Source organism: Pteropus medius, unplaced genomic scaffold (assembly GCF_902729225.1).
Source record: "Pteropus medius unplaced genomic scaffold, Ma_sr-lr_union100, whole genome shotgun sequence".
In the NCBI taxonomy this organism is placed as follows: Eukaryota; Metazoa; Chordata; class Mammalia; order Chiroptera; family Pteropodidae; genus Pteropus; species Pteropus medius.
Window position 1 is genome coordinate 1841373 of NW_024352004.1, and position 71581 is coordinate 1912953.

Sequence of the window (71581 nt, forward strand, 5' to 3'; positions counted from 1 at the left end):
AGTTCTATGCAGCTAGCTCAAAACAGAGAAATAAGATCTACGTATAAAAGTTACATGGAACCCTATATTAAAAAGATCTTTTTAACGTGACAGTAAAATGGGCTAGCTTTATGGGGATGAATTCCCTTCACTAGAGTATTCAAAGAGAGATTAGATTCATTTTCAACAAAAATGTATTGAGCACTTAGGTCCCAGGCAGAGTGCAAAACACAGATAATAGTAGTGAGAAAAAACTAACACGGTCTCCGCTTTCATGGAAGATAAATTCTAATACTCGAGGCAAATAATCACACTAATAAATCAAAAATGATAAACAGATAAATCTCTAAAGAAAGGACTACAGTTTTTCAAGAGCATACAACAAAGGATCCTGACTTGTATGTAATATGGGATCAGAACAGACTTCCCTGGAGTAGTCGAGTGATTTATGAGGAGAGAAATGGTTGGGAGCAAAATATTACAAAGAAAGGAAAAAGCACTCGCAAAGACCTCGTGGTAAGAGAAGCCATTTTAAGTTCAATGAATTGAAAGGCTTCTATAACCTGAGCACAGAGAAGGAGCGGAGGGGAGAGAAGCAGGAGCAGAACCACAAAGCAGGACCTTATAGGCCGGATCACAGATCTGGTCTTCCCAAGTAATGGGATGCTATTGAGGGAGGGTTTTAATGGGTACGGCAGGAACAATCAACGTGGAGAATGACGTAAGGAGACCACTGGAGACTACTATCAGACCAGAAATGATAGCAGTTTGGGAAAAGAAGGTGAAAAAGAAGATGTTAGAGAGGTGGACAGATTGGAGAGATTTTTTTGGATAAAATGACAGAACCCATGTGACTAGTGCAGTGGGTGACTTGGTTATAGTTTAAAGCAGCAATGCCCTGATAGTTTAAAGCAGCAATGCCCTAATACCTTTTGAGGGGGAAAGGGAATAGAAATCAGTGTTTACTGGGGGATGTGGTGAGAGAGAAGCGGTATAAAGGATGACACCCTTGCCCCAGGTTTCTAGCCCATATAAGTGGATAGATGGCAGTGCCATTTGATAAAATAGAAAACACAGGAAAAGTACTAATTAGGTGAGCTCAGATCATGGGTTATGGGTTTGAACAAGTTGAATTTGAGGTGCCTTAGTTCTGAATAGTCAGTTTGACATATTGATCTGGAATTTAAAGGCTAGGTCTGGACTGGGAGTAAAATATGGAGAATCATTAATATACAGATAGTAGTTGAAGCTGTGGGCTTAGGAGAGACTGATGGAGGAGAAAATTAAGAGTGAGAAGAAAGACTTGAAGAATATCTGCATTGAATAACGGGGCAGAGGAGGGTGAGTCTGCAAAAGTGAGGTATGAGTAAAAACAGGAGCAAGGCTTCACAGCCGCCATAGGAGCAGCATTTTCCATGAAGGCAGCAATGGCCAACAATGCCACATGCTGTTGAGACCTCAAGGTAAGACATGGAATGAAAAATGTCAATTAAGTGTAGAGACACATGTTAGTGGGATGACAAGGACAGAAATCAGACTGCAGTGGATTGAGGGGTGAGTAGGTGGTAAACAAATGGGAGACAACAAATGCAAACAGTTCTACCAAGATTTCTGGCTGTAAAGTGGGAAGAGAATAAGTGACAGCTGTGGAGGTGGAGGGAGGGTTTGTTTTAAGATGGGGGAAGCCTGAGTATGTTAAAATGGAGCAGGTGAATACCCAGGAGTGGGGTTCCTGAAAAGGTGAGAAAAGACAGAATCTGAAGCATAGGTGGAGGGAGTAGCTATAGGCAAAAAGGAGAAGTTATGGGGAAAAGGAAGAGAAAGAGTACGAATTAAATGACCTTTAAGGTCTCTTCTCACTCTGGAATTTTATGACAATTTCCTTTAGATAGGACATTTGCATGTATCCATAAATCTATATAAACTTATCCAAATACTCTAGCATAATCAGTAAAGCACATCTTTATCCCCTAATGACGCAGTTAATGTCCCCAGGTTTACGACCAGTGTAATCTCTGGGCAGGATCCATCCCGAAGAGAGCTTTTAGCTCAGTGCACACTGCAATACAGCACAGAACCAGCCCTATCTCCCTTAGCCAAACCCATACCACACCGCGATCTCAGAGGCTAAAGAAGGAAGTAAAATTTAAAACCCTGAAACTACAACATATCCTGCTTCATTCGAAATGACTGTCATTCATAACAGCGAAACGCGACACCCCAAAGCTCACTGCAAGCTAAAGGCATTCCTGCCTGATCGGACAGTGACGGTCCCCCAGATGGCCAGGATTTAACACTAAGTCATTTGCACTCCCTCCTCCGTTCTCAAGACCTTTTATTGTTTAGAACCAGAAATGAGTTCCTAATGATCCTTCCCACAGCCCTCGCCCCAATGCAGCAGGCCGATCCCCCGCAATTATTCCAGAGGCTGCACCTAATAACCCTTCGCAAAGGGGTGCGGAGAAACCCCCAGAGTCCGTCAGACGGGGCCGGGACGACCACAATCCTGCGGCCGCCTTGAGGGGCGAAGGCAACAGCCCCAAGGAATGGAAGAAGGGAATTAACAGAGACAGAGGCGACCCGGGTAGCGAGGGGATCGCCTCCCCTCGAGCTTTAGGGGGATGGAGTTTTTGAGGAGGGCTATTCCCCGGCCATCACTCTCCCTTCCCACCCTCAAGCCCGTCTCTGGCCAGCCGCCCCCTCCAACGCCGCATTTGCTCAGACCTACTCCCCCTCCCCTGAGGCCTTCCAGACCTCGGGGCGCCCCCAGATCTGGCGCCCCCCGCCTCGAGCCGCGGCCCCGGGGCCGGAACTCACCCGGCCCGCCATCTTCGCGGACACGTCCGGCTCCGCGGCTGTAGCTCCGCGCTTGGTAGAGCCCGCCCCCGCCGCGCGCGCGCCCGCCGCCCGCCCTCGCGCAGGCGCGCAGCCACCGTGCGGCCGCGCGCGCTCCCGGCCGCGTCCCCGGCCTCCCCCGCCCCGCCCCCCGCCGTTCCGCCGGGCGCGCGCAGGCTCGGCGGCCGCCAGGGGCGGGCGGGGTGGCGGCGCCATTTTGAACGGGAGCTGCTGGACTGAGCGGTTGCAGTGACCTTGCATTTCTAAAGCTTGCTTATCCGCCAGCGACTTTCCCCAAGGCTCCTTTTAAGAATCTCATCACCGTGGCTGTTTGCGCTGGACTCTGTAGCAATGCCTTTGAGGCGTTAAGCAGTGAGCCCCTGCTTATCCCTTTGCCAGCTGCTCTTTGCCCTGCAATGGCCTTTAGCTTTGCGCTTCCAGATCCACTGAAATGTGAAAATGTACATAACACCCAGTGCGGGTAACGGGGCTGCCCCCAAGGAAGATCAAGTAATGAGTGGTTGGTTTTGAATTCAAGTTCTCTGTAAAGTCAGGCTTTTCTCTGTAGGCAGACTTGTTTTCCTAGCTCTTGAAAGTTACCAACGTTGGCGTTTATATTTAGCTTATGTGTATCCTGGAAAACTAGTTAATAGCTTCTTCCAATTTAAAAGTGAATTAGATTATTTTCATTTCATTTTATTAGATATTTTTATTTATAAAGTAATTTGTGTCTTTAATCTGTAGTTCTCAGTGTTGTTTCGTTTTAGACATATATGGTGGACTTTGAAGTTTGCCCCAAATTTTGCCTTTTCTTTTTTTCACCATGATGTTTCCTTTCCACAGTACTATTTCTTCACTAGAAACTCAGAATAGATAATCATCAGAATAACAACAATGGCACCCTGCAGGAAGAGAGATTCTGCGGGATGGATTCTCTGATGCTTTATTACCTCCGCTATTTTATATTTCTCCTCATATTTACAAAAGATAACAAAAAAAGGTAGAATTTGTTATCTTTCATTTCTCACAGATAATTAGAAAAAATAGTTTTACCAACATGAGGAAAGGAAAGGAAAAAAATTAGAAGAGCTGGGCATGCATAGTGATTTAAAATTAAGAACTAATAAAACTAATAAGTGACCTGAAGATGGGCCAGGAACAGAAGAAAAAATTCAGGCCAGTTTCATAAACTATTACACTGTACCTAAGAACCAGAGTGCTTTGTTGGACAGATCAGATGTTAACTAAATCACGGGTGGGTCAGAATTTATGAAGAAAGATAGGGAACTAGTTGAACTCTGATTTATTAACTCACCAGGCTGTGAAAACAATTTGAATGGATGGGGAATCAGGAAGCTTAGATTCTTGCCCTTTTCTGTGCTCTTTCTGCCACTCACTGGCCATGTCCATTCACCTCTTGGAGCCTGTTTATTTGTAAACTGAGAGGTATAGTAATTAGATGAGTTTAATGATTGTGTCTTACATTTTTTTCGATGCTTTGAATTTGAATCTATAAATCAAAGAGCTTTTATTCAAATATTTACTAAATCCAGAAGATGACATCAGCTCTTAGTTCAATGATCTGACATTATTTTCAAGGCCAGAGAATAATACAAATGTATTTATACCATTGGTTTGTTACTAGGTAAGCTAGATTACAAAGGAAAATGTCTTTAGTCTCTCTAACCAGAAGGAATGTTTATCATCTAGTAAAGGTAGGTTCCAGTGTGTCAGTTCATAAGCATATCTACCCTTAATAAGGGGCCCTTTGTGTCCTCTCACAAGTTGTATAAATGCAATAGAATGATTTGCACAGCCCTGCAAGGTCTACCAAAGAAATTGTAGGCAGGCAGGAGGTCTCATACCTAAGGTGCTTAGCATCCATCTGGAGAAGATTCTGAGACATTGCTCCAGGTTGTCACATGTCTGCCCATCCCATCTGTGCCTTGCTCTGATATTCAAGGTCATCTTGATATTCAAGAAACAGTGGAGCTGATTCAGCATCGCCTTCTGAGCAATCCTTGTAGAGATAGTTGTCTCCCCTTTTTTTACTGTGCCACTTTTTCTGGTCACAGCTCCCTCCAGTTCATACAGCCGTGGAAGCATTGTCAGACAAGGTACCCTGCCCTCCCCTGGCCCAAGAGGGATCACAGAAGTCAGGCAAGGACATGCACCGCCCCTCTTGCAGAAGATAGCTCTGTGAAACAAACAAAGGTGGTCTTCAGACCCCCTTTTAAACCTTTCTATAACCTCTCTTTCCCAAGTTCTTTCAGCATTAATAACACATAGTAATATAAGACTAATATATTACTCTTCCTAAGAATATATAGTTTAAGGAATACTACCTGGAGGAGCAATGTCTAACCTAAGGAAACAAATCTTTAATGGCAAAATATCAGAGACTGCGACTTTTCTATAGGGAACTATATGTGTTTAGCAGTCCTTATTCTTGCCCTTCCAATCATAACCCCAAGTTAGCCACCCCTGCCCTCAGGCCAGGCTTTCAGGGAGCCTTGCTGAAAACTTCATTTTACAACCCCATCATAGCCAATTTTAGGAAGATAGAATTGCCATCTGTTTTCTGTCAGAGAAACCTATTTCTCAAAATAATAAGGCTAGAGAACAGAACGAAATGGAGAAATGATAAGAAATTTTAAAAAACAGGTAGACCAGCTGGTGCAATGCAGCATTCTAGCCGCAGACAGGTGTTTTGTTGTTGGGGTTTTTTTGGATGAATGTGTCCTTTCTCTCTGGAGAATCAAGGACAAACACCTATAGTCACAGAAATCAATTTATCCTGGAAAGTCTGAGTGGGCAAGAGAGATGACAGAATCCTATCTCAGGGGAAAGGAATGAATGTTGCTATGGAAATCAGACCATCCTGTAGTGCAAGCCCCAATGCACTTGCCATGCTGCCTAACCCTGTGTATTAACATTGTAGATCCGGAGAGCCTCCTGCATCTCTTTGAAGAGAGATTATTCAGATATCGGTCTGATGAACCTTTATGCATCTTGAGAAAAGGAAATCGGAGTCTCTTGGGAGGGGCCACACTTCTGAGAACATTAAGATAGGAGAGGCCCACAAACCAAGCTGATTGGGTTGACTATACTGGCTACCTGTGACAGTTCTGAGGGCTCCTGAGAAAAAGTAAAGGTATGTCTTCGGGTTTTTCCTAAGGGAGAGTTTACTGGAGGGCTGTTTCTAGGGCAAGGAATATGTACCACAGGGCTTTCAAGAGAGGGAGAAGACATCTCTTGAGAAAAAGTGTGACCAGAATATAGGGAAAAGTTCAGTGATCTTTAGAGGAAGGTTGTCTGGGGATATTGTGTGACATTTAAACTCTCTAAAAGTAAATGTTTTCACGTGAGAATTAGATAATTATCATAGAGTACCTATGACATTCAGCACCTGACCCAGTAGTTACACAGCAGATACTAACTACCACTACCAAGAGTGCTATATCTCATACTAATAACACTACTAACCAATTTTACAGTCTAACTCAGAGATGGAAAGCTATCTCCAAATGAGATACTCCTCAGGGTGAAATGTTCTCCCTGCCTCTCCCAAGAGCACTTTGTACTTTCCATGCTGTACAAATGACATATTGACAAGAAGTATTTTCTATTAAGAAAAAAACCCCACTGAATCAATAACACCATAAACAATTTATCTTTATGGAGCTTGATAAACTTCCCCTGAACAGCTATGATGATTTCAATTAAACCTCCTTCCTAATCATCAGTTTTGTATTTTTTAAAAGTAAGTTGAATTTTGCATTATAAAATTAGTACATTTTCTCTTAGTCATTTTAAAGAAACCACAACCCAACCTCCAGTATACAATCACTAATAAATTAGGTCTATTTTCTTCTAGCTTTTCCCCCACATATTTGCCACATATTATTATTTTAAAAATATGAAACATATATGTATGTATAAAACATATATATGTGTATAAAATTTGTGTGTGTGTCTATATGGTTGTAATCCTTTAACAAATTAATTGAGTGCCATGTGGGTAGGGACTTCGTTTTATTCATAGGCACGATGCATATCTTGGGATAATAATGAATATTTTCAGGTTGTAAGGGGCAAAGGGATAAAGCCCTATTCTTTTCAGCCCAAATATTCCTTCTATAGGTACAAACAATGGTAGGTAAAAATCTTATCTTTACTATTTTGCCTTCTTTTTTTTAGATTAAAATGAATCCGGTCAAACAATCTTCATAGTTGCTAGCAAAACAACTTTATATCTTTGCCTTGGGAGTTAGCAGGACAAGAATAGATCATTTGCAGTAGATGAAGTAAGAGTACTAGTAAACATTTGAAAAAAATAACAAGTAATCAAAAAATGAAAATTAAATTAACATGAGATACTTCTTTTGGTTATCAAATTAGCAAACAAAGTGTTAATAATCCCTCTTTTTAAAAAGAGTTCACCAAATGATGAAACATGGCTTTCATTTGGTTGATGGAAAGGTAAATTTGCATAATCTACTCAGAAAACAATTTGACAATGTAACATGCAGCAAGAGCTTTAAACATCTTCATGTTTTGACCCAGTGATTCCACTTTTGGAATCCATTCCTAAAAAAATAGCAAGGAATGAAAGAAGGAAAAAATAAGATGCTCACTACAACATTATTCATAATAGAAAAATTTAAAAACAATTTAAACATGGACTATATGAAAATGATTAAATAAATCAGGGTATATCCACATGATGGAATATCACACAGCTATCAAAAGAAAGTATTTGGTTAAAAAAGATTAAGGTGTCAGGCAGACTAAGGCTTGAATCTCTGTCTAGCTACTTAAATTTCCTCTTTGTAAATACTAATGATAGTTTCTAACTCACAGGGTGTTATGGTCATGTTGGTAAAGCCTTCACATTGTTCCTGGTACATATTACGCATTCAATAGATGTTAGTTTTTCTTATTATCTCAGTTATGTATCTCGACAAAAGAACGTACAGCCTATGGAAAAGTCTTATAAGTTTATTTGAGCCCAAATTTGAGGACATTGCCTGGATGCAAAATCCCAGTGGATTGATAAAATGGTCCACAGAATGGCAGTTTTGCAGCTTATTTTGTACATTAGAATCAAAGGAGGAGATGTAAGGAGGGTTACATGAAATCCATTGGTGGTAGCGTAAGTGGGCAGGAGAAAGCAAAGCAGGGAAATTCTAGAATTGGATAAATAGTGAAAAAAGGAGACACATACTTCTTTTACATTGGTGGATACAGGATAGTTAATAACTAACATTTACAGCACATAGAAATGGTATGCAAGGAACAAGATAACAATGAGGGGTTCTGCTGGGCAGTTGTGCCCTGAGGGGTCTGGAAAAGAAAGTTACTATGACATTTCAAAGGTATGTTATCCTAGATGCACAAAGGCAATAGATAGGTTCATGTAAGGTAAAGATCGACCTTTGCCAAGGAAGCTACAGGCCTACAATGTAACTACCCGCCATGACCTGCTTTAAGTTAAAAATTTTTATGTTCACACCATCCTGTGTAGTTACTTTCAGTCTAGGAGTTTGTAAGGCCTGCCATACAGCCCTCTCCTGAGCTTGTCGGGTTTAGTATGTGGCCCCTTTTCCATTCACATGTACCATTTACGGGAGTTGGTAACCTTTTAAGCTAACCAAGTTGCCATCTAGGGGGCTGAGTTATTGAAAGCATTTTTTCATGAAGTGAGGATTGTGGTTCTGCAAGGTCTGAACAAACGTGCTGGTGGCTAGTATTTTCAATTGTTGAAAATCTGTTTAGAGGTAGGCCTGCATTCTAGCCTCGGATTGAATAGGAAACCTTCCTTATGCATAACTTCGGTGTCTGAGTGTTTCCTACACAGAATACCGTCCCAAACTAGTTTCTACTTTTAACCCCACCCTGGCAAAGTTCCTGAGCGAAGAACACTATGAACTTGGCTCTGCCCACACGCCCCCAACCAGTTGGTCAAAATACTCGCGGGGTTAGGTCAATCCTTGAGATTTTTCCAAGTTGATTGGCAGAGCAAATCGGAAATCCTTTTACTTTTCTGATTGGTCGCACGAGGCATTGGGGCGTTGCACGTGGGCGTGTCTCGCCAGGACTGGGAGAGTAAATACTAGAAGGTGAACGCGGCATTTCCAAAGCTTCCTTCTGTTGCTTAGTTTCCGAGGGGCGGGCCGCCTCTCTTCGGGCTCTTATTGTCCTTTGCATTGGTCATATTTGGCGTCACTCACAGAAACTCGCGCTCATTGGTACAAAGCTCCAAGAGGCTGTGGTTGATTGGTTGGTTGCTGTTCCCGCCCCGCTCTAATCACCAACCCTCTTGCAGAGTGGAGCGGAAATTCTCAATGTTGAGGTGAGGATGACAGTGATCCGCATGGCGACAGTTGAGTCGCGGTCTGGGAGAAGGGATGGCAGTATTCAAGGCCTCCCTGGATTTCCACACTGTCTGCGGGTGGGGAACTAGGGAGCAGCTCGCGCATGGCCTGCGGGAAGGGGTTAGGCTCCCTGTTCTTCTCCGCCCTCTGTAGGGTGGAGGCTACCGGGATCCAAGAGAGGCTTGGTGCGCCCGCCGCGGGGCCCTCCGCTTTCCCGAGGGCCGTCGGGTTGAGAGGGAGCGGCCTGGTAGCCGAGCTGAAAGGGCATTCGGAGGCCTTCTCCGGAACCAGCGCGCGCCTCGCCCACCTGCTCTTATTCGTACCCTGGAGTTTTCGCCGCTGTTTCTCCCTGTTGGACAGTTAGTACTTATGGCAGAGGGGTGTGAATGTGCCAAGAGGCGCCGGGGTCGGAGTCGTCTTCCTCCTGAGGGTCTCTTTCGGCGCGGCAGGATTTGGGCTCCTCCAGCAGTGGAGTAGAAAGAGGAGCAGGAGGGAGAACCTAGAAGGTCTACTATGTGTGGTTAGGAGGGGGAATCAAGCACGAGTATTTGCTCGATTTCAGTGGGAAGTACCTTGTTACAGCATGTTCCTTAAGGTTTTTCTTATCTGTGAGATTTGTCTTTTGTCAGAAACGAAGACAAGGAATCTCTAGTTTTGTCGCCCAACAAAATTGTGAGTGCTGCAATGCCCTGGACTTTTACACTTTTTATATGGACCTTCTATAAAGGGTTAAAGCATGCATCATTCTTTGGTTGTAGCAGTTCACCTATACCTCATTTATGTACAGGATAAGTGCTGTGCTCCTTTTGTCTGATCATAGAATGGAATACTGTGTGCTTGGACATCATCCATGATATTAAACTACTGTAGGAAACCTTTGACTCTCACAGGTGGGGACCTCTGGAATTTGGTGACCTCCCCTCTGAGGGCAGTAGCACCAGAATGAGTGGGAGATTGGCTGTCCCTGCAACATGTGCCCCCTGCTCTGCCCAAGAATAAAGCTTTCCTTTGGTTAGCAGTTTAAAAGGAAAATCGTAGTATTTGGAACAAGGATTTTTTTTTTTCTTTTTCCAGAATCCTTGTAGACTTCCAGAAACTTGATTAAGGTGTAGACACAGCACTAGTTTTAAGTCTAATTAGAATATCAAGCTCACACTGCAAATAGGCTGATCTGTTAAAAGACTAAATTTCTAAAGTCTGTCTTTACCATTGCCTTCCTTTATAGAATCTATCCTGCACAATGCTTAAAAATAAAATATTTAACATTTATGCTGTTGGAAGTCAATATAATAATTACTTTTGAAGGGTAATGATGGTGAAGATACACAAGGAAATCTGGGTCACTGGTAATCATCTTTTTGATCTGGTTCATGACATTTCATTAAACTGTATAGTTATCATGTATGCGTATATCCACATGTAAATTATATTTCAATAAAAAGTTTTAAAAATTTCTTGAGAGTAGGTGATGGTCAACACCAGATGCTAGAGTATGGCCTCTGCTCTTGCCTAGTTAATTTTTCTGGTTGCAGTATGGTTTCCCAATGCTATATTTCCTCACCTCTGCAAAATTTTAGGTTCTTTTCTGGGTACTGTTATTGCCTGTTAGCCAAAGGCAACTACTAAATTTCTAAGAGATACTAAAATTTAATCTACCTTAAAGGGCTTTGCTTCACATGGGTAAAATAAAAATGGTTCTCTGTTTCATTAGTTCTTATTTCAAGAGAGTTTACATGTATTTATGGTGGCATTGCTTCCATATTTAAGGTGACTAAAGCCTGCCACCATAGAGGTAGCGTTGAGACTGTGCTTCCACATATCCTACCTGGATACTGCAGTGGAAAAAGAGAATTTCCTGGCAAGGCATCAAAAAGCTTAGTTGAGTTTCCTTTCAAAAACAAGACACGTTTGCTCCTTGTTGGCAAGCTGTACTGAAAATTGTTTAAATTTTATTAGGAGCCACCTCTAATAGAGATTTGTATTTTATATATGTTGTTTGTATATCTCTGCAAAGGACAATTAATTGACTTGCCTTTCTTTTCATTCAAGTAACAATTCAATTACAGTGGGGAATATTTTTGAAAAACTGTTTAAAAGTCTAGGAAAAAAAGAGATGTGGATTCTTATGGTGGGTTTGGATGTAGTAGGAAAAACCACCATCTTCTATAAAATGAAGCTTTGAGAAATTGTGACTACTGTCCCTACAATAGGTACATTAACGACCTATGGCAAGACCAATTTACAGTTTAGTATGTTATACCTTTACATGCTGCTTTTATTATTGAATATTTCTTTTTGAAACTCTTATTCACCCCAAGAGCACAAAGTTTTTGAGGCCAAAAAGCAGGTAATATTTACTTTCCTAATTGCTCCCCAACACCTCTAACGCATTCCTAGGTTTACAGGGGAGTCATGTGAACATATTTAGGTTAAGCAAATGTAATCCTATCTGCCTGGCAAAAAAGAAAAGGTAAAAATGATATAAACAGTGAGGGCAGTTATGCCCTATATTCCTTTCAGCATATGTCCCAGCCTAAGCTTGGGATGGAGTCAGTCTTGGTTCCAGCTGGCCTTTCTAAGTAGAAGCATTTTTCCACAACGGATAGGCTCCTAGTGTTTACAGATACAGTGTGACTCCCCCCACTCCCCCCCTTCACTCTGGTGCAAGCCAACTACTTGAGCAGGTGTTCAATTGAAGAATCCGAATTGTTTCAATGCTGTAGAACAATCTGGCAGTGTAGGTCTTCTGGGAACCAGGACTGTATTTTGTGGGCTATTTAAGGCTTTTGCAAAGGCAGTTTTGACAGAACTTAATATTTGCTTTAAGAACCACCTCCAGGTCTAAACTCCTGAATGAGAATAGGCTCCACAGGATGACATGTGAATGTCAGAGCGTTCTGAATGTTGGATTAGGCACAAGAACCAAATGATCAACTCCAATTTGGGCAGGAGCTTCAGAGATTGCAACGTTTGAAGAAGGAGAAACCAGATGGAGAAAATGTTCATACCCACAATTTAAAACACGTTTTTAGTTCAAATGAAAATAGCATAACTGCTTGATTTTCTCCAGTTATAAAAACAATTTATGCTTCTATAATTTTTTACATACAGAAAAACAAACAAGTTTAAAAAACACTCCACTATTAAGATTTTGGCGAATATCTTGGTAAAACGATATGCATACTGTTTTCCAATTTACTTTGCATAAAACAAAATGTTTGGACCTCTGTTTATGTTAGTTCTTCTCTGGAATGCTTTCTCGCCTTCTTCCTTAACCCTGCCCCCTTTATCTTGTTAATGCCAGATCATTCTTTTGGTCTCAGTTTAAACATTATTGTTCAGGGATCTTTCTTGAACAATAATGTTTAAAAAATGTTTAAAAAAGTGTTCATTTCTTCAGGGAATTTGCCTGTGTGGTAGGTAAAAAACATTGACTTCTATTGAAATTTCTTTTATTTTAAGTGAATATATTCAAACGTACATTGGCCATTTGTATTTGTTCTTCTGTGACTTGTTTTTAATATTGTTCAACTGTTTTTCTGATGGAATGTTTATCTGTCTCTTAATGATTTAAAGAGAGACATCATGGGTCAGGAACAAGAGTTGTGGATTGATGTCAGTGAGGGGTTAGTAGAGGAACAGGCTGAAGGGATGGAGATCTTAAGTTTATTTTTCGATATCTGCCTTTTTAGAGCCTTTGAGACATCTAAGCAAAGATGTTGGATAGAAGGATGGATTATGAACCCAAAGCTCAGAAGAGAGATTTGGGTTGGGGTAATATAAATTTGAGAGTTGTTAGCACAAAGATAGTAATGAAATCCTGGTGGTGAATGAGATTACTTAAGTGGGTGTGGAAAGAAGAGAATGGATGAGGCAGGACATAATCATGGGAACTCCATCACTTAAGGACCAATTATATGTGGCTGAGCTCACTAAGGAGACTGAGAAGGTCCATAGAGAGAGAAGGAAAATGAGAAGCCAGGGAAGAGTTGCAAGATGGGAGTGAATGGTAGTATTAGATGTAAAATCAAATGACATAAGAACTGAAAAAATGTTTGTCGGATTTATTGACATGGTGATCATTGCTGACCTCTGTGAGACCAGTTATGGAACATGGTGAAGCAGAACTAAGGAGCTATTGGATGAGAGGTGACAAAGTAGGCGAGGTGAATATAGCTAGACTTATAGAAGTTTGAACTTAAAAGGGAAAATAGAGGGCGGTAGCGAAGAGGAATTTTCCACTCAAATGACTAACCTTGTAATCAGCTCTTTGTTCTGCTTCTGTAAACATGCTTGCTGCATAGGCCAAAGGGCAGAGTGGTCTCAAAATCAACTGAAGACTCACCCTCCCCTTGGATTGTTCTGTCTAGATAACAGATGTATAGCCTAAGTTACTGTTTAAACTGCCTGTAGCCCATAGCAATTCTGGTGGTCTATAACCTGCTGAGAACAAACCAACCAATCAGCTAACTGTAATGGCACGAATATAAAAGAAAAATTGTCCCTAAGCTAAGGGCCTAGATCTTCAGAGCACTAGCTCCTCTGGGACCACGTGAAATAAATCCGAATTCTCCTTCTCTCCGAGTTACTTCTTGGTTTTTCATTGGATTGGTTTTGGGAGTTTTCCACAAAGGTGAAGATATAGCGTTAATGAAATTTTTTTTTTGAAAGATGTAAAAGACTTAATTAAGCATGTCGAGAAGAACAGGTTGGAGATATTTGGAGGCAGGGGAGAGAATAACAATAGTGAAAGTTCCAGATAACGTGGGTGAGTTGGATCCAGCACATAGGTGGACGGAGTTGGCATCAGATAGTTGTCCCCTTCTGTTGTCCCAAGAGGAAGAGAGAACAGTATAGGTGAAGATGTAGGTGGGAAGTGGAAGTCAGTCCCATTAATGGCTTCTGTTTGCTCTGAAGTACACTGTAAGATCTCTTGCTGAAGAAATGAGGGATGTGCAAGGTTGGAGGTTGTAGAGAACAGAGAAGTTTGAGACGCCTGTCCTGGTGAATGAGAGAGCAAGCCAATTAACGCATTCTGTTTTGTAAGTTATAAATTTTTGACTAGCAAGCTACTTTGTAAATTTCAAGTCCAAATGTTAAATCTGTCCAAATGTTGAAATTATTTTGAATTGTCCAACCTGCAAAAGTCTTCATTAAAAATTTCCTCCATCTTTTCAATTTAGGTTTCAATGTGGAGATAGCGGAATATAAAAATATCAGCCTCACAATCTGGGATGTCAGTAGCAGTTGAAAAATCAGACCTTTGTGGAGACATTATTTCAAGGACACCCAAGGTAAAGATTATCCAGTCTGTAGCCTTGGAACCATTTATACTAAATGTGTCTAAAGGTGGATGTTTGAAGCAAAACCTTGTGGTGCTCTGCTTTATTTGGACTATCAGTCATTCCTTCCCTTCCGATGGCCCACTTACACTTCTTGGGGAGGTTTCTTTTTGAGAAATGGTCCCTGTTGTTCTTAGAAAAAGTACTCAGCTTTAATGCCCTACATAGGAAATTCCTCTTAATCCAGAGATGATTAGAAAATGGTCATCCTGATGAATTTCATTTTTTTTGGTTGAGAGTTATATGTGCCTTAGATGAAGTAACAGTCTTTGAGGAATTTGAATTCAGTAAACTCTTTTAAACCTGTTGAGAATATCTAAAAATCATGCCTCTGGAGAGAAGAAGATGAACAGAGATGGCCGAAGCCCCAACTCCCAGCCTCATGTGGTCACAGTCCCTCTCTGCTGCCCTGCTACTCTGCAAGTACGCGTATAGGCATGAGGATCCCAGGTGATTACATTCTTCTAAACAAAGAATTCCCTCACTATCATTGGTTTCTTAAACATAGACGTTTTAATGTGTCCACCCCACCTTGCTCAATCAATCAGAGTTTGTTTTTTTTTTTCATTTATTGTATTTTGGATAAATGATGCTTTATAGAATATTGCTTGTCAAGATATTCATAAACTAATAACATAGTTTCCCTGATTCTCATGGAGAATCATAACCAAATGGCATCTAGAAATTACTCTTTAGAATTTATTTGGAGTCATTTAATTCTGAAGTTTCTTCTATTGACAGTGTTTTCATTGTATGCGTTTCCTAGTAAAGACTTATTTTGTCTTTTCAGACCAAATACTCAAGTCAGCTGTCCCTTTGTATCTTGTCTTTATTTTAGCTATTACCTTTAGCTCTTAGCTCTATTTTCTCATTATAGATTATAGATTTTAGAATGTTTTCTCTCAAAATAGTGCATTTACCTTTTTTTTATTGTTACTGGAAATTTGAAAACAAATACAAAGAAAGGATACATAATAAGTCCCCATGTACCCATCATCCAACTTCAGTTATCAATTGATGTTTTGCCCAGAGTATGTTATAGTAAATCCCAGACATGAAGACTTTTACTCATACGTTCTTTGCTGTTTATTTATAACTGATAAGGCTTTTGTGCTTTTTAACATAATCTCCATGCCGTTATCATACCTCCAAAATTAATAATAATTCTGTAATATTTAGTACCCAGTCCTTGTTCAAATTTCTCCATTTATATCAAATATGTCCTTTCTACACTTGATTTGTTTGCATTAGGATCAAAGTTCACACATTACATTTTACTGTTGTCTCTTTTTAGTCTCTGATTCTACAGTCCCCCTCAATTTTTTGAAATTGGGATTTTTATTCTGGATTTGGCTGATTATTGTGGTTTCATTTAACTTGTTTGTTTCTCTGTGGATATCCTGTAAAATGGTAGTTTGTCTTATAGGCTTGATTAGATTCTGGTTCATTTTGGGGGCAAGAATACTTCATAACTGGTGCTAAGTAAACATGATTCCTATGGTGTCATGTTTTAATGCAAAAGTTTGATTGTCACACTTTTAGTGATGCTAAGTGAATCTCAACCTAATTCCCCCCAAATAAAGTTTCCCATTAACCTTTCACCTAATGGTTTTAGCATCCATTGAAGACTGCTACCTAGATCCACTATTTCATTAGGAGTTACAATATGACAGTTTTTCCAAATCTTGTCATCCTATCTGCATTTATTAGCTGAAATCCTTCTAAACAAAGAATTCCCTCATTAAATAATTTGGTTTCTCTTGAACAAGAAAGGCAATGAAACTGTTTAATTCGTTCTCTTTATTGATTTGTAGTAAAATGACTTGATACCCTAGCAATTTCCATGATGACTCTTAGATTTTTATGTCATTGTCTTTAATCCTTCCAGACTATATATATACTCAGAGTATCTATTTATTTTGGATTGGCACTTGCCATATAGGCCAACCCATTGCAGTTCCCCAGGTGTAATAAAACTAGAAAACAAGAGTTTAAACCACAGCTCCACTATGAAACCTTAGGAGAGTTAATCTTTTCTGTCTCAATTATCTATAAAATGGAGGTAATACCCATTGTGCTGGATCATTTAGTTTAAATGAGATAAATTTTGTAAAATGATTAGTACCATGGCTGGAAGGTGGCAGGCACTCAGGATAGGAGCCTGTATTTGTCTGGGTTCTCCAGAGAAATAGAACCAATAAGATGGATGGATTTAAATATATAAAGAGATTTATTATAAGAAATTGGCTCACATGGTTGTGGAGGCCGAATAGTCCCAGGATCTGCAGTTGTCAAGCTGGAGACTCAGGAGAGCCAGTGGTATAAGTTCCAGTCTGAAGGCAGGAGACCGATGTCCCAGCTTCAAGACAGTCGAGTTCTCACTTCTTCCTCCTTGTTCTATTCAAGCCTCCAATAGAGGGCAATCTGCTTTAGTCAGTCTGCTGATTCAGACGTTAACGTCATCTAGAAATACCCTCATGGACACAGCCAGGGTTAGGGTTAACCAAATATTTGGGCACCCGTGGCCCAGTCAAGTTAACACATAAAATTAACCTTCACTGGGCCCAAATTTGTTAGAAGCTTTACATCATTCTTTGGGAAGATTCCTTTTGCCTACCCTGTGCAGGTTTGGCACATTAAATCACCAAGTAGAAATGCCTTTTTGTGGTGGATCCAGATGTCCCAGCCAGGAGTAGACTTGGATGCTGTCCCTATTTTTTCTGCCACCTTCCCTAAGGCCAGTCGGTCTTTTCTGATGTAAATTTTCTTCTTTAGTATGTTGAATATGACAGACTTGATAAAAGCTTTTCAACTCTGTATTAAGACACTTAACTATGTGTAGGTTTCACTTGTATAGATTATGGAATTGGAACTGTTTATGTGACTTCTTAGATGATTATATCATATAGAATATATAAAATGGTCCATTAATTCTCATGTGGAAAGATTTTTCTCTTTTGTTGTAGGTTATTTTAATTTGTTAAATAGCAATACATTTATATGGTTCAAAATTCAAAACAAAATAAAAGTATATAGTGAAAAGTCACTGGCTTGTTCCTATTCCCTATTCTCTAACCTCCCAGGTCCCCTCCTATAGACAACTTTTATTTCTTGTGTATCTGCCCAAAGATATTTTATGCAATACAAGCAGCTCGCTTGCGCTCATTCTCTCTCTCTCTTTCTTCTCTCTCTCTCTCTCTGTGTGTGTGTGTGTGTGTGTATTCCTCTCCCATTTAAAAAACAAATTACACTATTCATGTGTAAATTTACATGTTCTAGGTTCTTTTAGTTCAAAAATATAGTGAGTCTGATGCTAGGTTTTTTGTTTCTCAGGTAAGGATGCATATAAAAACAGAGCATAAAATGGGACCTAATATGTATAAACCTTTATTTTTATTAGGAGTGGCAAAGGGATAATATGCCAGTTTCCACCTTGTCAGTTTTACATTGGAGACTAATGATCTAAGGATCTCTTCAAATTTCTGGTTTGCTTAGTGATGATCAGAGTCCATAACTGCTGGTAGCATTCAGATCTTCGGGGAGAATTTTGAAGGTTTTCCATTTTTTTTCTGTCTGACGTGCTGTAGCAGACATGACTTTGGCTCGCACGCAGGCCCCAAGCATTCAGAAGCTATGGGAGCTCCTGCCTGTGGGAGTGGGCTGCTCCAGAGCAGCTAGGCAGGCAGCTGTCCAGTGGGCCTGGGAAGCATGGAGGGAAAGGGCAGAGGGCAACACTCATTTTCCCCCCTGGACGTAGTTGTGAAAGCTCAAAGAAGAAACCTAGAGGTCATCTCATCTCACTACCCTTTCCTTACCAGCAGCGTCCCTTCTGCAGCATCTCTACAAGTTGTGGCTTAAGCTGAGTAAGAATACCTCGAGTCACAGGAGGCCCTCCCGAGGCAGCTCATTGCACCTTTATTTCTGTTGACTCGTTATCATGTTGACTTCCTGTAGCTTTTACCCACTGACCTTCAATCTACTTCTAGAGCTATATAAAACAAGTTAAACCTCTCCTTATGTTATAGCCCTCTAGATATTTGAAGACAGCTGTGAGTCCCATCAATGAGTCTTTTCTCTAGGTAAAGCATCCCCAGCAATAGCAGTTATTTTTCATATGATGTGGTATCTGATTTCTTTGCCATCCTAGTCATTTTTTGAATCCCTCCAGTTTGCCTGTGTTGTAGAGTGTGGGGTCCAGCACCAACCGCATAACATTCCTAGGATATTCTGGCCAACATACAATACAGTAGGCTTTTTAACACTCGTCCTAAAAACTAAGCTACTATCACTACTGTTGATACAGCCTAGGGATCAAATTAGTTTTTTCGGCAACCACATTTTTGTCTCACAGAGGGCTTCATGTCAGCTAAACACCAAGTTGCTCTTATATTGCTACATGGACCACTGCTGAGAGAGTCTTCCTCATCCTATATTTGAATGGTCTGTGAGGTTTCTCCTGGGCACCGCCGCTGGACATCCTTTTGCCCTACCTCTTCCTGTGGCCAATGTGGCAGTGACCAGTTTGTACAGACTTCAACCACATTTGCTCAGATACAGTGTGCTGGTACTTTTCTTCTCCCCGTCTCTTGCTTCCTGGGGTTTCTCTGCTGCTGTGATGTGGGATGCCCCAAAGACTTCTGGAGTTGGACCAAACTTCACAGGTTAAGGGCATGAGACTCCTTCACTTCTGGCACCAGCTGCAAGGTCGGAGGTCCCCAGACCACCTTCATTTCTGATCAACTGGCTACAAATTCGGTGGTTCCCACTATCCCCTCAGGTTCAATAATTCATTAGAATGACTCATAGGACTTGGGAAAGTGCTAACTTACAATTATAGTTTTATTATAAGGATACAAATGAACCTCCTATAGGGAGAGAGAGTCGCATAGGGCACAAAGCTTCCATTGACCTTTTCTGTGGAATAAGGAAGTATTACCCTTCCTGGTCATCGATGTATGACATATGCATAGTATAGCCAACCAAGGAAACTTATCTGACCTTTGATGTACAGAGTTTTTATTGGGACTTCATTATGTAGGCATGATGTAGAAACGGAGAGATCAAAAATGGAGCGTAATCTTTTGTCTATATATTTCTCTGTATATTCTGTATAATCTGTATAATTCTTTTTCAGAAGATAGGTTAGTTGAGTGTTCAGTAGGCTTCCTAACTCTAGAGATTATTTATTCTTCCACATTGATTGCTTTCAGTGAAACTACACATGTGAGCGGGAAGATGCTATAAGGACATGTAAACAGCTGCCCTTTCCAGGTTCAGCTTACTAATATTGCTTGTGATTTCTTTCCAGGTATGATTTTTGTGGTCACCAGTAATGACAGAGAGCAAGTCAGTGAGGCCTGAGAAGAACTAACCAAAATGATAATGGACTGTGGGCACAGAGATGCAGTTTTATTGGTGTTTGCAAATAAACAGGTATGTCGTTGGCTTTCTGAATACTGGGATGGTGATTTACTGCCAGATGCACACTTAAAAAATAATAGACATTTAAATTAGATGTCTGCCTCCCTCTCTCCAGTCCCTATCACAACCTCTCCCTCCGCCTTGTTTTTAACATGTCTTATATTTATTTAGTCACTCACTCAACAAATAGTCATCGAGCTTCTACTAAATTCCAGGTACTGGTTTAAGTATCAGTGATATATCAGTGAGCAGGACAGACAAAAATCCCCATGTTCATGGAGTTTACATCCTAGTGGATGGAGAGTCAGCCAAGAAATGATATGTAAGGTGCCTGGCAGAAGCGTTGTGGAAGAAGGTAAGGCAGATCGAGAGGGCAGGAGGGATATGGGGAAGGGCCAGGATGCTTCTCTGATAAAATGACATCTGAGCAAAGACCGGAAGGCCAGCAGGAAGGGACACACAGTTCTAGGAAGAGCAAGGCAATCAGGGCAGCTGGGTCAGAGTTGTGGGAGTGCCACAAGGGAGGAAATGATCGGATCATGTGGGAAGAAAAGGGGCTTCTACATAAATGTAATATAAGCAGTAAAAGAAGAGCGGGAGGAGGGCCAAGTATAGAACCATCCGGCCTCAAGACTCGAAGCTGAACTAAGTTTGGAAAAGAATGCAGACTCACATGGAGTGTACCAGCCTGAGATAAGCACCATTCCGTTTCGATGTTTTTCCTTCCACTCTCTCCTCCATGAATACATTCATTATATAATCGAGATCGTATTTTTTGACAGTATTGCATATTCTTTTTCTCACTTCAGATTTATCGAAAGCATTTTCTCTTGTTCTCCAACTCTTTGTAAATGTGATTTTAACAGTGATTGGATCATCGTTCACTCAACCATTCTCCTACTGTTACATTCGGTGTCAGTCCAGAATTTCACTAGCAAACAGAGTGAACTTTCAAGAAAGATAATAACAAATTTGTTTTTTTGGTTATAAACACAGAACATGTTCATGGTATAAATATGCCAAAAATTCAGAATCTCAAGTGAAGTGAAATATTTTAGCCCCATTACTCAGAATAAAACATTGTTAAATTTCTTACTTGTCTTTCCAGAGATATAACTTTATGCCTGCATGAGCAGTTATACGATTGTATTCATATTTAAATTCTGGAGATCATATTCTGCATTAGGTTTCTTTTTTCTTTTTTTAAATTAAGGAAATCATTTTGCTTTTGTTGCGTTCTATTTTGAAAACAACCTCTTTTTGCACTTAGCATATCTTTGACATCATTCCATATCAGTACATTAGATCTTCCTTGTTCTTTTATCTAACTTATTCAAATGTAGTTTGAGCTCACTGTGTTCCAGGCACAGTTCTAGGCACTTGGGATGTATCAGAGAACAAGTAGAAATTCCTGCCCTCGTAAAGCTTGTATTCTATTGAGAGAAAACAGATAATAAAAAATATTCTTAATAAGTAAATGCTGTAATACATAACATGTGCTGAGTGCTGTGTTTAAAAAGATTAGGCAGGACAGTTTGAAGAGGTCGTGAGGGCTCAGGTTCTGAGGCCTTTTTCAGACGGTGACAAGGGCGCTGACCCCAAGAAAGATGGAGCCGCTGCAGAATTTCGATAGAAGAAAGACTCTATCTGATTTTTACTGACTGCTAGGTTGAAAATAGACTTGAGAGGAGCTAGAGCAGAAGCAGGGGAACAATTAGGAAGTTATTTTAGCAATCCAAGTGAGAAAAGATGGTGGTGGGATCAGGGTGTAGCTGTGGAGGTGGTGAGAAGTGGTCAGAATATGTTTTGAACATAGAGCCAGTAGGATTTCGTAATGTGAGGTTGTGGGTGTTGAGAGAGTGAGGAAAAAAAATTAAGAATGATTTCAAGGTTTTGGGACTGAGCAACTGGAAGGCTAGAGCTGCCATCAGCTGAGATAAGACTATACGTTGGTGCAGGTTTGGGGGGAGGAATATATTTTATTATATGCATACATTATCAACATTATCAACTGACTTTTGAATATTCTCTTTCAAGAATCTTCCCAATGCTGTGAACACAGCAGAGGTAACAGACAAGCTTGGCTTATATTCCTTCCACCGGAGAAACTGGTACATTCACACTACTTGTGTCTCCAGTGGAGAAGGCCTGTACTGGCTCGCCAGCCAGCTCAAAAACTGAAAGCTATTAGAAGCAATTCATTCTCTGTGCCTCATGGCAAAACCAGCTGGCCTCTTCTTTGTGCATGTGTGTGTGTGAGGAGCCAAGTGTGGATTGTGGCTGCAAGTGGGGGCAGCTTTCTCACACCATACATGTATAATGCTATAGGAAAACCGATCTGACATTTTAAGAAAAGCCAGTGTTACATTTTAAACATTACCTTCCATTTCCATAGCTTTGATGATCATTTCTATAGTTGATGGAGGAATCCTGAGGGCTTGCTTACTGGTGCCTGATAGCCAGTGGTCTTCGTGGTGGAGGGGAGGGGAGGGGAGTTTATGTGAGGACAGAGTTCAGCTGTGCAGCTCTGGATCTTGTATCTCTCTCTGCATACCTACAGTCCTTTTAGACTCTGGCATCTATAAAAAGGAAGAACGTGTCATTCTTTCCATCACTACCAGAGCTAACAGCTCACTTTTCAGTGTTTTAAAGCAAACGATCCTTAAGAGAGAAAAGGCACTTGCTTACCACTGGTTTGAAATCAGATTTGAGCTTTTCCCAAAAAAGTCTAGCACAGACTTCCTGGTTTAATATGCTTTATTTCAAGGAATCGGTGATCTTTTTCATTAGAATATCCAGATTCCATTAACCCTAGAAAAGTATCCATGCCTTCCTTCATGCCGGTTCCTTTTCTCATTTGCTTCTTATTTGCTAAGTGGAGACCATTTGGGGTGGTAACCCAGCGTGAGACTAAGGCTCTATACTGGTGCCACATAGTTAAGTGAAGAGTCGTGTAAAGGAAGCAAAGTGACAGTCATGTTTGTGTTCTTGCATCAGCATCTCAGGTTTCAGACTGCTGAAACCGCTGCTCTTACTTCTCTGCTCTGTGCTGAATGTTCCACACTTAAAGCATCTCCCATGGGATGGAATCATATCTTAGTGCAACTTCCGGTTTTGGTTAGTTTCTGTTTCCAGAATACACACCTGTGAGTTCTGAGAGTCTGTGAGAGAAGCAAGAGAGTAATTTGGGGGGGACGAAATTCCCTGCAACCCCTGGTATTACCCCCGAGTTGATGCTAACTTTTGCTGTGTATAAACTGTCTAACCTAGACCGCTCTCCATGGTACTGACTCTGTCTTCTGGATGGCAGTAATGCCTTGCATGGAAACGTGCTTTATGTTGTCAAAGTATTAATGAAAATGGCTTGGAGATGAGCTAGATTCTCTCAGTCGTCTTGAGCTCTTTTGCCCAGACAGCTGTTGGCCAAATTTGTACGTAAGTGCTTCCACCACTTTACCTTTTAAAGTTCCTTAAAAAAAAATCTATTGAAATTACAAAGGAGAAGAATGTAAGGCGAATTTTAATGAAAGTAACAAGTTGATATTATTAGGAAGAAATTTCATACCACGATAAATGTGGGATGTAACTTTTTTTTTTAAATATTGACTTTAAAGAATGTTCATTGCAATAATGTTACCTAAGTCCAGATTTGCTTATTTTAACCATGGAGTAATTCCTGAGAAATATTTAGATTCCATACTTAAATTGGCTGGGTCTGTGTCTTATGCTTTTGCATTTATACTTAGTACAGTGTACCTAATACAGAGCTAGGCTTCACTCAATACTTGTTTATTGGTTGAACAATAAAGAACTTGCTTTGGAAAGAGAAGAGGACAGCCATGTGCTTCTGAATGTCTCGAATTACTTTAACATCCCTTTCCTTTTCCATCTTCGCAGGCTGTCTATTGAAACCTTACAGGGCGCTTGTACAAAAGACAAACACGGGGGCACGGTCCTGGCCCCATGCCTTTAGTAATGCTCCTCACCTGCACCTTTCATGACGCTTTCGACTAGTCTTTCTCTTTCAGTGTTTTTGGAGCCGGAGAGTTGGGGTAAGTGTGGACACTTCAGTGTAGTCGTTTGAGCGGACACTGGGGTCTCTGAAAGCCACGTTCGCATCACAGCTGTGTCCCTAACTAGCTGCTGGCCTCAGGCCAGTTACTCTTAGCCTCCTAGTCTCTGAGTTTCAGTTTTTTAACTGTTAAATGGGAGTAATACTGACTTCATAGGCTTATGAGGATTAAATGCCTCAGAGCTTTGTGTTTCCTTGGGGCTGTCTTGATGTCCAAGTGTAAACTGGCTGTGGTGGCCACAAACCGATTAGCATTATTTATATAAGAAGTGAAGTGGAATGGGGTGGGGGCTGGGTTTAATCTCTCCTACTCTATTCACTTTCTAATCCTGCTGAATACTCTCCTTTTCTAACCATGGTAAGTGCTAATAAGAACAGCTAGAATGCTTGTTTGAAAAAGCACATTGCTGCGTCTCAAACTTTTTTTGTTTCTAAAACATATTCTGTGGTGTTTAGTATGTTCACAGAGTTGCGCAACTACCACTACTAATTTTTGACTATTTTCGTCATCCCAAAAAGATACCTGGATCCATTAGCATCCATCCTCATTCCTCCCTTCCCCTAGGCCCCTGGCAACCGCTAATCCACTTTCTATTTCTAGGGACTTGCCTGTTCTGGGCAGGTGAGGGGCTTGGGGAGCCTGGTGCATGCTTTAGGAAGTGCCGAGCTACTGTTGGCCTGACTCCAGCATCAGTTCAGAGGCATCGGTCTGAGTTACAGTAAAGGCAGAGCCCCAGGGAAAAAAGACTGCCCCATAGTTAGGCTACTGTGAAATTTATTATCTTGAGAGGGAAAGGAACGCTACTAATAACACGCTAATAATTACTCAGGGATAATAGGCATAAAGTGGGATGTATGGTCACCCTATCAAAATGGCCAGAGCTCTGAATCTGGAATCAAAAGCTGAGGCTGAAATTAGAGCTCCACCCATTCACTTGCTGGATTTAGTTGGACCACTGAACCTCTGACCCTCTATTTCCTTGCCTGGAAAGGAAGTCCCTAGGCTTACCTGGGGGTACAGCTGTGCAAGAATACCAAGAATATAGGATAATAGGGGGGCTCCATGAGTCAATTCTGTATATTGTGGCTCCTTTAATTTTATCTATTTGAAATAATGCCTTAACAGGGCTGAGAATATTTGCTTGTGAATTGCTCAGAACAGGAGGGTTTATATTCTTCCTGTAGAGGCGGGTTTCAAGGGACATACGACATTTCATACTGACCTGAGTCCTTTGTCCACCGGTGTCTGCTAGAGGTTGTCAAACAGTACACAAAAAATCTGATGATATGCTGTGGGGACGCTTTCTCCTTTGAATATTTTTATTTTTCACCTTTCTTTGGTAGCAGCTATATTGAGATATAATGCACATATCCTACAGTCCACCCATTTAAAAGTGTACAATTCAGTGGCTTTTAGTATACTCATAGGTTTGTGTAACCGTCACTGCAATTTTAGAATATTTTCACCACTCCAAAAAGAAACCCCATGCCCTTTAGCAGTCACTCCCCATTTCTCTCATCCCCACCAGTCCTAGGCAACCACTAACCACCGATCGATCTCCTTTCTATTTCTCTGGATTTGGTGGGGATGCCTTTTAAACTTCGCTTTTTCTCCATTCTGCAGTCTCTGAGGAGCAGCAGGCTAAGAACTTTTCTCTTATTTTGATTTTCATTCTTCTTTTACTCTAATGCATGGCATGGGAAAGCCTCTGGAGGATGCTGTGGCACATGCGAGCATTGGATGGACCACTGGACTAGGTGACCTCCAAGATGTCAATGATTAATATGGCCAGTAAATAGCATGCTGCAGCTCAGAGCCACTAGGTGGCGCTGCTGCTCCATGCCATTGACCACGCAGCCCTGGCTGGGGTGGGCCATAGGAGTTGTCAAGGGTGAGAATCCATCATTTTGTCTGGACACCAAGAATAACCTAGAAAATAGGGACTATACCCAGGGATATGCCTGGAAGAGAGAAGAAAAATGGGTACCCAGAGCAGAGGACTTGTAAGTGCCAATAATTATAAAGGCGACAGCAGTATTAGCAGTAGCAGTCATAACCGTAAAGCAGTAATCGCTACCATTTATTGCGCATACTGGACCCCGTACTAAGCACTTTACATACATCACCTCTAATCTTCACACCCGGCAAGGCATGAATTGGGGAACCAAGGTTCAGGAAGGTAAAGTGACTTGCTGCAGGCCACGTGGCCACGAGTCAAATGCAAGTCTGGGTTACGGGGACCCAGATCCAGTACGAACTGCTGCTTCAGACTCTGTGCTGAAGGCCAGACACTGGCCTCCAGAGCCTGGCAGATGGGAAGGGAAGAAAGCAAAAGTGTCCAGCGGAAAAAGTGCCCAGAGGGCGCAGAGCCCTGGGGCACAGAGCGGCAAGTGCAGAACCATGTCAGTGGAGGCGCAAGGGCAAGGAGCGGGAGGCGGAGGAGGAGGAGGAGGCGGGGCGCAGGTGTGTTCTTAGGCCAGTGGAGACCGCAGCCAGGGGAGACCTGGACCCACCCTGCGCTGATCATGTTCTTAAGGAGCAAAAGCGATCATCGCAGTGCTCTAAAACTGGATTGTGGTGATGGTTGCACAACTGTATAAATTTACTAAGAGCCATCAAATTGTTTGCATACAGTGGGTGAATTGTATGTAAATTATACCTCAATAAAGCTGTATGAAATTTATAACCGTGAAACCAATAGTGATGAGGGTGCCAAGTCGATATGTCTCAGCAGTGCTGTGAGCACTTTGAGAAGACAGACAAATTAGTATTTTAGAGTACGAAGCTCTTCAGCCTTGGCTTGCATGCTTTCAGTGACGGGGAGCTCAGTACCTCATAAAGAAGTCTATCAAGGTAATTCTAATCTTTAGAAAGTTGGAATCTATCACTTGTCCTTGTCCTGCTGCACAGAATAAACCTCTTTGCTTAAGCATATAACATCTCTTTCAGCACTTGAGGGTGATCATCACATCCTCCCCCTGCCCCCAAGTCATTTTATCCCAGACAGAAATCCCCAGGGTTTTCATATGACAGGGTTTCCAGTGTCTCCCGTTCTCTTGGTAGCTCTCTGCCACACTTGCTTTGATCTGTCAGCATCCTTCTTAAAATGTGGAGGCCAGGGGTGGGCCTGAAGTTCTGCAGATAGCAGCCCAGTGCTATGGTTAACAGTTTGGACCTTTGAGTTAAAGATCCCTTGGTTCAAACCCTTTCTGCCCTACTGATCAGTTGTGTAATCATGGTTAAAAATACAAACCTCTCTGAGCCTGGACGTCTCCATCTGAGTTACAGACCTTCTACCTGTCCAACCCCTGTAGGTGGACTTGGCTTGGCTTGGTGATGGCTAGAGCAAGGGAGAGCAACCCAAAATAGCAAGCTGTTACAACTGCTAATAAGCCTAGCAGGTACACACAAAGCATCACGTGAAGGGGCTCTGTCATCTCTGCCGGCCAGGCTTTCCTCCCATGGAACTTTGGTCCCTGGTAGAAGGTATGAGGGAATGGGGGTGGGGGGTGGTGGCGGGGGGACACAAACATCTGGGATGTGCCTGACTCATACTCTAGAAGTTATTTGCTTACGAATAACTCTCTTCTTTGTCTTATTTGAAAAATGTCAAACATAAAGATGAAAACAGTGTTTAGAAAAATCTTCACCTGGATGCAATTGTTTATATCTGCTGTATTTCTCTATAGATTTCTATTTATATATACATCATTTGCTGATTCATTTGAAAATAACATGCAGACATCATGACCCTTCACCCCTAAGAACTTCGGCATCTCCCAAGTATAAGGACGTTCTCTGACAGAAACACAAGATTATTTTCTCACCTAAGAAAAATCTGTACTAATTTCCTAACATCATCTGAATTCCAGTCCATATTCACGTTTCCTCTGTTGCCTCTCAATTGTCTTTTATAGCAATTTTCCTCCAGACCAGGAGCCGATCAAGTTTTATCCATTAGGTTTGTTTATATTTCTTTAATCTCTTTTAATCTAGAGCAGTCTGTCCACTTGTTTTTTTGGTGGCACTTTTCTCGTGAGAGTCTCCTTTTAATCTCACCCTTTGTCCACTACACAAAACTACCTCTCCAAAACTACCTCCACGGTGGGGCTGATCCCACCCCTTATTTCTCCACCCCTTAATCACTGAAATTCTAGGCCTTTCTCATTACAGTCCTTTCTCTTGCAGAGGAGGCTTCCAGACTAGGACAACCTAGGGTGGGTCAACTCAGTTCAGCCTCAGCCAAGTCTATGGCTTCATTTATTTGAAATCTAACTTGATTCTCTGCTTACCTCCCCCTGGGCGGTCCCAGGAATGTAAACACCCTGCAGCCTCTTCACCAACAGTTCTTCAGTTCTGATGTTAGCTCCAATCCACTGACTCCACATATTATATTTCTGCTAACTAAATCTTCCCCTTCCAGTAGCATAGACATCTTTTTTGATTAAAACTACACAAGAAGTATAATGAAATCATTTGAATAAACAGCCCAGTACCAGCACTCAATAAACACGAGCTGTTGCTGCTGGGGCAGTGCACATTGGGACCCTCTCTCCGTCATTCCCTCTGTAGCCCAGGGTTGCTGCTGCGTTTTGGCAGCCACTTTGTGCTAATGAAGCATACTGAAATTCTGATTGTTTCAAAGCTGCAGATCTTTTAGGAACCTAATGAATGACATCTTATCTCTTTTCTTTTCAAAAGATAAATCAATTCCTCTGTTTCTCCCTCTTTCCTTTCCCCTTTTTAGCACAGTATTCAATCAACAAACATATAGGAAGTGCCTGTCATATGCCAGACATTGGGGAGGTGAGGGTGTTGAGGACACAGAGATGAAATATACAGTGAGCCCTACGCAGGACCCTCCAAGGCTCCACAGCTTGTCAGAGCTGTGCTCCCAGGCTCTGAAGACTGATCCAGCCCAGTCCCCACAAAAGACAGGGCTGCCATCGGCCTCAGCCTCCAGGGAGAGCTGGCGATTCTGGGGGAGGAGGATCTTCCTTCCTGAGACAGGGGCAGCAGAGGTAGGAATCGGACTGGGAATGAATGGGGCTGGTGGCTGACAGCTCAGCTGTCAAGTCCAGGAGCTCCTCATCCAGGGACAACATGCCTCTGCCCTCTTAATGACAGAGCTGTCACTCACAGGATGCCATGGAATCATGCAGGACCAGACACTGCAGTCTCTACCCAGACAGGGTGACAGATGTCATGGGGGCCTGGGGAGTTCTGCGGGGAGAGTTGAGATACCCTCCCCCCGATCATATCACATCACCCAGAGTCACACAGAAATGATCTCGCACACTTCAGTGCTTTTGCACGGGCTGTCCCCTCTGCCGAGCCTGTCCTCCCCTACCTCAGGCCTTCTCCATCTGACAGTGTCTCATGTATCTTTCAAGACTCAGGTCCCAGGTCACCTCCTCTAGGAATCTCCACCTCCTCCACGCCGCTCTTGTGCCTTGGACACGCTTTTGCTACAAGTGACCCCAGTGAAGGATAAGTACTTGTTCAGGTGTTTGTTCCCCATCACAGATAGTATGAGTTCTTGAGACTGAAGGCCAGGTCTTGGCTTTCTCTGTATCCTAGGGCTGAGTGCATAGTCAGCATCAACAAGTGTGTGCTAAGGAATGGATTGCCATTGCTGTCACCATCCACTTCTACGCAAGTTTTGACACTCAGCAGAATCTAGTGGCTGCTTGATGTCTGGCCAAGAACAACAGACCTGCTTTAGTGAGAGGTTGGGGTTTGGAAGGCCAACTGGATAGAAGGATCTAGAATGAGGAGGCCTTTTCTTATCGAGGACCAAATCTAAGTTCTTTTTTTCCCTGATGAACAAGGAGAAACCAGTTTGGATTTGATTCTAGGTGTACGTGATGAGCTTGAGCTCAAATAGTTCAGCTTCTTATTCCCATCAGAGGTGACCCACAAAATGCGAGCCGCGCCCATCGGAGGGGGAAGCGAAACGGGGTTTCACAGGTGGAAATCCAGGAAGATGCCTCACAGACCACAGAGGGGAAAAATAAAGCAGTTTAATTTCGATTTTGTAATGCACAAACATAAAGCATTTTACATGTTTGCTTTTAAAATGGAGAATACAGAACATAAAAATGACTTAACAAATGAAAAACGTAATTAAAAAAAAAATTCCTTTCGTTCTGTGTGATGGCCAGTTAAGGCAGAGAGACAACTGGAAAGAGAGGACAGGACGTGGCAAGGGAAAGGAAGGGGACAGAAGGCTGAAATAACTATGAAAGGAGAGGGAAGAGGGGAGCGGGAGCGAGTGCCTGTGCCGGACGTAGGTTTTTGAGAAATGAATGTACAGACTCACACACACACATTCACACTTTTTGATCTATCAAAGACTTGGGTTTTTTTTTTTTTAATTTGTTTTTATCTGTTTGTTGTTGTTTTTACCATTTTAAAAGGGGTAATTTTGAACTCATTTTTCAGTTTTCTGACTTCTAAAACGAGAAATTGCTACTGAGAAGTTTGATGCCATTCTTCGTATTAATCTTTTTTTTTTCCCGTAACTTTTTTTCCCCCTGTAGATCTTCTTTTATCTTCGTACACATCACCATGAAATTAGTGTGGGCCTTTATTCTTCCATTGTGTTGGGTGCTCAACAGGCTTTTAAAATCTGGAAATGCAGGCCCTTCAGCTCTGGGAGATTTTTGTCTTCCTTGACAAGAGACTCCCTTTCATTTTTTCTATTCTCAGTTTCTTTTGTTGGGTCTCCTAGGTGGATCTTCTCCTTTCTGTATTTTTTCTCGCTCATATTTTCCATACCTTTATTTTTTCCCACTTTCTGAGAGATTTCCTTGACCTTATCTTCCAAAAAGTTATTGACCATTTTATTTCTGCTCTCATATTTTCCATGTCCAAGGGCTTGCTCCTTTTTTTCCTGATTATCCCCTTTCTTAAAAACAAGATTTTTTGGGCGGGGCGGGGGACTTACATTCTGTAAAATTCATTCATTTTAAGTGTATAATTCGATGATTTTTTAAGTAAATTTGCAGAGCTGTGCAACCATCATAATGATCCAGTTTGGATTATTTCTTCTTGCATAGTCCTTTGTCCTAGTCTCATGGGTGAAATATCTTCTTTTATCTCTCTGTAGAAACTAGTGACCATTTCTTTGATGTTTTCTTTCCTTCAAGTTTCTCTATTTGGTTGCTGGTCAGCTGGTTTCAGTTTCTGTCTTTCATATTGGAGACTTTCCTCAAGTTCTTGGTTATCCTTTGCAGTCCACTAATATTTAAGAGTAAAATATTATTACAAAGCTATCTGGACACTCAGCGGGTGTCATTTGTCAATCAATAAGCTTCACCATAGAAGTTACATGAGGGCTATTTCTTTGGGGTTCCCTAAATGTCGATAGCATGGAGTCTTTCTAGGAGTAGAATCCACCAACCTCCTCTCTGGGGTCGGGTGGATGATTGTGATGGTGTAGTCCGTTGCTAAGATCCTTAGAGATACATGGCACAGGGGACTGAGGGTACAGCCATTTGTAGATAGACTTTCATTTAATCCTCCTGTTTCTCCTCTGGCACCTCTCTCCTATTGTTCCTGCTGATCTAGGCTTAGACTCGACCTTTCTCCACTGAATAAATCTGCTGGAGTGGGGAAAGGTAGGCACTGGGCTGTACTGAATGGAGGTGGGAACTGGGGCATCTTTCTGCCAACCCCCCAGTTTCCATTTGGGCTAAACCTGCCCACTTTCCAGTTCTACAAATCATCCTGTCCTTTGCAGTCACCGGTGCCTATAATTCCGGTGTCTTGCCAAGATTCCTCAGCTTGAATTGGCTCTGTCCTCATTAGCATCCCCCTGTGTAGGCACATGGTATTCAGATTTCTCAGCTCTGATCATTCCTCCACCTGCTTTCCATCTTCCAAAAATCTGTTGACGTCTTTTGTCTTCTGCTGATTTTTTCTTTTATTCTTTTTATTCTCGTAGGCTCATACCTTTTTTATTTTTGAACTCATACTTTAGTGGAGTTTCAGAAAGAAACAGTGAGAAATCCATGTGCTTCATTTGCTAGATTTAACCCGAGAGATGGGATTAAAGACTTTTCAAGCTATATTGTGTTTCTGTAACTATAGACATAAGGAGAAGCCAGAGGAGGTCTCCTGCATTCTACATTAAATATGTTATAGATTCTCTTCTTATCAGAGAGATCTTTCTAATCTGGGTCACTGGTTCTTAAAAAAGATGGGGGAAACTGAAGAGAATTTTGAGAAAGGAGCATGAGATGATCAAAGGGATGGACATTGGATCCAGGGGAAATTTGGAAAGTATTGGTGCTATTTAACTGAAAGAGGAGGGTTATGGATGGTTTAGATATTATTTATATGAATTCATTTTTCTTAAAGTGATTTATGCCCTGGTACACTCCCACAGCCCTATTTTGTGTTGATATGAACTTCTAAGTTGCCATAGAAGAGGTGTCCAAAACTTGCAAGAGATGAGAAGTAAGGGAGAGACTAAGACTGTGTTAATTGGAATGGGTTAGGCTGTTCCATAGTAACAATTAGATACTGGAATGTCAGTGTCTTACCACAGTAAGAGTTCATTCATTCCTCTCGCATTTCACCATCTGATCACTGCTTTGTAGCTCCCTCCAAGAGGTGGCCCGAGGTCCCACCCAGGCTACATCTATTTCACTGCTATACTATCTGAAACACATGGCTTTCCAAGGTTCTGCAGAAGGGGAGAGAGAACTGGAAGATCATGCAAGATGTTTTTAAGAGCCAAGACTCGAAGTAGTTTATTTCACTTCTACCCACAACCATTGGCCAGAACTCTGTCACAGGGTCCCAAATTACCTGCAAAGGAGGATGGGAAATGTGATTTTCCTGTATGCTCTGAAGGAGGATACAGTGTGGTGATGATGTTGCATTGTCTCTATCATCTGTCTATCAGGTTTTCTGAGTGAAATGCCAATATTCTTAGAGGAAGGAGAGATATGGCCTCCGCATCCACAATGCCTGGCTAAGAGAAAATAATGTTCAACTAGCGTAGGAGACGGCAGTCAGATATAAAGAGAAATTTCTTGACTTTAAGGGAGTCAAATGGGCAATTGAAAGATGACATCTACCCTTACAGATCCCTAAGAAAACAGTTCCTGGTAATTGATGGCTCTACCTGCTGGAGAGATGAACGATATTATCTTTGAGATCCCACCTAATTCTGGGATTCTACTCTCAAATACATAGGCCTCAGAGTTTGCAAAGCTGGAGGGCCTGGATCCAGGTTTTATGTCCAAATTATAGATACAAAATTAGGTCCAGGGCTTGGAAGGGGCCCTGGCAAGTGGAGGGCCTCAAATATAAACTTATTAGCTTCCCAATAAATCCTCCTCTGGCCAGGACAGACCCTCTGAGCCTTGGGAACCAGCAGATTCCAAAGTATCTTCCCCAACAGATTTGCTTTTCCAGATCCTAGATCTCCCTCATGATTTTTTCCTACTCTTCAACTCAGCAAAAAATTGTTAAATGGCCACCATGTATAAGACACTGGGCCGGGCCCTTCATCACCTGCCTCTGTCGCCTGAGCTGGGCACCAGCCCAGGGAACATAGGACCCGGCCCAAGGAGCTCCTGAGTCCATGCAGGCAGCATCAGGGCAAAGCAGGAGGAGGAGGAGAATAGGCACACACACAAAAAAGGGAGAGCAGGGCCATGTGTGGCCTGAGCACACACACAAAAAAGGGAGAGCAGGGCCATGTGTGGCCTGGTTGTCTGTGGACAACAGGCCCCTGCACTCGGAGGAGAAATCCATGCTGCTCTCTGTCTTGCTTCTGAAAGGAAACCTTCCTGCAGAAACTGCACAGAGACTGTGGAAGCCTGCTGTGGAGCAGCAGGCTCAGCTGTTTGCTATGGCCCCTCTGTCAGACACATCACTCCTCTCTGGGGGCTGAAGTCAAGTGTCACCACGCAGAGTCAGCAGTCTGCACTTGAATACTTGGTCTGGAGCTCAGCTGTCAGCCCTGTCCCCACACTTGTCCCCGGCACTGTCTGGGCCTTTCGGAGCTGATCGAACTGCAGGGTCTGGAAAAGTACAGAATAATGCTAGGTCCTGCATACCATCTCCAAGTGTTTTCTTTTCTCTTAGAATTTTTAAGCAGCAGAAAATCACAAAGCTGCAGAGCTGTCTGAGGCCCTCTCATCTAGTTGGAAAACCAGGCCATGGGTTTGCTGCGTGACCTTGCAAGACAACATCTCCCCGGACCTCTTTTTTCTCATCTGTAAAATTGGGAAAATGACCCCTGTGAAGGGTGATTTTTGTCAGTGTGGTCAAGGTCAGCATGAGTCTGGGTAGGGGGGCGGGGGGGCGGACAGTGACATCTCAGTCTATCCTTTGCTTCAGCTGTGCAGGTGCTAGCCAGGGGTCCCCACTGGTTAGGTGCAGTCGAGAGACTTAGGCAGGTCAGGGGTTTTGGGAGCCCTGAATTTGCTTTATGGCTTATGATGTTCTCACACAGTTTGCACCGACTGGGCCTGGCAAGTCTGGGCAGAAGGGACAAAAACCAACCTCCTTAAAGTGATTTGCCTGAAAATTTTTACATGGAGACACACTGTTCTGAACACAGACCTGAAAATGCATTTTAAAAGGCTTTCTAATGAAGCAAATGCAAAACAACTCACGTTAGATAAACCTCCTTGGCAGAGCTATTGTGGGGAGAAGGGCGGCTTTCTCAGCCAGAGAAGGTGGGTCGAGGAAGAGGCGGGGGAGACAGTGCGGCCAGAGAAGGTCTGGTGAGGGCTGGTCTGGGCTCCCCTCCAGGGTTCACTATGACCCAGTTTCTACCCAGAAACCCCCATGCCCTGTTCTCTGTGATTTACACTAACTGCTTCTGAAAATTCTTAGACTATCCTCTAATTTAGGGTCTAAATGCCTCTAGGGGCTTCACTGATGGACTTCGGGAGATGCCAAATCTATTGATGTATATACAAAATTTCATGTGTGAAAAAATTTCTTGTGGCTGGGCTTCAATTTTTTTCTGGGAAGGTGTCTGAGTTTTCATCTGATTCTCCTCTGCAAGCGAGTGAGCGAAGCTTCATCTGTGTTTGCAGCCGCTCCCCAGCGCTAGCATCACCGCCTCAGCTCCACCTCAGATCATCAGGCATTAGATTCTCATAGGAGCGCCGGTCCCTGGTGCCAAAAAGGTTAGGGGACCACTGTTCTAGACCATGCCGGGGGCAGGAGAAGGCGGGCAGTGCATGATTCCAGCTGGATCTCTGGGAATGTAGGCCACTCCCAGCTTTAGAGTGAGCTAGTGAGGGAGGCACCCAAAGGAAGATGGAAACTTGGACCTCAGAATGCATTTGCATCTATGAAGTCTGTTCCTCTGCTGGTCACACTCCCTGACAAGTAGCAAGAGCCCTCTGTGGATGGACCCATTCGAAGCCCCCGTTTTGCACCTGCGGTGAGTTTGGAACTGTGTTGGGTGTGAGGGACATGAGGAAAATTAGACACAGTTCTTACTTGCCTGCGTAGGCCTCCCATTTTAGGGGCTAGGTGTCCAGAGAAATTCTAATATGATAATATGTGCTATCAAGGAAGGTAAAACAAAGGCCTGGGCCACACCAAGAGAGAAAAGGTTCGCTCGGTCTGTAAGCTAGAAGGCCATTCAGAAAGGGAGTGGCATGGGCCTTCGGGTCAAACAGACTAGGGTATGAGTTCAGGCTGTGTGACCTCTGAGTATCTCAGTTTCCTCTTCAGTAAAATACAACGATAACTATTCAGAATTGTTGCAAGAGTCAGATGAAGTCATGTCCACAGAGCACATCCAGAGGTTGGACTTAAAAGTGAGATTTGGCTTTTGGGAAGATCTAGGAGCAGCAAGGGCAGCGCGAGCAGAGGCTTGGCTCGGGAGGGTACTTTGTGCCCACTCAGCAATGCTTTCGCGCTGTGACTTGGAAAGATTCGCTTTTGATGGTCCAGCAGCGTATGGATTCAATGATTCAGCAATTCTTGAATCGATGATGTAGCAATTTAAATGTTTGTGGGTACCAGTGATTAAGTAAGGGGATTGGGGTGGGTAGATGGGGGCTATCTCTTATCAAGCTCAGGTACACATATCAATTTTTACAGGAAATGTGATGCACAGGCTTCTGGGTTTACAGTGAGAGGGAGACAGGTCTCTAAATCATTTTATAGACCCTGAAACCATGACTGGAGGCTTCTCAGGCTGAAATACATTGGTTGAGGGGAGCACCACCTGTAATGCCATAAATTGTGGAACTGTGGCTACTCCAGACACTGGCAATACTCAGAGGGAGGAAGGAGGAAGAGCAGTGCAACAGGATGTGTGTGTGCGTGCAAGCATGTGTGTGCGTGTGTGTGTGTGTGTGTGTGTGTGTGTGTGTGTGTGTGTGTGTGTGTGTGTGGTAGGAGTGCCAGGCGAGGGACAAACAGGCCGCCTACAGTGCAATTCCACAGATGTCAAGGGGGCTGAGGGAAGTTGCCTGGCTGAGAGAACTGCTCACATTTTCATGCTTTTGCAGAAAGGGCTGCTGGAGGTAAAGGATGCTGGGGGCTGGAGGGCGAAGGGCCTGGAGGTTGAAGCGCATTTCTAGGTCCTGGGCCTCAGCAGGGGAGTGAGGCAATTTTACTTCAACTCAGCCTTCCATACTGTGCTTCCGGTTGCTCTGAGGTGGAGGAATGATTAGGATGGTTCTGCAGGTGCGATGTCCCAGTTAAGATTGGTCTGAGTTCATTTGTCCATCTGTCTGTCAGTCCATCCATCCACCTACCCATCCATCCAACACATACTTTGTGAGTCTTCTGTGTGTCAGACACTGTACCAGGCACTGAGGAAACAGCCATGAAAAAGACCTGGTTCTCATGGTGAGCAGATCCTGGGCCCTCTTGCTCCCTCCTATCCCTGCTGGGAAGTGAGAACTAGCATTACTGTTGCAGCTATAAAGGGCCACAGAGTAAATATTTTAGGCTCGAGGCCCTAAAGTCTCTATCGTAGCCGCTCAACTCTGCCAGTGTAGACTGAAAGCAGCCACAGACAATATGTAAATGATGTGTGGCTGTGATCTAATAAAAGTTTATTTACATAAATAGGCTGGCTGTGGGTAGACCCCTGGAGAAGCACAGAACTGGAAAGGGCCTCAGAGACCAGTGGTTTTCACCCATGGCTGTATACTAAAATCACTCAGGGAGCTTTCCAACAAAATGCCCAGGTCTGGGCCCCACCAAGACCAATTTCATCAGACTTTCTGGGGGTGGGGCCTGAGCATAGGAGTTTATTCAAGTTTCCCAGGTGGTTCTATTTCGCAATCTGGATTGAGAACCACTAGCCCAAACCAACTGTGTCATTTTATATACCAGGGAACCACACCCCAGGGAGAGTAAACAAGTTGTCCAAGTTCACACAGTCAGTCCAACTTGGGGACTCATCCAAAGTGGTGAAGTGTCATTCGGATTTGATTGTTTAACTCTAGCCCATTCTCTATCCATGACCCAAGCTGCCTCTCGGGGCTGGAAGGAAGGTGTCTGCTGTCTGTCATCTTTGTCTGTAACTTCTCTCTCCTTCAACAGGTGGATCCCTGCAGTTAAAATTTAGATGGCCTGGTCTACGAACTCAGTTGAAGATGTGCTATCGATGGCACCCTGAGGACTCTCTGGAAGAGCAGAGTTTTAAGCTTACCAATTTTGGGAGGCAGCATAGAGGGCAGTCATAATCCCAGCTTCAGAGAGAACTGGAACTCCATTTACCAGCTGAATGACTTTGGACAAGTTACTTAGCTGCTCTGAGACTCGGTTTCTCAATTTATAAGAGTAAGGGCAATAATACCTGTGCCTTGTGAGAGTGTTGTAAGGATTAGAAGAGATCATGTATATAAAGAGTTTAGCATCACTCCTGGCTAATAGAACTAGTTCTAATAAACAGAAGCTCTTACAGTATTTTTATTTCATCTTGGTATTAGATCCACTTCTGTACCTTCTGTAGAATTCTGGGTGATAGGCTTAGCAAAGTGAGAGTCAGGAACCCAATTGGAAGATAGAGGGCATTCTAGTCATGAGGAATGGTGGAGGAAAGGCCTTGAGGTGAGAATGATTGAGCTGTGCTGAAACCTGGCACTGAGATGTCACCACATCTGCCCATCTCCAGACTTGGCCTCCTAGAACCTCTCCCCCTCCTCCAGCTCCTGAGCTCAGCTCCGCTGCCGATAGAGTTCTCACTGCATCCTGTTGGTTTTGGGGGAGATAGCCTCAGTGTGAGGACAGGCATGCCATTTATGTTGGTAGCTTCCAAGGTGCCTAAGACCCTGCATGCCACATAATAGGTAGAGCTAGCCAGGCTGGAAAGAAAGTGACTTGTAATAAACATTAGAATAAGTGAGATGGGGTGGGAGCGGGGCATAGCAGGATAGCTAAGGTGCTTCCATTCGATACAGTGGGAAACAAGAAGGCATGGTTGGTCCAGCTGGGATCTGTAAACAAGAGCCATCCAGGGGTTTCTGGGGTCCCTGCACCGCTCCACCCCAAAGGCCGGCTGCTTTGGGAGGAGAGTCTCAGCCTGGCTGGGATGGAAGCACTTCCCTGTCCATCACTGTCACCCTTCCATGTGAATTGTGCATGTAGCAGCTCCTCGCTCACTGTCAAGGCTTTGCCCAAGGTATCTGAGCCCGGGGCAGCCACTCTGCCTGACAGTGCTGGGAAGCCTGCCCAGGGCCCAGGGAGGGGGCGAGGAGGAGGGGATGGGCTAGGGAGACGCAAAGCCTTCTCTGTGTCCTCACATGCTGGTCTCAGCGATGGGAGAGCCAGTGGGCCTAGAATGAGACAGGATGTAATTAAGCTGGCGTCCACCCATCTAGGCCACAGGTGATCATCACTGCATTCAGAATCCTGATGCCACCCTTTGCATCTGTGATAACATAATGGTGTCGACAAAGTGCTTTTCCCGTGATTTAGCTCAGGCTTCTCAAGCCATGCTCTCAGCCTCTCTGCTTACTTTCTCAGGGCTCAGAGATCTTATCCTAGGTGGGCCACCCTGGGGAAAAGGTGTTGGCTTTTCAGTTCATGCTGATGTGTCCTAATCTATCCAGGCTCGGCCTACCTCATCAAGATAAAGAGACCGAAGGGTCTCTGTTCCTGGGCTCTCCTGGGCTCTCCCTGGGATCGAGGTGTCGTCGGGGTGTACAGGGAGCACACTGTGATTTTCCTCCAGGGAGGCAAACCCAGCCTGGAGGCTGCACTCATTCTTCAGCTTCAAGGTTCGTCCTCCCCCAAGGACTCCCTCCCAGGCTAGTGTCTGCTCTACCCTCGGTCCCCTGTGGGGTGGAGAGGCTGCAGAATCCATCTGGATACAGAGAGCGTGGGACTGATGTGCTGTTTTTAGTACTGTGGGAGAAGTCATAACAAAGGGTTGTAATTTCTCTGCAGTTTGTGTCCTTGATGAGGCATCTGTCATATGAACAGACAGAGCCTGTACCTGGAACCAGCCTCATGGGTGTGAATGGGTCTCAGGGCCCCTTCTGCTTCCCAGAGGCAGTTGGTTTTGCTATGAATTAGGGGGGCCGTTTAGGGTCCTTCTCTCCCTCCCTCTCTGGCTGACTCAAATGCAGCCTCCAGGCCCCTCTGCCTTGAGTGACACCTGCCCAAGTCTTGGTCACCTCTTGGTTAATCCTTTGTGTGAGCCAGGTGTTTTCCTCATTGCCACCCGTGACCCTCAGCACATCTGGTCAGCTCAGTCCTGCTCTGACCCTGTGGTAGGCCCTGTACTATGTCCTGGAGATCCAGAGATGACACCTCTTGTCCTCAGGAAGCTGGCTGCTCGCGTGGGAGGGAAGGCTCAGAGACTCACGTGGGATGCTCGCGCTAATGGCAAAATGAACAGGGGGCCTCAGAGCTCACAGGAGGAAACCTTTATCTCTTGCGGTGAATGATTGGCAGAGCTGGAACTCGGACAACCATGGTGTTGCCCCAGGCCAGCCCAATATAAAGGGTGTGACATTGGGGAAAAAAATAATTTTAGATTTTGTAACAAAAACTGTTGCTACATTTACCTGATGACAGGACATGCCTCCTACCCAGTAAGATGCCTGATATGAAGAATAATTATTTAAATAGGAAGCTACTAGTGCATACTTAGTAATTTCTTGCTCCCTACCCCCTAGCCATATCAGGAACTGCCAAGCTAGTCTTTGTCTTTGCCCCAGGCATCAGGGTTGCCAGCTATGGTTCTGGTGAGTGAGGATGCTCCAGGAAGCAGATGCTGCTTGAGCTGAGTCTTGATGGGTGGGCAAGACTTTGCCAGGCAGGTGTTGGGTGAGGAGGGAGTTCCAGGTGGGGGATGGCAGCGTAAGGGTGTAAGTTGTATGTACATCCTGTCTCCCAGCCAGATTGTGTTGTTCTGTGTTGGAAGAAGATGTAAAACACAGTAGGGGCTCACACTGGGGACATAATCAAACCTCACAGCCCTCCCTGGACAGGCTCATTAGTTCTAGAATATCATGGCCCCTTGGATGGAAAGGATCAGCTGCTGCTGCTGCTATTTGGGGTCTCCCATTCTCTCCCCTCCTTCCCTTCTCTTCATGGGGCCAGACTCAGAGAAGGTTCTGAAGGCAGGGGCTCCCAACTGCCCTTTCATAGTACAACCGCTTACCCGGCCTGCTTCATTCGCTCAGCCCCTTGGACCATCCCAGCTGGCTGCTGCTCATGCAATTACAAAGGCTCCAGAGATCTTCTGATTCACTCACCCCTCCCTAACCTTCTGACTGATGGTATTCCTCACCAGGTGTGGAACACACGGGGTCTTGGATAAAATGAGAGGTTAAACATGAACATTCCTGGGCTGTCGAAGCTGGAGAATGATTAATGATGCCCCTCAAGAGGGATTGAGACATTTACATTTCTGTCCCGTGGGGGATCTGTTTGGATCAGGAAGTTACTCTTGCTGCCCAGAGAAGCAAATCAATCCCCTCCCATGCTCACCTACTGCTGAAGGGAGGACAGGCACGTGGCCTCTTGTGGGCGGTGCAATCACGGAGCCCCCAAGTTGGAGAGCTGAGCTGGTGCACAAAGAAGGGAACCACTGGCCCACATCCATCAGGAGCTGGTGTTCTGCAGACTATATGTCAGAGGGCACCAACCTGTCAGGAACATTGTTGCTAAAGGATCTGTTCTTACATGAACTTCGAGCAGCTGCAGATAGGATGAAAGAACCTGCAAATAGCAACTAAGGGCGGAGACAAAACGCCAAGCCTCAAATTTCCTGTATTGCCTAAATAGCATGGGGCCCCCAGAGGGGCCCAATGTCCGAAAATTAAAGAACAGATTCTACTTCCACCAGGGAAATAACTGGAGCATCCTGCTTAGCCGATCCTGACTGTAGGTTTCTTATTAGCTGCTATGGTTCTTCATTACACTTGAGAGGCAGTGTAGGGTACTGGTGATGAGCTCTACCGTTTTCTAGCTGTGCACCCTCAGGCAAGTTACTCAGCTTCACTGGAACTTAATTTCCTTATCTATAAAGTGGAAATAATAATTGTGTCTACCCCATAAGGTTGTAAATATTAAGACCTTAGAAGAGGGCCTGGCACATAGGAGATGCTATGTAAGTATTGGCCAATAATGATAATAAAAATATTTTCTGCATATTTAATTGTACTGGTCTCCTATCCTAAGCCTAGAAGCATTCAGTCATTTGAAATATCAATTCTTTGTCCTTCTCTTGAAGTCCAAGTTGAAGAACACTTCTAGGTGTTATGGATACCTGGACTAGGTGGGCCCTACCTGACTTGAGAGCCAAGATTCTGGAGAAAGGTAGAACCAGGTAAGTAGCACCCTCTCTTTCCTAGATGCCATCCTTTTAAAGTCCATAATATGTGCTTGGATTCAAGTCACACAGACACAGCTCACCCTGGATGTTTGGACCAGGCTGAAGACAGCCCTGCATCCCCACTTTACAATTCTGAGTGTCTGCTTCTCTTAGGGGCATGGCAGAGAACCTCATCTCCCCTGCCAGAAAGCACTGGCAAAAAGGAAAGAAAAAACTTTCAATATCCGGCTGAGATGTGTTTCTTTTCCCTTTCCCTGTGCAAGAATGGGAAGAGCGGGTACAGGATGGATTGTCTGTCATCACCGCTCAAGGTCTAGGAGTTGGGGCAATGTAGCATCCGTGCCCTGCCTGGTAGCTGAAGGTGAGAAGACACTGGTCAGGCAGCTGCTGGAGGAGAGGTGAGAGGAGGGGCAGATGGGGAAGGGGTGGTTTGAAGAGTGCGTCTGGGCCTTATCTGGACTCCACTGACCCTGCCTTGGGCAGTAGCTCCGTAAGAGCTATCTGTGAGTACCCATGTGCTCAGGCAGAGCCCCTCGTCCTAGGTACTTTGTACTCTCATCTTATTTGCTGTATTGTAACCATTGGTGGAGGGGTGTGCTAGATTGTGTGGGCTACTGATTGTGTCTGACCCCAAAGCCTTCCCACGCTCTTCATTGATCACACTCTGCTCTCCTAGCCATCGAGCAGATGCCCTTGTTTCTTGCATTTCACCCCTTCGGCCCACTTCTGATTCAGCAGCGCCCATGATGGACAGTTCCCTCCATCTCAGGCAGCCTCCACCAAGGCCTTGAAGCCTCGGAAACTGGCTCAGCCCCTGCTAGGAGGCAGCCTGAAAGCACAGGGGAAGGGAAGGGGCAATCTTCAACCCCTGGGGGATAAGAATGGGAGAGAGAAGTATATCAGCCTCCTGTGCTTCAGGGGTCAAACCTGCTGTGTACTCCACATGGCCTCCAGTGCTAGCCAGCTTGATAAGCCGCCCTTGACAGGGTTTCTTGCCACCCTGTTTTGTTCTCCTTACTCCTGCTTCCTGCGGTTACTTCCCAAATTAACTACCTATATCCAAGTTGTCTCCCACTCTGCTTTCTAGGGAATGCAAGAGCAGATAGCACGTGACTACCTGTCCTGGCAAAGGTAATTGGTCGAAAAGATGGTCATGTGATCCAAGCATGGCCAATCAGGATGCTCCCCCCCAAACCAAGGAAGTCTCCTTTGTAGGAGCTACAGAGGTGTTGCCAGGGCCAAGCCCCTCAACCCATGGGGAATGCTGATCAGCTGTGTGAGAGAGTGAGGCCCTGGTGAAAGAAGGGGACAAAAGCAGAGACGAGACAGGGCTGGGGAGAGTCTTGAGGTTTCGAGCCCCTAGTGTGAGCTCCCAAGGTTCCGGTACCTGTCACTCTTTCTCAGCACTGAGAGCCAGGAGCCTTCCCAGCAACCCAGGCAGTAAAAGTCCTGAGGCTGGTGTGAACTGGGGTTCTGTTACTTGCAACTGGGAGAGGCCCGGCTAAGAGAATGCTTCTGTGTCCCCCATGGGAAGGAGAGCTCCCTGTGTTCCTGGGGTCCCCTCTATCACTAAGATCCTGGTACAGTGCATGAAAGCTTCAAGTGCTCAGGAAGCTGGGCTGAGTAGATGAATGAAAAAACGAATGAATGAGAGTGGATACATCATGTTTGCCCCTGCTCTTCTTTCTCCCTGCCATCATGGGCCTACCTATTGCAGCCTCTTTTCCTATGAAATGGAACAAGATAATTAAGCTTTAGATTGTATTGAAATTAAGACTGAAAAATTGACTAAATGATTCAGGTCTCTTGCATGAGGAGAAAAGGTGAGGCAAAGGGAGAAAACTAAATGTACTTAGTATCTACTATAAGTCAGAATCCATTATTTCATGAAGTTTTGACAACAACCTGGCAGAGTGGGCATCATCCCTATCTTAAAACTGTAAACTAAAGCATGGGGTGGTCGAGCACTTTTACCAACAGTTATCAGTAGACCCGGAGTTTGATTTAAGCCATTCTAATAGGTAGATGTCCAGTGGTATCTGGTGGTTTTAATTTACAATTTCCATTTCCTAATGTTAAGCATCTTCTCATGCTCATTTGCCATCTGTGTCTTTTCTTTGGTGAATATCTGTTCAAATTTTTGTCCATTAAAATTTTTGGTTGTTTGTTGGGTTATTTGTTTTTTATTGTTTTTTTATTTAGTTTTGAAATCTCTTTTTTATATTCTGGTTACCAGTCCTTTATCAGATATATGCTTTGCAGATATTTTCTGTTAGTCTGTGGCTTGTCTCTTCATTTTCATAATAGTATCTCTTGAAGAGCAGAAGATTTTTATTATGATATTGTTCAACTTGTCAATTTTTCTTTTATGCTTGGTCTTCTTTTGTGTCCTGGACCCAGAATTTGAACCCAGATCTGCAAGTGTTAAAGTTCTTTCTCTTATTTCATTTAGTGTCATGTCTCCTCAAAATCTACCCTCAGAGCACTGCCAGGCAGGGACCCCACTCCCCCAGAATAACCCAGGGTGTGTGCTGAAAATAGGGTCTTGGGTTCTTACCCTGTAGCAACTTCTTTGGTGGGCCCTGGGCAGACCTGGGAATATGGATACGTAACAACTCTCCAGGTGACTGGGTGATCAGCCAGCCGTGGAATGGGCTTTGATGCAAAGCCCCTGGCAGACCTGAGCCTTCAGACCTAGCTCCTTCTTGGCTTCTAGCTGGGTCCTGCAAACTGCTGCTGCTGGCGTGTTTCTAGGTCTATTTCTTATTGCGTCCCCTCCCCTTACTTCCTCCCCAGCTCCTTAGCACAGTATTTGACATTCAGCAGATGATCAAGACAGTGCTTCTGAACTAACCCTCCCTCCACCAGTAGAGAGGAGAGGCAGCCCCACTCCACAGCTGGCACTAAATGGAACCAAGTAGAAACCCTGTAATTACTGACCTTGGTATGAAGAACTTGCTTGCAGCTTCCCTGAGCTGTGGGTGGCCAATTAAGCCAGTTTCCTCAACCTCCAGCCCAGCCATAGGGTTTCCCACCTGGAGAGATTGCTATTTTAAAGTAGCTCCAAGATCGGCTCATTGGAGTTGAGAAGGACACTTCTGCAAGTGAGCAGCTGTGCCAGCCTCCAAATAAAAGAAAACTGTATTCATTTGCAGCAGGGGGTGGGAGTGGGGAAATGGAGTGTGTTTTGGTTTAAGAGCAAAACAAGTATCTAGAGGCTTTAACAACTTTCTTTGACATGTCAGATTGTAACCTGCTTTCCTTGAGCAGATGGAGTTCTTAAGGGGCAGAAATGATGTTCTCCTCCAAACCGTGGACACCCAAATGGGGCAGCCAGTTAAGGGAACTCTTCCAATAACCCATGAATCAATGTCGTTATCCATATTTTACAGATGGGAAAACTGAGGTTCAGAGAAGTTATAGAACAGTCAGGAAGTGCTGGAGCCAGGATTTAGAATGTAGCTGAAGTTGAGCTACTGTAAAAAGAGGCCTTGACATGCAGTGGCTTGAAGAATGCGGATATTTCTTTCTTTCTCATATAACAGTCCCAGGTCAATGGGAAAGCTCTGCTTCAGACAGTCACTCAGGGACCCAGGATCCTGCTATCTGTACCTCCACAGGTCCCTACAACTGAGACTGGCAACCGTTTTTTTTGTAAAGACCCAGATAGTGAGCATTTTAGGCTATGCCAGGCATATGGTCTCTGTCCTTACTAAGCAACTCTGTTGTATCATGAAACAGCCATAAACAATACGCAAATGAGTGAGTGTGGCAGTGTTTCAATAAAATTTTATTAACGAAAACAGGCTGGAGACTGGATTTGGCCCAAGGGCCATAGTTTGCTGGCACCTACCCTAGAACAGGGTCTTAAAGTGTAGTCTCAGGGCACCAGCAGCGTCAGCAGCCTCTGGAAACTTGTTAGAAATGCAACTTGTTAACCAGTCCCCAGACCTACTGAATTAGAAACTCTGGAGGTGGGGCTCAGCAATCTGCATTTTAGCAAGCCCTACAGGTGATTCTTATGCGTAACTAAGTTTAAGAGCAGCTGTTCTAGAGCCCAGCCTCTCAGCCCGGGCTGCACTTGAGCACTACCTGGGGAGAGTTAAAAGTTCTCAATGCCCAGGCAACTACATTATACCCTCTGAGGTGGGGCCCAAGTATTAGCATTTTATAGCTCCCCAGCTTATTCTAAGGTAGAGCCAGCACTGAGAAGCACTGCTCTCGAGCACTGTTACCATCTGCTTAGTCAGAGCTGGCTGGCTGGCCGGCCGGCCGGCCGGCCGCCTGGCCTACTACTGCACCTGCCTCTCCAAGGGGAACACCCTGTGTTCCTTGAGATGCGGGTTTTGGTGTCTTCCTTTGTCTTACCTCCCAACCCCCTAGCACTCTGGCCTCTTTCTGGGGGACTCTATATGGGGCTCCATGGTATGGTAGGATCTTGTTTTAAGTTTGCAAAACTAACGGGGGTGGGCAGGAGGAGGGTATGACTTCTTGCGGGGTGGGGGGGAAGGTGAGAGGGTGTGGAATGGAAAGAAACCAGGAGGAAGTGAACCGGGAGAGGGAGGAGGGAGGCGAAAGCAGGAGGAGGACTCAGATGTGGAAGCACCTAGCACAGTGACCTGTCACTGGAGTTCAGTGAAGTCCAGTTTCCATCCCCATCCATGATGTAGGGTGACAAAGGGCAGTCTCCAGGTATCCCCGAGCCTTCCTTTATTCCACAAGCACTTATATGGCACTTACTGTGTGCCTGGCAGTATTCTAAGTGTTTTACGTAAATTAACTCATTGTAACCTCACAGCAACCCTCTGGGGTGGGGACTATCATTACCCCTGTTTTACATAGATGGGGAGACTGAGGCTTTAAGAGGTTGGGTGACCTGCACAAGGTTACCGGTAGTAAGTAGTGGAGCTGGGATTCAACTCAGGAAGTCTGGCTCCTGAGCTAAGCTGTTGGCTGCTATGTTCTGCTACTTTTCATAACAGCCACAGTGGTATTATTCTCATTTCACAAGGAAGAAACTGAGGTCATGTATCTTGCTCAAGGTCACAGAGCCAGGAGGTGATAGAGGCAGGACTTGAACCCAGGTCTCTCCCAATGAAGCCCGTGGATTTGCCAGTTTGCCCCGCAGCCTGGTTTTGGTTCCCCTCCCACGTTCCCTCCATCTATCTGCCCAGCATATTCTGCGTTTGCACGTGTGCAGCTGACTCAGGGGAGCAGGAGAGCCCATCCTCTGGAGTGAAAAGGAAGATTTTATTTCTGTTCAGAGCCATCTCGGGTTGGTGCTGGGAGAGCTGCCAAACCCAGCTGACATACTTTTCCCTGCCAAAGCTGCCAAGTGGGTGGGCAGCCCCAGGGGGGCCTGGGGCACCCGTGACACCAGCTCCTCAGATCATTCTCGACACTCAAGGGAAAAAGGGCATGCCTGCTTCATCTGCCTAACTACAATCTCTTTTCCCCAGAGAGTTTACTGGTTCCAGTTGCTAAAATCTCTTTCTCACCTCCTCTCTGCTCTGGTCCAGAGCTGAAGCAGCTCCAAGAAGCCATTCATTCCAGGCTTGCTTTTAGGCAGTTGTGGGAATCCTGGTTATTCCCATGGTGCAGGTTCAGCCCCTGAAGATGGCAATGCTCCCTCATCGGATTGTCCTCTTTTTGTGAGCCCTACGATTTCCCAAATGTACCTGATGATAACAGTCACCTGGGGCACCTATCAACTATCTAGATCACGATGCCTCTGCTGTGAAGATTCTGATGTTGTGGGTGAGACTTGGGGCCCAGGAATCTGCCTGTTTGCAGGTATCCCAGGTGATTCTCATCACCAGGGATGATAGGAAATACAGGCAAAAAGGGACCCTATGGATGTGGAATTCTCCCCAATTTCAGGTGTCCTCAGATGTATGGCTATCTAATCTCCATTTAGCCAAATCCTCCAGATGCTAAGACGCTCCCCACTTGTTAGAAGTCCCTTGGCCCATTTGTTTCTGGTCTTGTGTAGGAAAAGTCAAAAGGCATTGGAGGGGAAATTTGTTTTAGGTGTAGTGGTTTTAAAATACACATTCGAATTTGATACTCCATCCTGAAGAGATGGAGGCTGATTCCCCTCCCCCCGATTGTGGGTGGAGACTTCGTAACTTCTTTCTAATGTGTAGGAAAAAGTGGAAATGGCATATGTGACTTCTGAGACGAGGTCATAAGAGGCCCTGTGGTTGTCTTCTCTTTCTTGGATTACTGGCTCTGAGGGAAGGCCAGCTGCCAGGGTGTGAGGACACTCAGGAAACCCAATGGAAAGATGGTCAGAAACTCTTGCGTGGCGAGAAACTGAGGCCTCCTGCCCAGAGCTGGTGAAGAACTGAGGCCTTGGACCCATAGCTGTGTGATAAGCCATCTTGGAAACAGATGCACCAGCCCCAGTCAAGGCTTCAGAAGACTGCAGCCCAGGCCAATGCTTTGTCTACAACCTCTTAGAGACTGAGCCAGAACTCCCAAGCCAAGCTGTTTCCCAATTTCTGATTCATAGAAACTGTGAGATAATAAAAGTTTGTTGTTGTGAAATAATAGAAAATACATATATTGGTCTCTGCTGCCAGTTCTTGTCACAGAGCCCCTAAAATCCTTGTAATTTCCTAAGTAATAAGAGCACTAAGAGCATGTTTTGTTCTAATATTTTGTCTTTGTCCCTGGTTCTCAGATAAGTGTCTTGTTCTAATGAGGTAACTTTTGGTGGGCTCGTGGATAGTTTTAGGATGGGAACTGGGCACTGGAAAGACCAAGCCATGCTTCTCAACTTGGGGAGAGGAGCTAGAGATTGAGTTAATGATTGACCGTGCCTATGTGGTGCAGACTCCATGAAAATACGGGTTTGGAGAGCTTCTGGGAAGGGGAAACGCACCCAGGTGCCAGGAGGGTGGTGCACCCCAACTCAATGGGGACAGGAGCTCCTGCGCTCTGGACGCTTCAGGACCTCACCCTGTAAATCTCTTCATCTGGCTGTTCATCTGTATCTTTATAGTAACATTTATTATGTAGTAAACCAGTAAATGTAAGTGTTTCCCTGAGACCTGTGAGCCATTCTGGAACCCAAGAAGGGGATCTCGGGAACCTCAAATTATAGCCAGTTGCTCAGAAGTCAGGTGACAACCTGGGCCTTGCAGTTGGCATCTGGAGCTGGGGAGCGGTCTGGTGGACTGAGCTTTTTAACCTGTGAGATCTGATGCTATCTCTGGGTGGGTAGTGTCAGAACTGAGTTAAATTACAGGAAACCCAGATGGTATTAGAGAATTGCTTGATGTGGGGAGTGGGGGGAACCCTCACATTTGGCGACGAGGTGACGTGTAGTAATGAGAGTAAAGGAGAAATAGGAGTGTCTTTTTTTCTGTGCACGTTGTTTTAATTTACTAAATTTGGGGTAATTTTTTTAAATGCAACAATAGATAACTAAGATACAAAGCAAGAGCAGAAAATTTTATGAGAGGGTAGGTGAGAGGACTGAGGTACATGTGACACCCAAAGAGCTGCCACCACTTGGTGGACGGGGAACTCGAGTTCGTAGGGACAAAGATCAGTGCTTTAAGTGTCGTTCATTTGTGGTTAATGCTGCTCTTCTCCCGGTTGTGCACGTGAGGAACCTGGGACTCAGGGAGGTCAAATCACTTGAGGAAGGCTGCTCAGCTGGTTGGTGGTGGAGCCAGGATTTGAGCCCAGTTTGTCTGCCATCGTCTATGCTTTCAGGCTGCCTCAAGGGTCTTGGGGACCTTGGGCAAGCACCTTCCCTATTGAGGGCTTTCCCCAGAGCTCGAGCAGGCCCCTTGCATGCCCATGAGAAGATTGAACCTGGTGCTTCCTGGCCCAGGATGCTCTGATGCAGGTGTGTAAGCACTGCCCCAATGACCTCTGCTCTGTAGGGTGCCCGGAGTAGGGCAGCAATCTGTGCTAAAGATCTAGTGAGCCAAGGATGAGGAGCTGGAAGCTTGGCTTTGGGGTCCCCTGTGCGAACTGATAGCAGCCCTCGGCAATGACCCCCATCCCACCCCTGCTTTCCCCAGCTAGACACAGAGACACACGTACCAGGCCTGTTTGTAATTACACTATCATCATCCTCTGTGCTTGGCCTATCTCCTCTCTTCACCTCCACCCACACAGCAGGCACTTGTTCAAGAAACATGTGCTCAGGGTGATGAACCTTGATGCCATCCTGTCGCCTAGAGCCTCAGTTGTGAGGTTCTCACCACTTACAGAGACATGATGTGGGGAGCATTGACCGAGGAGCAGACCCAGCCCTGGGGTAAGGGTGAAAGGCACTTTCCTGGAGAGTCAGATCAGAAGCACAGGGCTGGAAAAGTGGATCTTGAAAAATCTTCGGACGCTAGCTGCTTAGCAGTTGCCAGGGGTTCCCATTCGTCTCCTGGGACCTTTGACATTACTCCTGGCATCTGAACTCTTTCTTCTGCTTCTCCTTCTGCAGGCCAGGACAGATGCCACTCTGAGACCCCTCTCCACAGCTCCATTCAGGCCTTCGATGGGACTCTTCTCAGCCACATCTCTGATTCACAGCTTCCGTCCTCTAGCCCCCAATTCAGTCCCCTCCCCACAGCTCACACCCTCAGAGGACAGTCGAGCTGCCCCAGGGAGCTTCCTGCGGCCCCACCCTCTTCCTGAAGAATCCATGGGCTCCTTGCTGCTTGCTATGAGGAGCCCAGCCTTCTCCCTTTGATGCTCTAGGACCCCCCCAAACTCTTCCCTGGGCCATGTACTGCACCACCCCTTTCAACAGCCTCTCCAGGTGGTTTGAGTCAGGGCTGAAACCCCTTCTGTAGACACCCCCACTCCCCAGTACCCATTTCCCATCCTAGGAGTAAAGGCAGATGGAATAGGGGTACTGCACAGCTTGAGGGGCAAGGTGTGGGGACAGCCAGATAGGGCAGGCCCCAGGATGGACAGATGGACAAGGCATCCAGCTCTTCCCTTTCCTGAATGGCCACAGGAAGAATGAGGTCGCCGCCCCATGCCTCTTGCAGAGATGCTGAGAGTGTGAATGAGAACAGCTTGCGAGGGGCTCGGATGGGCACGGCCTGGTGAAGAGACCTTTTGTAACCTTCCGGACCTGGCATTGAACCAGAGAGCAAGTCACCTGACCCACGTTGCCCTGCCCTTTCAGCCTCTTTACATTCCAAATGCCCCTACACTCTGCAGGCACACTTTAATCTGGGGAGGGGACATGAATTTGCCTGGGGAAGGTGGGTGGTCCTGGGATTCATTGTGTAAAATTTTATAGGTCTGTGCACATGTACATTCCTTTTCCTGGAGTGTCTACGGCTTCTCAGAGGGGTCTGTGACCCATGAAAAGGGTCTACCTTGGTACTACACTATCCGTGCTGGGCTCACACGGATGTTTATTCCCAGTAGATCAGGTTTTCAAGTTTAAAGGCTTTGCATATTCACCCTGAAGAAGTGCTTCACTTTGAAACCTTAACACTTTGAAACCTTAACACTAAACCTACTTATGGAGGTTTGAGATGTAGCCAGGCAGGTGTGTCTTCCATCCTTCTCTTCCTCCCAGGTAGGCCTCAGTTCCCCTCTACCTAAAAGTGGACCAGCCTCATGTTACAGCCACACCCCAAGCTACAGGTAATACTCCCAGTGACAGGGAAGTCATTTCCCGCATGCAGACATCCTGCATCTCAGCAGCCCTTTCTCAAAGGTTTTTTAAATTTTTAATTGAAATACATGAGCTTCCGCCTTATATAGGAGTTTCTGTGTGTTTCCTGGAACTGGACTCTGATTCCTAACCTGAAGTACAAACAAGGTTGTTCACATGCTAATGGCCTTAACCGCGGCAAAAATGACTCTTGTTTTGGTCTTGTAGAAATTCCTCCTCAATCTTGTTTTAACTTGAATCTGAAAGCTGACCACACCGATGAAAGCAAAGAGCAGAAAAGGGGGAGGCTCCTTCAAGGATTGCCCTGTCTCGGGAGAACTTTATCTTTTTTTTTTTTTATAGATTTTTTTAGTCTATGACTATAAATGTATCAAAGTTGGATGATGATCTTATGCTATAGAAGAGGTAGTGTTGCCTAGAGGTTAGGCACATGGACAATGACCCTGGTGGCATAGAGTCACTTCTTGGTGTATGGCTGACAGACCTCTCTGCCTCTCAGGTGTTTTGGGAAATGGGAATGATTTTAGTAACTACATCATAGGGTTCATGTACAAATTAAGTATTTAATATATTTAAAGCACTATGACAAGAGTCTTATACACTGTGTGTGTTAATGATTATTGTTGTATGTTTTAAGGTGGATTCTAGATTCAGAGAACTGAAAAGAATGATCAGCTCCCCAATTACATTTTGCCTCTAAGACACAATTAGTAACAATCTATTTCTAAGGCTTTGTTTTCTTTCCCTCACGAATGAATCCAGTCAACTGGCTCAAGACCAATAAGCACTCAGTTGAAGCTAAAGATTTGCTGCTTTCAACATCCTACTGATTTTCATCTTAGTTTCAATTGCATTAAGTTTGTGAAAATTTTATTTCTTATTACTAACACCTATACTTTTATTTTCCTGTTTTTGCTCATTTTTTACATCAGTAAACATATCAACATATTCAAACAATTGCACCAACATGTCTCATGACACAGGCCAAATAGAATGGGACTGTTGGCTGATGCCTTGTGTCGCTTTACTTTTCAACAGGTTTGCCAGTGGATGTGCAAAAGTCCAAATTTGATGATGGAAAATCAATTTAGGAATGTCAAAGTCCAATGTATGATGGTGGTGATGATTCGGAAGCCAAAGACCATTGAGGCTGGGGCATACTCTGGGGTCAAGTCATGATCTACTTTTTGAAAGGACAATTTGTCACCGTGGAGTTGGAGATAGTCATTCTTCACTTTAATAGCAGTCCCACTGCAAGAGAGCTGGCTATATAGCAACCCTTTATAACATGAGTCATATATTTTAAAAATTCCATTATGAAATTACGATAGTTTTCTACAGGAAAATGAATGGCTTTGAAAGTTTTGGTGATGGGGCCAGGTCTGTGTCATGCTGGGACTGTGGTGAGAGAGATTTGAGAGCACTTTTAATAATTGCTGTTCCTTCCTGCAGCAGAAGCTTAAAAGGCGGGAGATTCTTAAATGGAATGGTGGTGAGTTCTGCTGTGTACTCTGCTTAAGAAGTTAGGGGCCTTGATCTCTTCCCCCTTTGTTCTCCTGGAGAGTGTCTTGCCGATAACACTTACTAACATCTATATTTCTTTATCCCACATTTCTTTGTCTCCTTTTGTGATTGGGGCGGGTGAGATAGAGTTGGGGTTTCTCATTCTCTTTATAGTTAGGGTTTATATAACTCTGTTATTCTCCTTCTTTTAATGTCTGAGCACCATGTCTGGCACTGAAACACAGAAAGAGGCCTGCCGATGGGACAAACTTTCACACGTTGACAGGATGGCGTGTGTGCAGAGTAGGGATACCATGACCAGATAGCACTTCATAGGGACAAAACGCCGAATTCCTTCCTTCTCCTCTTGTGGTAATGCCCCCCTGCTTTTTTCTCTTTTATTAAAAAGTCAAAGTCCAATGTATGATAGTGGTGATGGCAATGAGCTGTTTTGGTGAGGGGCTTGCTAAATTAAATTGATAAAGGATGACAACTGTTATCACGTCGAGGGTCATTTGGATCATATAAACATTTGTGAATGTTTTTTTCTATTTCCATCCCCTACTCCAGTGGACATGTGAGGTTAATAATACCTTGTAAGCTTCTACAGGTCAGCCTGGCCGCCACTGTCCCTACACTATTCTGGGGACTCCAAGGAGATCCCAGAGACTGAGGAGAGTCCAATCTTGTGGTCCTGGCCAGATGGGAATTTCACCATTGACTTTGCCATCCTTATGCTTCTTCAGGCTATAAGGGCTCCTCCTACCTTGGGGGCTCCTTCATGTCCTCAAAGTTCTCATTAGCATCAAGGTCTCATCAAGTTCTCAGATTAGGTTATCCCTACCCCCTCTCTCCTGGACTCCTGTACTGTTGTCATAGCTGACAGAGCAGGATGCCGTGTCATACTGCACCAGTGGGAATGGACACTTATTATGCTCAGCGCCCCCCTTTGAAAGCGTCTTAACTCCGGAGTTCTGGAAAATAAGCTATCGCCTACCTTTATCAATCCGGGAACCTCATAATTTAGTCAAGTTAATTTACCTCAAAGAAGGTGTGATAAAATTGTTCAGGCCTACATAGAAATCCGTTATGAGGAGTTCTGGCATTTAAAATTTTTTTAAAAATTATTTTCTCTATTATGAGATTAATACATGCTCATTGCAAAGAATTTAAAAATACAGAAAGGTACATTGAAAGACAAAATCTCCCAGAATCTTACCTCTCAGAAATAACCATTATTAGAATTGAACATGCCACCTTTTTTGTGTACGCAACTATTTATACAATTAGGTGGCATTTTATGTACAGTTTTGCTTCTTGTTTTTTCTACTTTATATAATCGGAGCATTTCCCCATGTCATTAGCTACTCTTCAAAACCACCATTTTAATGACTATATATTATTTCACTGGTTGCACAAGAATTTATTTAGCTAGTTCTCTATTTGCAGGCATCTAGGCAGTTTCTTAGTTTTCATGTTTATAAATGATGCTGTGGTGAATATTCCTGTCCAGGAAATCTTTATTTGGGTTTCTGATAATTTCCGTAGAAGAAATTCTCGGAAGGGAAATTACAGCATCTCAGATCTGCTGCTTGGTACCTCTCTCCTTACAGATGCATGTGAGGTCAGTGGCTCATGTCCCCCGCCCCAGCCCCACCCCCTCGGGTGGCCTTTGCTGCCTCTGAGGTCAGGATTGGCGGATCTTTAGTCATGCCAGGGAGCAATGCAAAGGGCCCCCCCCGCCCCCCGCAGCCTCCCCGAGGTATTTACCTGAACCTACTCCATGCAAAACAGAGCTTCCTCCTGCAGGAATCATTTCATAATTAACTTAGAGACTAAAGCATGTTTAATTAACCATGGAAACCCTCCCGGCCATCTGCCTCTGTTTTTATTTTGAGGAAGATAGCAGATCTCTTTTCCCTTAGCTCCCTCTTTTTGGGAATGGAGCTCATTTCCAGCATCTTGATTCTTGTATGGAGCAGGGCCCCTGCTTTGCTGGTGGTACCCCAGAGTGGCAGAGCCAGAGGTTTAGCTTCAGGTGGCTGCCGGGTCAGAGGCAGTGCAGGCCCCTGACTGGGAGCCAGCTAGGCCAGTCAAAGGCAGCACCTGCTGTGACAGAGCACTGGCCATTGGAGGGTCCCGGTCTCTACCTCTTGGCTGCTGTCCTACAATCACAGGCCTGTGGAATATTCACGCTCAGGACACCAGGGTGAGCTCAGGACATCAAGGGGAGCTCAGGACATCAGGGGGTACAATGTTGAAGCAGTTTAAAAGGTGAAAAAAAGCACTCCCAGGTCACCTCTTCCTAGACACTCACCCAGGTCCCTGAGCATGCAAGGGAGACCCAGGAGATCTTGTGACTGGCCTGTAGTCACACAGCTGGTGAGTGAGCATAGAGGCTAAGATGGAAACACTAAGTGCTTTGATCTGAATTGCTAATATATCAAAATGTCTTTTATTTCCATGGTATTCCTCAGAGGGCCCTGACTGGGAGCTCACTGAGGAAGGGAATGCTCTAAGGCTTTTAACTTCATGCTGTAACCCCAGTTCTAAAAAAAGGACCTCACTTATACTAGTCAGTCAATATATATTATCGCATTCGATGAGACTGAATGTAGACACAAGTGTGATTGTTTCCGTAGCTTCCTCCCCTCCTTCCCTTTCCTTTTTTGCAGGAAGTCATTTGTGATCTGGAGGGTGAATGTCACATGTGCCTTGGGATGGTTCCCGAGGGCTGCCAGGCTGGCCATGTGCCCCAGATCCTGGAGCTGTCAGCAGAGAAGGGGATCTAGCCCACAAACCCTGGCCAGGTAACATTACCTTTAATAGAAGTGCAGACAAGCTTGGAGGGAGGCTGGGGATATCCACTACCTTGCGCTTTGGGGACAAATCATTTCCACCCTCTAAGACTCATTTTCTCCTCTATCAGATGGGGGCAGTTTGACTGGACCCTTCCATCCCTGGGCTCCATGTCCTGTGACTCTATTTATAATAACCACTGGCAGGGGCCAGGAGTGGCAGGATGGGGGCCAGGCCAAAAAGATGGAGTGTCAACTCCAGCGAGAGAACGAGACACTGGACCTACTAACCAAGCTAAAATGCATCCTGCATATCAAAGGTGTGAGAAAAACAGGAAAGTGCAAAAATTGGAAGAGCTCTTGGATCTGCTTTAATGTTCCTGCCAGGCTGAAAATCTCTTTCCTTTTAAGATGTAAAAGATTTGCGCCCTGAGACTTGTCTTCAATCATTTTCTATTTCTCTCCAACCACTACAAGAAGCATCGAAGGCGAGGGAATCTATGGAGATGAATTAGGAATCTATAGATATTCCTGCAGAGCTACATGTTAAACCAAAGCAGGTCTCGGCTTCACTGAAATCAGGTAATCAAATTAACTACGAAAAGCCCTTGATGGCAGAGCACTGGGCTCACCCAAACAGTGCTGCAGCCTCCAGCAGCACCACTCACCTCTGGGCCCTGCATGCCCCCTGGGCCAGCTCTTCTCTGAAATACAGTAAAAGGAGGGTGGAAAACTTATTTGTTTTCTTTCAAAGACATGACCCTCAGAATGGAAAAATAAATCAATGGAGGGAGATGAAAATAAAATGCAGCTTCATTCTGGGAGCTGTAGGGTGAGAGAAATAGAAAATGTTTCAGTCATTAGCTTTTAAAAATCAGGAATGAGGAGCATATAGCTCCATCTGAGAAGTATAACCAGTAATAAAAATACAATTCAGTTATATATTGAGATCAGTTATTGGAGAGAGGCTGAGGGGGAGGAGGAGGAAGAGGTTCCAGGACTGGGGGAGAGAGAGAGAAGCAGAGTCTGAAACAGGTAACTGGAAATAAAGAAAAAAAAATCAAAACAGACAGAGAAAAAGAGAGAGAGAGAGGGAGAGAGGGAGAGGAGAGAGGGAGAGAGAGAGAGAGCGAGAGCGAGAGAGAGCGAGAAAATGTGAGCAGCAACTATCAAAGAAATACAGAAATGCAGACATAAAAAGAGACGCAGACACTCAGTGTGAAGAGAGACAGACATGGAGAGGCTAGAACAAGAGAGAGACACACATAAAGAAGTATATGAGCGGAGATGAGCAAAGATTGAGCTCATCCAGGAAAATAGCTATTTAAAATAAACAACAGGGCCATCAAGTGTTGGTTATTTTTTTTTTTTGAAGAGACAAACATTACCAGAATTACTTCTTTTTTCAAAATTACTTTGTAATATGTTTTCATTCCTAGCTAACTTTGAGAGGCACAGGCAGGCATTCTTCAAAACCCACTTTCCTCATCTGTCGCCGCAGAAAAGCCCTTGTTTAGAGTTCTGGGAAGGGAGACATTGTGCCTCATCTGGCAGCCTCTTATGATGGTGCCACTAAAAGCCTTTAAAATACTGTTGTATTTTCACAGCTTCAGACTTAAGGCAGGGGGGAGGGTCTCACCTCTCGGTGCAGCTAAATGGCCATATTCAGCTCAACTGTGTACAACCCTGAAGTAAACCTCGTTTGTTCAGAGACCACCAATTTGGAATTGAGGATGATTCAACCAGAGCTGACCAGGCCACCGCTTGGTGACAGTTTGCTGAACAAAGAAGTAATGAAAATAAGATGGCAGCGGACGTGTTGAATGAAGGAAAGGAATAAGCTCCAGGAACTCTGGCCACATCGTACCCGGCAATAGCTTCCCCAACCTGCCAAGTACTCTCGTACCTCGCTGCCATGCCAGGAACACCTCCTCCTCCCTCCCCTGCCTATGCAGGTAAAACCCTTCCCATCCATCATTCATCAATCAGTTCAGGTGTAGTAAGCATCTCTTCTGCGAATCCTTTTCCAATAAGTCCCTCCTCCCTGGGGGTTAATCGTTCCTTCCTTTGAGTTCCTGTCACCGTCACTGTCACTGGTTGTGGCTATACTGTAGGTCTTAGCATATTCCATGAAAGCAGGCTTTCTCAACCTTGGAACCGTTATTTGGGGCTGAGTCGTACTGTGTTGTTGGTGGGAAGGATGTCCTGGGCCTTGTAGAATGTTTCACAGCATCTCTTGCCCCTACCCACTAGATGCCAATAGCTCCATCACCCCAGCCGTGATAAATGAAAATGTCTCAGTCATTGCCAGATGTCCCCTGGAGAGCAAAATTACACACAACAACACTGCATTAGGACAAGCTGTTTGGGTGTGTCACTCCTCAGAGGGCCATTCTCTGGACCCTCAGTGCTAGAATGGTGCCTGGCACAGAGGAGCCACCTGTACTCTGTGCAGGAAGAATCCAGACACTTGGACTATGCCCTTGGGCAAGAGACATTGAATTGGCCAGTTGTGCATATTAGCCGTATCGATCATTGAAATAGGAGTGTGTGTTGGCACATGAGGTCTGTAACCAAATCCATGGATCTCTATTGAATGCTGAACTACCAGGAGCTGTGGGGGACATGCATGAGGAATAGAAAAGAAAGCTTCTACATTTAAGTTATTTGCGATGATCTAGTTCACCAGGAAAGGCCTTGCAGATACAAAACGCTGACGTAGGAATACCAGGCAGCTTATAATGAGGTTCTAAAGCAGTATGAGTTCCTCTATAAGGGGTTAGGGGTTTAGAGAAGGGAAAACCAATGGAGGGCTTGACGTGGGCTTTAAAGATGGGGTGGGGAGAGCACCTGGATGAGGAGACTGGAGTTGGGGTAAGTGTGGTGTGGACTGAGGAGGGAGAGTCCACCTCATGGGAGCAGATCCAGCTGGCCATGCCCAGAAGTTGGGTCTTGATTCAAGGAGGCCAAGTGTCTCCCCATAGGTCTTGAAAAGCCTGAGATGCTGGCCACAAATTCAGATTCCTGGGCCACCCAGGCTTAGTGAATCAGTTTCACTGGGGTGAGCCCAGGACTGCATTTTTCACATGCGTCCCAGATGATTCTGATGAAGCTTGGTGAAGTTTGAGAGCAACGTCTTTGGGCGGGGGGTTTAAAAATTCTCAGTAATAACCTTGGTGTTCCACTGCGTGCAGCCTGTAGTGTTTACACATTCTGACAGAGTGGTGAAGTATACAGGCAGTGGAGCCTGTCTGCCAGGGTTCAAATCCTGTTCTGTCATTTCCGGCTGGGCAACTTTGGGCAAATTACTTGAAACCTCTGTGCTTCAATCTCTTTTATCTATAAAATGGACTTAAAAATGTCCCCGCCTCCTAGGATCTTGGCGAAGATTAAATAAGTCAATATATGTAAATGCTTAGTGTGGTGCCTGGTACTTAGTACATGCTCACTCAATAAACATTAGTCATCATCATCATTATTACTATTTTAGCACTTGATGCTTATTGAGGTTGGAAAGGGCTAAGTCACTTTTCCTTAAATTATGATCTGTCACCCACAGCCTCGCTCTGCTCGTTTTGCCTTGCTTCCAGTTACAACCGAACCAGAAGTTTAACTGGCCCCTAGCCTGGCCCTGAGGCTCCCTGAGTGAGGGGAGAGGCAGTACTGGGATGCAAAGGAGTGTCCCGGCAGGGTCAGGTCCCTCCTGGTCTGTGACTCTGAGAGGAGTCACTTCCTGCCTCCGTGCTCTGGGGCAGACACATTGGAAGCTCAGAACCTCCTCTTGTCCTTGCCAGATGGCAATGTCACTCCTCAGCTTTCTCTTCGAGGGGTCCCGAGCCAGAGCCAGAGCCAGAGGCAGGGCAGAAAACGGTTCCATCTGTATGAAGGGCCATGGCCCCAGCCTTCCTGTTCGCAGTAAGTCACATGACTCTGTGTCCAAAACCCTGGCACATACACTTACATCCTCTCTGAGCTTCATGATGACCCATTAAGTGGGTGGGAAGGCCCTGCCCACCCATTAAAAAAACAGCTTTACTGAGATAAAATTCACATACCATACAATTCACCTTTTTGAAGTGCATGATTCAATGGTTTATAGTATATTCACAGATTTGTGCATCCATCACTGCTACCTAATTTTAGAACATTTTATCAACCCCTCCCAAAAAAGAACATTTTCCTCACTCCCATTCCCCCCTCCTCCCAGCCCCTAGCAACCACTAATCTACTTTCTTTATGGATTTGACTATTTTGGACAGTTCACAGAAATGGAATCATACAATTTGTGGTCTTTTTTGTGACTGGCTTTTTTTACTTAGACTAATGTTTTCAAGACTCACCCATGTTGTACAATGTATCAGTACTTCATTCTTTTATATAGCCAAATAATATTCCATTGTATGGGGAGACCACGATTTGTTTATTTGTTCCTCAGCTGATGGACTTATAAGTTTTCTCCTTTTTTTTTTTTTTTTTTTTTTATTATGAATAATGTTGCTATGAACATTTGTGTACAAGTTTTTTTGTGTAGATGTATGTTTTTATTTCTTTGGGTATATATCTAGGGGTAGAATTGCTGGGTCATATGGTAACTCTATGTTTAAACTTTTAAGCAACTGCCAGATTGTTTTCTCAAGTGGCTGTACCATTTTATATTCCCGCCAAAGCACATAAGGGCTCCAGTTTCTCCACATCCTCACCAACACTTGTTATTATCTGTCTTTTTTATTCTAGCCATCCTAGTGGATGTGAACTGGTATCTCACTATAGGCTTATCCCACATTATAGATAGAGAAATTAAAGCTCAAAGAGTTGAAGCAACTCACCCAGGTACACTCAGATAGGCAGAGGTGATGCCAAAATTCAAACCAGGGATGTCTCATTTCCAAATTTACATTTTTTTCTATTATATCAGGCAGCCCTCCAACTGGACGACTTTGTCTGGGCTTGGCCAGTCCCTGAGTCCAAGTGGTTCTTGGGGTTCATATCGGTCCCAGGAAGGGACACTCGGGCCATGAGCTAGTCACTGTTCGCTCTCCCAGCCAGGCTACCAGCCGGTGCTCATGGCACGCCTACTGGGAGCCCAGCTTAGGAGGTGTGACTAGCACAAGGAAGGCACAACCCTTGCTCTCAGAATGGACTGACTTTTTTGAACCTTCTTCAAATAAAAGAAGGATTTTTTTCAGCCTCTAGACTTACAGTGTGCCAGCCAAGGGCAAGAAGGTGGCCTGGGGAATAGGCAGGAAAAAAAGAATGGAAGGGATCCCTGGCCGGGGTCTCGGAGGATGGTGGTCTGAGCCAGTTTCGGGAAGATTTGGTAGTGCTGAGGAGCCCGGCTAGAAAGGAGAGGGCCACGTTCGAGGAGGGCTGGGCTGCTTCAAGGATGGGGTTGAGCAAGTCACCGAGGAGCGGTTAAGGAGAAATAGAGAGTCGGAGGAGGAGAGGACAAAGAGCAAGCGCTGGTCAGTACAGTACTACCAAATATATGCGCTCCTCTGGGAGAGCATGCCAGGGTCAGGCGCCGTGCCGAGTGCCGTGCGTATCCTACAAGATAATTCTTAATATTTTTATTTTACAGGTGGGGAAACTGAGGCTCAGAGAGATTAGGTGCTTCAGCTAAAGACACACAGCTGATAAAACTCAATCAGTCTAACTTCAAACCCCGTTCTTATAACCACTCAAATATCTACTGAGTAAGTGAGGGGTCTTGCCAGGGAATGTGCTGTCAGAGGTACTGGAAATGGGAACCTGGCTCAGCCTCCCTTCTAAAAGGCTGGCATTTTGGGAAATAAAAATGCTCTGGAGCTGATGGTTTTTCCTGTAATGGTTTCAGCCTGTTTGGGCTTTCACACTTCAGTTTATAGCCTCTGCCACTGATGTTTGCTCACTTGTTTATTTTATTTCTTACAGGAAAAAAGCCAATGCATTTTTAATCAAATTGAGCTTGATTATTTGATCAGTGAATCAGAAAGGCTTCCAAGTCATAGAGTGATGGTGGTTGTGGGGATATAAAAATCGATCCCTGTCTCCCCAGAATGGTTAGTGCTACAAGGAGTGAAGCCCTGGGGAATCTGAGCATCCCGTCTGGGGCCTGGAGCAGCTGGGCAGACCAGCCCATCAGTGGCGGGTTCTCTAAGTTATCTGGGGAATCGTTTCTCTCAGGGGACAGCAGCTGGTGGATTAAACATCCAGCTGTATGAGGATGGTCTAGCCCGGGGGTGGCAAACTTTTCCTGTAAAATGACAGATAATTTTAGGCTTTTCAGGACAGTTATGGTCTCTGCCACATGTCCTCGTCCTTCCCCTCCCACTCTGCTTTTTTCCTCTTCTCCTTCTTCCATAACCATTTAAAAATATAAAAGCCATTATTTGCTCATGGATTATACAAACACAGATCCTGGGCCATAGTTTGCCAACTCCCGGTCTAGGTGTATCTGGAAAAGTAGCTTGGATGAATGCTTAAATTCATGTAACATATTTATTAAACACCTACCATGTGCATACCTCCATGCCAAAGAACATTCATGTTCTTTGCAATGGAAAGAACATGAAGATAAATCAAGAAGCTTAGTTCTAGTTGCTGTAGGTGTGAGGTAGGAGACACATCATAGACCTGGAGCAAGAAGACCTGGGTACTTGGCCTACTCTAGTTCCCAAGGAGTCTGCAGAACCACATCAATAAAATAGAGACAATGCTTTTTTTTTTTTTGCAGAATTAAATAAGCTTAGGAGTGAAGTAATTTTGGAAAGCATATATAATAGGAGCTATATTTAGAGAGTTGTGGTTATACATAACCATGAATAGTTAACTGACAGTATAAAGGCTGCATGAAGCTACAATACCAGAGCTTGTCACTGAGGAGCATGTTAGGAGCATGTCACGTGTCAGGAGAGAAAAGAGACTGACTGAGATGCTGTCATATGGGACTTACTATGCCAGGTACTTTAATCAGTGTTAGCTTGTGAGCAATTTAGGCGGTGTATCAATTAGGACTGTGTTTGGCTGCTTCCTTCCTACAAGAAACTCAGAGTGATAGTGTCCTAAACAAAATAGAAGTATCTCTCTCTCTCTCTCTCATTTAAAGTGCAGAGGTGAGCAATCCAGAAATTGGAGAGTAGGCTTACATGTCAAGAAACCAGGATGCTTCTCGTTTTGTTCCGCCATCCCTGCATGTAGCTCTTATTCCGCAAATGGTCCAAAATGGTTGCTAAACCTCCAGCCATTATTATCCTCATACCAGGCATTTGAAAGGAGGAAGGAACACAGAAGAAGGTGGCTAAAGGACACATATCAATAGCCTTTTTAAAAAGTTTCTTAGAAGCTGGTTCCAAACACCGCCGTTTGTGTTTAATTGGCCATACCTACCAGCAAAAGAAGCTGTGAAAATCAGTCTTTACCTTGAGTGGCCACATGCCGAGCTAAAACCAAGAGGTTCTGTTTTTAAAGAAGAGAACAATAAATATTAGGATGGGCAACTAGGTAGGCTACCACGAGTAGTACATCCCAAGAAAAGACAGGTGTCTGGGTGGCTGGATCAGGAAGGCCTTCATTAAGGGAGTGGCACTAAGCCTGGCCTTGAAGAAAAGACTGTTTTAAGTGGCAGACATGAGTGCAGAGGGAACAGACAGGGGAATGAATGTAAGCAAAGGAGAATACACTCAGTATGGGGGGAGGTAGTGGGCAAATTAGTCTAGCCCCTAGTATTCCTGTAGATGAGATTTGTGAATTAGTGCTAGAAATGATAATAAAAATAAACTGTAACCAGGCAGGGACCCTATCCCTCCTCGACCAATTTGGGACTCCCAGAAGCTTCTCTCATTGTCCTCCCCTCCCTCCGATATGTCACCCACACAGCCTACTTCTGTCTGGGCTGTCTCCTCCCAGGAGGTGGTCCTCAGGGCCTCTTGGGTACCTTCTAGTCTGTCCACTTTCCCCTGCATCCACCAAGTCCTCAGAGAAACTTGGCTTCTTTGCCCCCGCTAAACTCTGCAAGAGGCGACTATCCTCTGCTCAATGCTCTCCCTTCTCTCGGCTGTCGACACAGGCTATTCCAGTTGGTCTCTTCACTTTAGACTTTTTCAGGGGCGAGTTGGGCCCTAGTCTCTGTGTTCTCCCAGATTTGGGGTCGTAGGTCAAGTTTTCCCAAGATATCTTTCATTTCAGCTCCATCATGGTGTCTGGCCAGCAGAGTGCCCTCGCTTTGCTTGGGGAGATGGAGGTGAGTGTGCCCAGGATCACTCCAGCCCTCACCCTTAGCTAAGAAGTCTAAAAGAACCCACCTCCCTCTAACGGCCTTAGTCAACCTCGAGGCTTCTCTTCCACACCTGTGGGATGGGTAGAGCTTACAGAACTGGTGTGGGTCCAGGTTTAGCAAGTTTTACCTAGATGGTCTGACGTCTCCCCTCAGAGTATGTGGGTACTTCACGCACGAAATTCCCAGCCTTGGGACCTCCAAAATAGAAGGACAAGTCCTCAATGAATGTCCTATTCAACATATTACGTTTATTAACTGCAAAGCATTGGTCAGGTACCGAGGTTGTTACTAGTGAAGAAACTGACAGTAGAAGTGAGTGAGGACTAGAATATCTTGGGAAGAAATTATGAGAAACGAGGCCAGGGGTGCGGGGTGTGGGGGGTGCAGAGTGCAGGGGCTTTAGTGCCAGGCTCAGAAACTCGGAGCTTCGCTTTCAGGCACATGGAAGGAATCTGAGCAGGTTGTCATGTGATCTCAGTTATGCCTTTGAAAACCTGATCTTAAAGCAAAATGTGGGATAGATTGGAAAGAGCGAGGCAGGTATTTCCCATTAGAGTGTGAGTCCTGGGAAGGGCTGGGGCATGGGAAGAAGAAAGAGGAAGGAAGGTAAAGGGGAAAGAAGAAAGGAGAAAGGAGAGGGGACAAGAGGGGAGGGATGCTAGAGGATTTGGGCCTTCATTTGCTCAACAGGAAGCTTACAATTCCTGAGCGCCGGCTGCCGCATTGAGAAGGGCTTGGAGAAACAGTGCAAGGACCATCCGTGCATGGTCCTTGTAGGATCTCACAAAGTGGAAGGGAGGGGAATACCAATGGACATATGCAAGGCCCTTTGGGACTTACGAAAGGCATTCACAAATATCTCACTTGATCCCTGCACCTGTTCTGCAAATAACAGATAACCGCACGCCTATTTCATAGATGAGAAAACTGAGGCACAAGCAGTTAACTTGCTCACAGTTATACATTATACAGCTGGGTGGGGCAGAGCTGCGACTCAAGCCTAGTGCTCTTTCTGCTATGCCCAGACCCCCTATAATACCCTATATCTAATTTTTGCTGCTTCTCCTGCATCCTTCTCCCATCCTCCTCTACCTCTACCTTTCTTTGTCGATTTTTACCTTTCTTCTCTGCTCTCTGCTCAGTTCTGCTAGGAGCCCTGGGGGCTAAAGACTTTGCTGACATCTCCCCACCCTCCCGCCATGTGACTGTGGGCCAAGAGCCAGCCCTCCAAATTGCTTTGACATCTGCTGAGGAGCACATTCCAGAAATATCAGTTATTCACCAGGTCTGCTGAAGGAGCATGGTCAGAGCATCTGACTTATCCTGGAGGGGAGAGGCTTCCGCAGTCAAATGTCTCCTCCTTAAGCCAATTCTCCTGACCTCAGTCTAAACGGTCTCCTTTTTATTAAAAAGAGGGAGAGAGAGGAATATTATTACAACCTGCTCTCTGGTTTCTCAGGAGGCAACCAAGAAAGAGATGAGGGTGAGCTGGGCTCTGTGGTTATCACAGATATTAGCGGGAGATTATTTGTTCATCAGTCTGTAAAAGGTTCCTAGCCTCGGCCGAGGTAATTACCAGCCTAGGTGGCTGGCCAGGTTGGGGCACAGGAGAGGTGAGGCTGTCATTTCCAATTCACCAGCCTCCGTTTGCTGCTAGGTCAAGGGGTTCAAATGAAAAGGTTAATTAAGAATCAGGGGATTTGTTCATCAGGTTAAATCATGTAGACACAGCACAAAGGCCATGTCTATACATGAAAACTGCTTTAAAAAACCAATTTAATTCTGCATGCATTTACTGACACACACGCATCTCCTACCCACCTCCACCCCCCAACATGTTCCTATCTTCTCTGGACCAGGTGTGTGCTAGGTGGTCATTACAGGAGATAGGGGAGCAAGTGAGGCATAGATTCTGCTTTTTTGATACTCACTTGAGAAATGGGGCTTACACCACAATGGAGTGTGGGCTCTTTCCACAATAGCCACTTGCTTGCTGTGTATCTCATGGCAGAGCCCTTCCCTTGTCTCAGAGCAAGTAGAAGTAGATCAATAATTGCTTATCATGATGATCTGCAGGCAGTGGGTTATAACAGGACCATCTTGGATAACTCTTTATACTGTGCCTCTTCCAGGGATTCTGATGTGTGCCTTCCACCCAATGTCATTTACATTTGTTGGTATGTGCAGTGGATGATGTGGTGTGTCACTCTGATCCCTCTTTCAGGACTGAGGTCCTCATTCCTCCAGCTGCTGGGAGTGTTAGCGAATGATGGCTCCCAGCTGAGCCCCTCTCCAGGAATTGACCTCGGCCAAAACAGCCACTTCGCCCAAGATCACACCACCTTCCTGGGGGAAGCCTGCATTCAACATAGATGTGGGGAGTAAGTACCCTTCCATTTTGCCTCAGGATAGGAGAACTTGAAAGGGCCATCTCAGCTTCAGAGCTCCCCGTGGGACTGGATGAAACCTTTGCTGAGACTTCACCCAAGTTCAGCTCCTCTCTCTGCCCAGCCCTACTTCCTCCACTCTCCTCCCCCGCCCTCATCCCCAGTTGTTGATGCCAAAAGCACTCTCGATAAATTTTCTGCATGCAAATCTTTATTTCAGAGTCTGTTTCCCAGGTAACACAATGTAAGACAATACAAAAAATTGAGGATCATCAGATCTGATGAGCACCAGGGCCGTCCATCTATTCAGCAAGTACATGTTTGGCACCTGAGATAACTCCAGATGCAGAAATCTTCTCGGATAAGAAAGGGTTCCAAGTGGCCCTTGAAGGGCAGACAGAATGTGGAAGGAGGATGAGAGACAGTAAATTTAATGGAATCATTGTGTCCATTGGGGTGGTTGTTATTGTTTTATCTCAGCTTGTGTGGCATCCACCATAGTGGAGATACAGCAAGTGAGTGGATTTTTGAAATTACCATGGATTGCCAAATATACTAATTCCAGCTCTGGAGTGGCACTCTCTGTCCTTGAATGAGTGCTGGATTATTGCCCATTAAAAATTCTATCTTGTTTCAGCCACATGTGTCCCATTGACACCCTCCACTTTAAAGTATGAACCACCTCCATCCCATAGCCAATATCAAACAAGAGGAACTCTCTGGCTCTATGGTATCTTTTTCAGACTTTATCTTGAATCTAGCACCTCCTCTCACTTTGAATCTTCTCGGAATTGTCCCTGGAGATCTCAACTGCTGGCCCTTTGCTTTGCCCCCTGCCCAGGGTTTTACAGACTCCTTGACTCTGATAACTGAGGTTGCACCACAACCATCAGCCTTTCGACTCCCTCCTCACTTACAGTTCAGGTGTGTTATTCATCCCATCTATCTCCTGCCATGTCAGGGTTCTCCCCAGCCCAACTCAGCACAGGCTCTATCTCAGTATTAACCCAGGTGGCCAGGTGTTCTGATAGCCTAAAACCCTCTGACCAAGTTCAGCATTACTGAGAAAGGTATCTGCAGCTCTTGGGTGAGTTGGAGACTATGGTTCTGGCTGGGGCACATGACTGGCATGGTCCAAGCACAGCAAGAAAAGCTGTGGGGTCCCTTCCTTTCCAGGGTCCTTCATTTTTACTCCTCCCTGACATGGTGTGAATTCTGGCTCCCGGTGAAGTACTCCCCCCCACCCCACCCCCAGAGAAAGACAGGTTTGAGTGGAGTCGAGTTGGCAGTGAGGCAGTGGGGGCTTCTCCTTGAAGGAAATCAGGAGAGAGACAAGAGAGAAAACAGCCTGGGAGGAGGAGAGGTTCTGTCCATGGTGCTGAACAACAATCTGAGAATTAATTAGTTGCTGAGCTGCTCTTCCAGGTTCAGCATTCAGCTGCGCACTGTAAAGAACACAAAGGATGTAGGGAAGCCAGTTCTTGCCATAAAAGGTCTTTTAATAAAGTCGGAGACAATAAAACACCAATGTGGGAGCCCATAGGAATAATCCTAAACAGTCCATATGATTATGGATCTCAAAATCCTGCATGGGGGAAAGAGTTCTGGCTATTTTGATAGAGGCATCCCTGAAGCAAGCCACATTTTAGGACCTATGTCCTTCCTTTAAAGAAACAAACACTTTATACTGAAATGTTCTTTTAGTCACTGTACCATTCCCTGGAGTATTTAAAGCCTAAAGGTCTTGCATATAAAACGAGTCAATCTAACTGCAGCAGTGCAGCCGTTTAAATTTAGGTGCTAATGCTGTTTGAAATGTAAGCATGTGATTGGCTCTTTAGTTCTGCCTTTTAAAAGGGTTGGTGAGTCATTTTTGTCTGGGTGCCTATCCCCAGACCATATGGCCATGGTCTCCCGACCTCTGCTTGTTATGGCCACACTCAGCTGACTCTGTAAGCAGGAGGCTCTACAGGCTCACTGTGGAGGGAGTTCTGCCCCTCCCGGGCCCCTCCTCTACCCTCAGAATTCTCAGGACCTGAACCTGTTGAGACTATGCCCATTTCCCTTCTCCTCTCTTAGCATGTGCCCTCCCTTGCCTTGAAAGTAGAGAGGCTACGACTTTGGACATCCTCTTTAGCCAAGGAGAGCCTGCCTGCCTTCCCTACTGGGTTTCAAGGGGTATAAGGGAGGCACCTTGCCTGCATCTTTATGCAGACTGTGTCTTTGTGAAGGTTCACTACTCACAGAGGAAAAGAACTGCTTTAGCTCTATCACTGGAATTGGAATAAATAATATTTCATCAGACCAATACACTGACCCCTGAGTAACTTGCTGTATGAGGGGTAGGTGACACCATCTACTGGTCTCTGTTTCTCCTTTGAAACAAGAATGGTTGAGTAGGGTTCCTGCTGGGTCATCCTTACAGCCCCTGAATCAGAAGGTGTTGACTGGTTTCTTACTTACCTTGGACATATATCCACCCCATCTATTCACCTCACTCCCTGAAGTCTTAATTCCCTGAGAGCTTATACTCAGAGAATTCTCCATCTGCGAGCACATTCCTTATTCTCATGTGGGACAGTTGCTTTCGATTTTATTTTTACCAATTCGATTTTATTCTTACCAATGGAGCTGGGCTAAACAACACGGACCCTAAAGGAATCCTTCACCTAACTCTCCTCTGAGACCTTAACCAGAGCTAGCCACACTAACAAGCTTCTTCTTTAATTTCCATTAACTCTCAAGAGAAAAGGCGGGGGCCGTGACCAGCCTCAAGGCCTCATCACCTTGGGAGGAGAAATGAAAAGAGAGAAGAAAGAATACATTTTTGCTCCTCCAGATAAAAGCTTCACTCTTAAAGGCTTCCAGAAGGGACTGTGTGATACCAAGAGGAAGCTAGTACAGATGGGAAGGTAGAGATAAGACATAAACCTCAATCCAGTGTGTGATAAGATTACCTAAGGTTTATCCAGAGAAGCTGTTGGAAGAGGCATTGAATCAGAATGCAGGGAGATGGGAATAATCATGTGTTGTAAGGATAGAAGCAATAATTGCAAGTCGAATGTGCTTGGGGACCAGGAGAGCTCAGTGGGCTCTAGTGGGCCAGGCGAAAGGAGTGAGAGATGTGTTTGGTAAGATGTAGGACTGTGGGGTGGGCAGACAACCAGGGCCTTGCATGCTGGAGTCTAGAGTTACTTCAATATGAACATGAGACTTGTTGGTCCTGATGCCGGGTCTCTGTGGGTCGGGTTTTGGTCCTGAGACTCCCAAACTTGGAGAGACTCTAGGGCTCAGATGTAAAGGGATGTGAGTGTATGAATATGTGTGAAGGAGACAATGGAGATGGGATTCATTTGGGTCACTATGGTTTGATCCAAATTAGTTTTAATTTGGTCCAGAGTATTAATTCAATGTTTATTGGTAATTGGTAATTAGCTCCAACTCGGCCCTGGCCCCAGGGACTGGCTGTCAGGTTGTGTAATTACTTCCCTGCCAGGAGAAAGGAGAATGGGGCTTCAATGTGTGGTAAATGCTGGGTTGGGGAAGAGAAATTATTGTTCTCTCTTCAGTCCATCAATTTTGTTATTCTCAACTACTATCCCAGTGGATCCTGCATCCCCCACACATCCCTGAAAATTCTGTCACATCTGGCATGGCTGGGAACAGGAGAAGACATACTGGGAGGGGTACCTAGAGCAAAGTCTGGGGCCTCCTTAGAGGGAAGTTCAGCCATATTTGGATAGGCAGCAGCACTGCACCAGCCACAGAGACCCTGACATCTCTCCAGCCATATTTGGATAGGCAGCAGCACTGCACCAGCCACAGAGACCCTGACATCTCTCATCTCTTGCCTCCAGCCCCAGATTTTTCCCTATTTTCCAGGTGTTATATTGCCTTTAGTAGAAATCCAAGTGCCTCCCCTCTCAGGACCCCTAGAGACTTCTCTTTCAGGTCTCCCCAGCATCATCAACACTGGAGCCAATGCTAGAATTCGCCACTCCCTCCCCCCACTACCCCCAATTACACCAGGGTCCAGTCTTGAGAGCTGCAGGAAGGATGGGGAAGGATGTTGGGTCTGTTGACATGAGTGAGTCACTCTGAGTGGGAGGGGATGACAGAGAGAATATGACTCAGTGAAGGGAATACAATGTGGGTGAAGGCACAGGGTTTGCACATATTTACCTGCCCAAGGAAATATGCAAACTTAGGGGCCTTGAAGTGGGAGCAGCTGGTACCCACTGATGCCATGTTGACCTCATGGCCTGGCCATTCTCAGGTCTGTCTTTCTGATCTTGCCCCATCTGCATTCTTGACCTTTCTCTTTATATTTTGTTTTTGTTCCTTTAGCCCTTCCTAGCCAGTGGTATTGGTGAACAGAAGTTTCGAGGAATCTTCAGTCAATGGCCTCCCACCTACTGGGTCAATGTCCATTAGAAAGAGGTGGAGCTAGTGATCAGTGTCCTGGCCCGAGTTTTGGAGCAGATTCTGCCATGGGGAAAGACTCTTAGTCACTGGAGATGGCAATGGCCTGTGTGGGCCTCTCTTTTTGGAAAATGGGGATAGGGATATTATCCTCGCTGATATGGGCTGCTGCACCTTCTATGGCCAGCACCTAGAAAGGGGCAGGAGGACAAAGTGGTCTGAAGAGGCCAAACTATGCAAGGAAAAAACAACAAGGAAGTTGCTACCACAAGTCACACAGGACTGGCGATCAGCTGCCTCAGGGCCTTTGCGCATGCCGTTCCCATCACATGGAAGTCTCCTCCCTCACACATCTGGATGGCCAATTTCCTCACTGCTTTTATATCTTTGTTCACATTATCACCTTCTTAGTGAGGCCTCTCTGACCACACCACTTGAAAATGTTACCCCACCCCAGTATTTTCTGTTCTCCTTCTCTGTTTTATTTTTATTTCCATATTACTTATCACCATCTAACATAATTGTATCTTTTACTTATTTACTATATTTATGGGATACTTCCTCCCACTAGAAGGCAGGCTTCACAGGGGTAGGAGTTTTTGTTTGTTTTATTTGCTGCAGTATCTACTATATCTAGAGAAGCTGTTGGCATAAAGAAGATGCTCAGTAAGTCTTAGTTGAATTGTGAATTAACAAAGGCAATGCTGAGTGCTGTTAGGATAAGTGATCTGTCCAGCAATGGGTTGT

At 44.8% G+C, this 71581-nt stretch overlaps 1 protein-coding gene and 2 long non-coding RNA genes across 7 annotated transcripts in view; 2 read left to right on the plus strand and 1 right to left on the minus strand.

Moving 5' to 3' along the window:
• Positions 1-2914, minus strand: part of NSF (N-ethylmaleimide sensitive factor, vesicle fusing ATPase) — a 123962-nt gene extending 121048 nt beyond the window's left edge. The window contains exon 1 of the mRNA XM_039846806.1: positions 2797-2914. Coding sequence (XP_039702740.1) covers positions 2797-2808 — 12 coding nt within the window. The 5' untranslated portion in view covers positions 2809-2914. The remainder of the gene's footprint in view (positions 1-2796) is intronic.
• Positions 2915-9109: 6195 nt separating this feature from the next.
• LOC120589263 (uncharacterized) lies at positions 9110-37938 on the plus strand. Of its 5 annotated transcripts, none has more exons than XR_005649433.1 (6): positions 12570-12611; positions 14375-14485; positions 19842-19966; positions 20170-20309; positions 23225-24006; positions 37573-37938. It is a non-coding gene; the product is annotated as an uncharacterized LOC120589263 (long non-coding RNA). The 5 variants fall into 5 exon arrangements; XR_005649435.1 differs by lacking the exons at positions 20170-20309; positions 23225-24006 and adding exons at positions 34132-34318; positions 35029-35186; XR_005649434.1 differs by lacking the exon at positions 23225-24006.
• Positions 9176-11044, plus strand: LOC120589264 (uncharacterized). The gene is made up of 2 exons (XR_005649437.1): positions 9176-9863; positions 10417-11044. It is a non-coding gene; the product is annotated as an uncharacterized LOC120589264 (long non-coding RNA).
• Positions 37939-71581: the final 33643 nt, after the last annotated feature.